The following is a 72,089-nucleotide window of genomic DNA, read 5'->3' as shown; positions in this document are numbered from 1 at the left end:
TTTTCATACAAACCTCATTAATAAATAAAGTAATAAAAACAGGAAGCAGTGATTGGTAAATTCTGTTTGACTTGTACTAAAATTAAAACAGTACAAAGCATGATATTTGATGTTTTGCTTTGCTCATTCCGATTTTGCTGCCTGCAACACATTCCAAAAAGTTGGGACAAGAGCAAGTTTACCACTGAGTTACATCACCTTTCCTTTTACATCATGAAATAAACATTTGGGAACAGAAGACACCAATTGATCCAGTTTTGAAAGTGGGATTTTTTTATATTCTTCCATTCTGTAAGTCTTCAGCTGTGCAGCCATATGGGGCCTTTGTTGTTGTGTTTTGCACTTTGCAATGCGCCACACGTTTTCAAAGGGAGACAAATATGGACTGTAGGCAGCCAAGTCTAGCACCTGCACTCTGATCACAAAGCCAGAAGGCAGCATATGTTACTCCATAATGTGTACCTATACATCTTTCAGCATAATGGTGCTTTCACAGAAGTGCATGTCACACATGACATTGACATTAATACACCATGTACTATGACAGACCTTGGCTTTTGAACTTGACACTGGTAACAATCTGGATTGTCAGACCACAATACATGTTTCCACTGTGCATCTGTCCATCAGAAAAGCTCAAGCCCAGAGAAGTCAGCAGCGTTTCTGGATGTTGTTGACAAGTGACTTCAATTGTGCAAAATACAGTATTTCTGCGTTTGTAGATGCAGCAACAAGCAGTGTTTATCGATTATGATTCGTTAAAGTATTCCTGAGCTCATGTGGTGATATCCATCAGAGAAGCATGCTGGTTTTTAATGCAGCACTGTCTGAGGGGTTGAAAGTCATGGGCATTTAGTTATGATTTACAAAGGTTTCTCCAGATTCCCTGAAACTGTTGCTGATGTTATGCACAGTAGAAGATGACCTAAATACCTAAAATCCTTGCAATCACTTTTTGAGAAACATTAATAATGAACGAACTAGGCCTTTTATATCCAAGCATGATTTTATCACCGGTTTAAGATGTTTTATGAACACTTCACACTCTTAGAGTTAAATTGCACTGGCCCAACTTTTTTAGAATATGTTAGAATTATCAATTTAAAGATGAACACATATTTACAAAAAAGCTGACAAAGTAGAACATTAAACATTTTGTCTTTGTGTGTTGGTTTTAATACAGGTCAAGGTTGAGTTATAACTCATTGCTTTCTGTTTTTATTTGCATTCCACATACTCCCCACCCCCACCTCCCAGTTCCATTCGCCAAATGTGAAAAGAACCCATATGCTATGGGCTTATGCTTGAAATTTCACAAATTTCATTTTCACAAACCCCAAAGAAACCACATCAAACCCACTAAGGAGTGCAGCCTTTTATACTTGCCACATGCCACACAGTTTGTCGCAAGCATCACACTATGTGAAGCATGCACAAAATAAGGCTGCAATGGATTTCATTTTCAGACACACAGTTTTGCAGAAACATTTCACTTTGCAGGCAGTGTCATGCTCCTACCAAGTATTTGGAAAGTGATTAAAATGATGAAAAGATAAAAAAGAAGCTTGTTTTATGTTGTCCATTATGTGTTTGTGCACCCAGTTTTAGCGTTTAGGGTTTAACCACCATTTTAATACTACATCCCTCCTCTCTAAGCCCTTACAGGAGGAAAAGAGGTACTTTAGTGTCTTATTTATATGTGTGTGTATATGAGAGAAACGCCCATATGAATTTCATTGCTGTAATATCAAAACCTTTTAAGTCATTTATTATTTTTTTTCAGCAGACTTTTACATATTGTGAGCATTTTTGATGGATAAGCCAACTGAAATGGTCCAAAATTACTTGGAATAGATTCTTGTTACATACACAGGCATTAAATTGAAGAATGTTTTTTGCTTCTTCTACAAAATGACCATTTCAGTGATACAAAGTCTCATTAGCATAGTGACAATACGCAATTGAATTTCTGGACTTTAACTTACAATTTATTACAGCAACCAAAACCAAATGTCTCACTTGCATGCAGCATCTTCCCTCCTCCCTCAATTTAATTGAACCATGATGCAAACAATTAAAAAAAGCGCTTCCATTAAACCATTAAGGGCCCACAGCTTCAAGGAGAAATATTATGCAGGTCTGTACGTCAGCTCAGCTGAGGCTTAGCCCTTCTGTATGATAGGTGTTGTGGGTGTACAGTGGGGACCATTACGTAATGCCAAGCAATCAAGACTCACATTATTGAGCTATGAAGATTCAGACTGCTTCCTTTCCCCTGCCTCAGTACTGCTCTGTTGGGTCTTATTGGCCCCACTGCAGTGAGTCCAATAAGCCATAACTGTAATAAAAGATTGCACTGGCTTAAGGCCTATGTTTCAGATTCTAACCTCATAACAATTTGAATATTTATTCCTAATAAGGAATTCAGTGCATCATGAAATCTCAAATTCCACCCTAGGTCAACTATTTTGGTACAAGTCAGATTTTTTTTCTTTTTAAATACGTTAATGATAAACAAAACAAGTACCCGAACAGTGATTTCAGTATTCAAAGACTGGTATTTCAACCAGTTAACAGTGTACCCATACACATCCCTGCACAGTACACTAGACTTTTTGGGGCAGGGAGACTTTTATATTTGAAAATAGACTAAGAATTTAATACGGGCCAAAACTTGAGCACATATTTATTGAATATTATTATAATTGAATTGATGCAGTTAGGTCAACAACTCCAGACTGATTCAACACAATACATGAATGCTTTTGTACACCCAGTGGTTAACAGTAACAAACTGCCTGTACTTCATTACTGTACTTAAGTACTTTCTGGGTATCTGTATTTTATTAAAGTATTTACATTTTGCTTTCATTTCACTACATTTTCAAGTAAAACTTTTTTACCGTTTTTCCTCTACTTTCTGCACAAATGTGTTGCAATTTGAAATGATATTAATATTTGAAAACAATAATTATTATGCACTTTCTGCATATAATTTATAATTGAAGCAAACCAATCATGGCACACCTTTCAATAAACCCCATCCCTACAACTGTCTGATCATAACTTAGCAGCTGTAACTTGGGTCTGACAAGCTTTAATGCAGTAATGTTTTGTGTAGTATTTTGTAAATCATATATTCATATATCTCTTTCAGTCAGGCTGTGGAACTTGTCCTTATAGAAGCTGTTTTGACAGGACTGTTCACTGACCGTGCTGATATATTTTTCCACCAGGTTCCCTCAGATGACTGGGGTGGAGGGGGGTCGTCAGACAGTGGAGGGGAAATCCCATGCAGACGAATGCGCAGCGGCAGCTACATTAAGGCCATGGGGGACGATGACAGCGCAGACTCGGATACCAGCCCTAAGACCTCCCCTAAACGTGCCCTCATTGCTCAGAGAGAAGCCTTCCGTCGCTCCATCAGCATGGACCAGCGCTCCTCTACCACGAAGTGTGTAACTCTCAATGATTCTTAATAAATGAGGAGAATTACAAGTGGTAGTTTCCTAGAAAAAAATAAAAGTTTGGTGCCTGAAGGTCTGATTTTTAGTTTTGCACTAGTATTATGAGGCTAATGTAGCTACAAATAATGGAGGCTTATAAGCACCAATTAGCACTGAGCAAACTGTATGTCTAAATCATCACACACTTGCTTAAAACCACACTGAGTACTTAACTCATCTCAAACAAGACTCTTATATTTTCTGACACTGCACAGCATCTATCTATATGTAACAGGTCTGATCCACGTGTGGTGGTGGCAGTCGTCAAGGGTAGAACACAGGAGCATGAGCCAAACCACGAGACCAAGAAAGCTTTTGTTTCATCACTTTATTCGTCATAAAGGCTGAGTCACAGAATTTAGCTGAGCTTTGATCCATGAATTTGCGACCTCTATCAATAGTATTACTGCTTTGGTTGTGTTAACCTGTGAAGGCCCCTCAATTGCCAATGAATTCACAGCATTGAACCAGGGAAACTCCAAAATGGAGGAAGTGCTAATTTAACCAAGTTCTAGCTGAATCTTTTACTATTTCTTCCCCACTATAAATAAACACATGAAAGACATCACTGCTACCAACCATGCCAGTTATCAGCATATTTTGGTACAATCTCCTATGCAGCACTTCACTTCCATGAATATACTCCATAACCATGAGTATAATTATCTGATATAATGTTGTTCACTTTTGTGTCATTGCTTACAGTTAGCAAGATAGCTAGATTACTAAGTGCACCCAACATGGGGCCTCAATCTCGTTTTGCAAGTCGACACAAACTGCAAATGTCTAGAGTGACTGCAGCTTAAAATTTATTACTTTAATTATTTTTTTATGGTGATTTGTTTTTTTCTTCTTTTTTTCCCTTGTTTGTGTATAACATTAAAAATTACAGTTAAGGCTTAGGACAGACTAATACACACAATAACACTATATAAAAGACTACAGCTCAACTTTCAGTTTTAAGTTCTTCATACATACAATCTGCACCACACTGTACTTGAGCCACTTCATTCCAGACCGTCCGTCACGTTGCTCCCATCCTCTGCAGCGCACCCCACCATCATCAGGTCTGTGTCACCTACGGCTTTTTTTAAAGACAAACCCTGCCCACAAACTACCAATCACTTATTTACACCAGTTGTGCAAAAATAATCAGTGACCACACAAATCATTACATGCTGCAAATAAAATGAACATAATCTTATAGTGAAAAGCATTAACAGCAGCAGAAGCCAGAATTTTGTTTGTAAATGTGTCTATTTTATAGATAACAGTATGTTATACAGTGTCACAGTGTGGGTTATGTGATGCTTATTGGGAGAATATAGGCTTCCATTACTTGCGGGCTTTATTAGCCTCTTAACTCCAGTGCCTAAAAAAGATGTGAGGTAAGAGGTAAAGGGGAAATTTGTGTACATTTGATCTCTTGCTGCATTCTTGCTCTTGATTTGTTGGTCTTACATTCCTCTGGTGTAGCTTGAGGGACGTACGTAGTCTATGGTTTTTACTTGTTTATCACTATCCTCCTCAGGTACTCATGTAAACAGTGTACAGATTCCTACACAAACAGCCGTACCACACCGAAAGGACACACCCGCTCTCGCAGCTACACACGCTCTCTGACCAGCTCACAGGTAAGACACTCTCTCGCCAGTAATGCTGTTCTAGTCAGTAACGTTCCTCCTCATCTCAAGAACAATACAAGTCTCATTACTGCAGTTTCATTATCCTTGTCTGCTGGAGCTTAACATAATGTGCCACTAGACGAGTTTCTCTAATACAAAGGCCAAGCTCTGATTCTCTGATGTCATTTCTCTTCTGCTTCCAGTGTATAACTTCACGGTCATTCATTATTTGTGAAAAGCATGACAAATGATCTCTGCTTCCACTGTATTCTGTCCTCTGGCTAGCTGATCAAAGCCAGTAGAGTGTACCTTTGTTTTTTACTTTAACACAAAAATTCATGTTCTGTTATATTCCGTTTCATCATCGGCCAAGTAAGTCATACCCTGACTTTTAACTGTGTTATAACATACACTACAAGCCAAAGGTTTGGAATCAACATATCTTTTGTAAAAAGAAACATGAAAATCTTATTAGAGAGATGATGAGCAGTAAGATTCATTAACATAGAACAAAGGCATTTGACTAAATGTCTGCAGCAGAGTGGTGGTCTTGCAGAGTTTCACTGCAGCCCTATTTATAGTCACCTGATTCTCCCAGTCACATGTTTCTCTGAAGGACAGATTAACTGAATCTGACATGTTAAATGAAGAGTCTGAAGGCTGTGTGATGGCTGTGAAGGCTCTTCCCAAATTAAGAAAGTAAGAGTAGCTACTGGAAAACAATGGAATATTTTGGAAAAATTTCTTTGGTCAAACTAGATGTCAGTAAACTGTTGTGTTTGTTGTTGATGAATTGATTTAATTGTTAATTACTTTTGAAACTTTCTTTCACTGCAACTTGACATGTTGGCGGTAACTTTTTTCAGTGCAAAAGAATGCAATATAACTTTGCTGACAGCAAAAACCTCATTTAGATATATAGATATATAGATGTATAACACAAAACAACACATGCACATCGCTGCTGTCAGAACAAAACCTTGTACCTCCATTATGGTCATTTTTCGATGTAATTTGATAATGCCTGTTGCGCTTTACTTTGTGTGTAAATTTCATGATAATTGAACCAAGAGAAGCAGCCCAAAATGACTTGGAAAAAAATCTGGTTCCATCGACTTACATTAAAAGTAAAGTGTGTTTTTTGCTTCTCCTGTATCATTTTGGAGAGGTTTTGTTCCAACAGCAGCAATATAGTAATTTTATTTCAATTGTTTAAGCAAGATCATTCTTTTTTCATATATGCAAGTAACCTGCACATCTCTGCCACAAATGAAATTTTCCAGCATGTAGTGTTTGTGAACAGTTTGAAGGAAAGCAGTGTTTATTGTAACAGATGCTAAAAAGTCTAGTAAATCAATGCAAACACAAACAATTCAATACATTTCTATGTTGTTTGAATCAGACAAGCTTTCCAACTTAAATACATAAAAATATGTGCATCAAAATAAATGCAGTTATTAAAGAGGCTGTGTGAAATATTGGCATCTGTCATACATTTTTGATTAATCTGTGCATAAAAACATCTAAAAGATGAACTGTTTTTAATGTATATAGGGGGATATGGACTTCTCTCATTGTTTCCTGTGGGAAGCTCTGTTGTGAAACTGTGTTAATACTAACCCCACTGTGTCGAGGCTGTACTTCAGCCTGGCTAGTGAATTATGTGACTTAAACACAAAACTTCATGTATGAAGCCCTCGTTATATTTTATCCCATGTTAGGTTGTGACCCACTTCCCCTGCATTATACAATTTACTATTTAGGAGGATTTAAGGTGTATAATGTCCATCTTTACAAGAACTAGATAATCTTTAAAGCTAATGATAATAGTTAAATGACTTAATCGCTCTAGGAAAAATTCCTGAAATGCATTGTTTTAGGACCTGTAGCACCACCCAGAAGGAAATAGCCAAAATGCTGATGAGATTAAAAACACTGCTTTCTTCAACAGTTTAGGGTTGTAGTGTACCTATATGCACCTGCTGTAAGCTGATTCTTGTCCCAGTGTAACCTTTACTACGCTGTGTGTGCGGTCTGGCAGCTGGGGGATACACTGAACCGTCAGTTCGAGTCGGTGTGTGAGACCATGTTTGGAGAGATGGAGTCTCAGGCTGTGGAGGCTCTGGACCTGCCGGGCTGTTTCCGCACACGCAGCCACAGCTACGTACGGGCCATCCAGGCGGGCTGTTCCCAAGACGACGACTGCCTGTCTGTGTTCTCCATGTCGGGCCCTCAGGGGAGCGTAAAGGGCGGAGCAGGTAAGGGATTGTCTGTGCAGGTGTGTGTGATATCTCTGCTCTCTGCTGTCTTTCTCCACCTGGCAGTATCTCTACAGTAACAGGGATTACTGGAGTATCTTAATGAGTTTCTGGATCTGCCACCCAAACACTGCCGAGAAAACATGTCTCAGCTGAAGGATTTAGATATCAAAATAAATTCATAAATTCAATTTCTCTGTCTCTCTCTCTCTCTCTCTCTCTCTCTGTTTCTCTCTTTCTGAACCTTTCTTCACTCTTTTCCTCCCTCTTTCCCTTTCTCTTTTTCCTTTTCTCTTTTTTCTTCTCTCTCCCCTTTTCCTTTGCTTTCTCTCCTTCTCTTCCTCCTTCTCTGCCGTTCTCTCTCTCTCTCGCTCTCTCTTTGTTTCTCCTGCTTGTATGTGAGCAGGCTGTTGTGTGTAGATGGCCTCGTGTGCTCTTCTATTCTAGCTTAAAGCAGAAAATCTCACTACAGATTTATTAAAGCCCCTGTAAAGTGTCAAATGCATCCATCTCTACACCCCCCTAGAAACACACATATACACACACCACACACACTAGAGGACGTGTATAAAGCTGCTATCTGAAAATAAGATTTCAGACTTGATGGAAAACACACACTGGGCCCTGTGTTTGTGTCAGAATTCTCTTGAATTGAAGTTCTGTGTGAGTAAAACATGTTCTTCTGTTGGTTTGCTGACATTCATGTCTGTATCTGTGTGTGTGTATCTGATGTGACTGGTTCACACAAACAGGCCCTCAACCGGCAGGGTGATGTAGTAAAGCAGGGGTTCCCAATTCCAGTCCTGGTGAACCCACACCAGGCACACTTATGTGCGTTATCTCAGCTAGTACATCTGATCCAACTCATCAACTAATTAACAAACTCCTCATGGTCTGGACCAGGCGTGTGGAGTAGTGCAGAGTATGGGGTGAAGAGGACTGAGCTTGTAGTAAAGCACTTCTTCCAGAAGGCTAGGAGCTTTTAGAGTTCTTTTTAATTGCAGTTCACTTCCCAGACACGAAGAATTTATCATCTTAAAGATAGACTGCAGTAACTTTCACCATCTCCACTTTTTACTAGTTTCCCTGATCGAAATGTTTAGCACAACAGCACCTTCTTAGAGACACTCAGATTTATAGTGTTTCATATAAACAGACAGACAGACAGGAACTTTATTAATCAGTTACAGCAAAGTTACAGCTTCAATAACAACAGTACAAATTGCATACGTATATTAGAGGAGCTATAAAATATAGAATTTACAAGATATTTACAAAGGACATAAAACAAATGTATGAGTTTAGAGCTCTGCACTTGAATGCCAAAGAATACTTACATAAGATATAGCAGTCATTAAAGGAGTACTCCAGCAACTTTCAGTGTAATCTCCTCCTGGATATAAGAAATCAATCAGCATTGACTTATACTATATGAATCAGCATTGGCTCCTGTTATGTGTATTGGTTTGTTTTGATAAGAGGTTATCTGTTCTTTTCTAAGAGCAGGGAAATTATTGTCCATAGTAATCGGCTATGTGGTCCAGATGTGCCAGATTGAGATCAGGTTGATAATCATGAAGATCAGGTGTATTCCTTTAATGAGAAGTTTTCACAATGTGCAGCAGCATATTATGCACATGCACACTCACTGGCCACTTATTAGGCACACTTACCTTGTTTATATATTCATTGTCCAGGTGCACTTTGTAGTTCTACAGTTGCAGATTGTTGTCCATTTGTCTTTACTGTGTTCATCAGTGGTCAAGACCCCCACAGGACCACCACTGATCAAGTATTATTTGGGTGGTGGATCATTCTTAGCACTGCAGTGACACTGACGTGGTGGTGAGTTAGTGTATGTTGCGCTGGTACGAGTGGATCAGAGACCGCAGTGCTGCTGGAGTTTTTAAACACTGTGTCCACTTGAAGTCCATTCTATTAGTCACACCTGCCTGTGTTGGTCAACCTTACAGATGTGAAGTTCGAGGCAGTAGATTATCTGTTGCTATACTGTTTGTGTTTGTCATCTTCTAGTCCTTCATCAGTGGTCAGTTTCTGACCACAGGACACTGTTAGCTATATATTTTTGGTTGGTAGACTATTCTCAGTCCTTCCTTGGCCATAAGTTGACTCACCTAATAGAACCTAACAGCTTTGGACATAGCACTTTTTGGTCTCAGGAATGATATCCAAAATTCCTAATATCTATGATATTCTTTCAGTGTTTCCATATAGGAAAGGCCCGCCTCCCCTTCCACCACGCATGTCCAAGCCTATGATCTCCATAACGGCCCAAAGCAGCACCGAGTCCACCCAGGACGCTTACTTCCAGAGCACAGGCCAGCCCGCACTGGGGCGGCCCAAGCTGCACAGCAACTCTGTGGATCTTACCGAGATCAGCGGCCGCACCTCCAGAGGGGGCTACTATCCAGCCGGGGGGTCAGCACGGCTCAGGCAGAACAGTAACTCCGCAGAGAGCGTGGACAGCCGGGCGCTGAGGGATGCTGGCTACCCCGCTGGGTCGGGGCCCATGAGGCCCAAACACAGCACCTCTGCAGACAGCCTGCTGGAAGGACCCCGCGGGGGGAGGGAGCGGGCTGGAGGAAGCCTGGGCAAGTCTGCCTCACTGCCCCAAAACAGCATGACCCTGAGCAAAACAGGACACAGCACAGAGGAGCACAGGCAGGACGGCAAGGGGCGCAAGTGGAGACCCTCCATAGCAGTTCAGGTGAGGAAGTGATTTAATTAAAGGATGATTTGATTCAATTACAGTTTATAGGAAATGATTCAGTACATCATGAAACCTGAAAAATGTTATCAGGATTCAATTCAGTTATATTTTTTTCACAATCTCAGTGTAATTTGATTGTTAAAATGTAAACAAAGTCATTTAGTGTGGTTTGTTGTGAAGCAGCGGCAGAGAAATTCACTGGCCCAGATTTCTTTACAGTGGTAGTGATGGGAACCAGGGGTCATAATGTCTTATAAATATAGCCATTTTATTTACTATCCAAAACAGACAGCGAGCCTACATGTGTCTTCTGAAATTTATATGTAATGGTGATAATGATAAAATAGTGGTAAATCTGAAAAAAATACATTTAATTTTCTTTACAGATTTTGCATTACAACACTGTACATTAACCTTTTTAAGCAAATCAAAAGAGAACTTGACTGAGCTGTGGCCAAACATAATGTTGACAATGTTGATAATGTTGAGCCTTTTTCTTTATTTTTCACGTTCATAGTCAAGCTGCACACTAAAAACAGTCTTTGGAAAGCTCAGTATGAGCTTTAAATATTCACACAGATTAAGCTGGAAATAATAATGGGTGAAAAAAATAATGTATTGTAAAATCATACTAACATTCCACAGAAGCTAATTACACTGAATTTTTAAGAAACTATTAGGCTTGCTGTCACCTGTGCTTTATCAGGACTCTGAGCGATTCTTCAATGCACAGCAACACAGCTGTGTTTGACTCATTGACAGGTTAGGAGTTATCTTTGTATAATTATATATTTAGTCTTAAAGTTTGTATGGAAATAAGAAAGCAGTTTATATTTAAGCAGCTTACCAGAAATTATGTAAGTGCATAGATGTAACTGTAGTGAGTGACTAAAGATCAGCATTTTAGGGACTCAGTTAGTAGCTTAGTATGTTTTTTTTTAAATTCCCTCCAACAAGTAGTTTTCAGTAGCCAGTGTAGGACCTTCTACACGTCTATTGGAAAGCCTCACAGGTAAGCCATTAACACACCAACAATTTCTCATGAATGTCTGTATTTAACTGTCATTTTTCTCAAAGGTACATTCTGAATGAACAAACAAACTGAACAATTATTACCTACACAACAAATTAGACGGTCAAACTAAAGTTAGTTTAAAAGTTTGTAAACTTAGTTTGCTAAGTGATGGTTTAATCTGAATAATGAATAAAGCTGTCAGCAATGTCAGCAGATTAGTTAAGAAAAGCTAACCTTTCTAGATAACTGATCTTAACATTTTCTGCTTTGGTTGTTTATTATCAGGCATCATATCGAAATAAGTGTTAGCAAATACAGTAACCTTACATTAAAGCTGCTTGTTAATATTCTTGACATTGAGCTGTGAGTTTGGTCTTCCGCATGTTTAATCCAAAACCTTTTCAGCTCCAAAAATGAAATAAAAACAGCATCATCCTCTAGATCCCATGTGTCAAACACAATTTTTTTTTTTAAATTTTCTATTAATATTAGCCCATTCACCATGAACTGCACTACAATTCCCAGCATGCACTGCAACATAACACATGCTCCCACCAGCTCCCCAACAAGGATCTATGGGACTGCACCACAAAAAAAAAAGCCTAGTTCAAGCAAATGGGCAGTTTTAAAAAACCTTCTGTACACTAGGGACATTTAAAGAGGTATAACAATTATCTAATGTAGTCTATTATTATGTATGAAACAAATTATTTTTGAAACGCTCAAGTATTCACTGCCTATTTTTTGCCGTTGTAGTTTTGGCATATTTTGAACAAACACTTCAGGTGTGTTCTGAGAAGTTGTGCTGGAGTTTCCATTCACTTACTGGAAGAAATAGCTCTTAGAGATGGATGCTAAGCAGTGATTAGTTGAGCATAGTGTCAATAATTATTTTGCAAATGGTCAATTACGGTCCACAACATGGATTCTAAATTCATCTGGTGGGCCAGATAAGAAACGTAATTGGGCCGGTTACAGGCTGCAGCCTGTATGTTTGACACCCCTGCCTTAGGGTCTTAATGTACGTTCACATATACAGGCGACCGGATGACAGACAGCCAGTCGTTTCCTATGGAAGTAAAAGATTTGTAGCTGTGATTTAACGACAAGCAACATGACTGTAGGGCAACAACTGACCAGTCGAGTTAAAATTTTCTCAACTTTATGCAAATAAACCATAAGGTCTGCAACCTCTGCTCTCTAAACTTATTGTTTTTACTGCCATTATGTTCCAGTTCCCATTAGTACTGTGCAAAAAATGGAAGACAAACTCAAGAACGTATAACTGTGGTTCAACAAAATGGAAGTGCATATTTTTTAGATGTTTTTTTTTTTTTCAGAAGCTGGACAGTATACATGTCCATGCATGACAACAAGAACAGCCTCGAACACACCCACAAGTGACAAACTTGAGGCAACATTAGTGATTTATTGCTGCTAGCGTGAACATACACTTTAAAACTCTTAGAAACACACAGACATTGTTCTACAAGTAGGTGTGTCCAAACACTTAATCAGACTCTTCTATTGCTCTTACAACACTATATGTGTGTGTATACGCAGGTGGACAGCTCTGAGACTTTGTCCGACTCAGATATGGAGGGAAAGGCACTGAGAGAGGTGCACTCCATCGGAGTCCAGGTGGAGGACGACAAGAGGTATTGGCTTTTGTCTTGCTTTCTTTTTCTGTTTTTCTCCCTGAATTTCTTTCTCACCCCCTCAGCAAGTGTGTAATCAGAGGTGATTGGATCGACAGTTTATGGGGCTGGGTGGAGTGTGAATCACAGTGTGGGCTGAGCTGTAGGTGCGGGGGAAAACACACACACACACACACACACACACACACACACACACTCTCACACAGACACACGCTCCTAAACAGACACATACACTCAGAGGGTGTACGTGTGAGGTGCGTAGAGTGTGGTGAGAGAATATAATCAGGCCTTACGCAATATGCCAAAAAGTGTGAAAAGATGTCAGAGTCATCCAGGCAGGGCTTATGAGCTCATTAGCATGTGCGTCATGTGACAGGATCATTACCCTCGTCAGCCACACAGATATGAGGTCACTGCTGGTCACAGGTGCTCCAGTATTCTTCAAGAACAGGGGATGATGTCTAACTAGACTTGTCACAACGCTATAATGTGGAAAAAAAGAAATGAAAAGAAAATTAAAAAAGAAGTCATATCTAATCCGACTGCAAACTGTGTGATATCAGTGGTATTAATGTGTCTTGTCAATGATATCAGTGGTATTAAGGCGTCTTGCTCGTCAATGATAAACACTTGGCCAAATTCTGTGCAGTATTATACATGTTAACATGTCCTGCTCATCCTGCATCCATCAGCTCCACTTGTAGTTAGTGCTAGTTATGTATGCAGTTATTCTATTGGTAGGTTCTTATATGTCCACCACAGAAATCCAGGGAAGAGTGGAGAAAAGGGGTATGAAGCCAGACAGTGTTACTGGCAGCACCCCACATGAGCCATCAGCTCTTTCAGCGTCCACATATAAGATATGACATTTCTTTGGATATAAATCAATATAAATTTAAATTTTACATGTAAAAATAACCACAATCACTGTACAATACAGCGTGTGCTGCATCCACTACAATTTGTATCTACATGCTGATCAGCAGAGCTTCTGGCCAATGATGACTAGGCTCTGTCATCATCAGGCTCACACTGCCAGGTGAAGGGGAACTGGCACCTGGCTCTGTAAACTTCAGCCTAAACACTAACCTAAAAAAAATAAATGTTAACCTACATAAAGGAAAGAGACACTAATGTTTGACTACTTTTACTTGGTTTACATAAGTTTGCAGTTAATTTCAGTTCACCTGAGTTTTGGTTTGTGAACCCGGTCATTATTGCTGCTTTTTGGTTGGATATGATTGAATAAATCATAGCAATAGCTTGGAATAGTAATAAGTAAACAAGACATAAATTGTATTCAGAGTGTGCCCCAGGACTACTTTAAACACTTAGAATTCAAGGGCCAATGGAAAACCATTTTTTCTCAATGTTTTGTAGTGTGTAGCACTGTCGCCTCACAGGAAGGAGGGCCTGGGTTCGATTCCCCGGCCAGGTGACCAGGGATCTTTCTTTATGGAGTTTGCATGTTCTCCCTGTGTCTGTGTGGGTTTCCTCCCATAGCCCAAAGACATGCCGATTAGACATGCTGAACTGCCCCTAGGTGTGAGTGTGTGTGTGAATGTATGGCTATGTTCACATTACCAGGTTGAAGCGGCATAAATCCGATTTTTTGCCCTAATGTGTCTGATGTTTTCAGAGCTGTGTGGACACGCAAATCTCATGTTTTCAAATCCGACCTGAGCCACTTTCATATGTGGTCGTATTTCCGATACGTATCCGATTCGTGGCCATGCGACCTAAATGTGAACACTCAGATCGGAATTCATGGTTTTTTCCACTGCGCGTGCGCCATCATTCAGCGTTACCAGCGCCGAACAAAAGTTAAAGCCTGTAAACGGTGGAAAAACAACACCTTTTCTCCTTCGTCTCGCTCTAATAATGAACAGCTGAGCGCTGATCAGAGTTAATTATCTTCACAGGCTCGTTCTGCACGTAAGTTTTTTTGCTGATGATGCACGTGACGCACGAGATTCATTCACGTGACGTTACTGCGTAGGCTGTGCGCATGCGAGTCATTTCAGGGCGCCGGCTCGTTCACATTAATGACAGATTTGAGCCACTTACCTAAACGAGTGTGAACCATCCTGTCAGAGAGATCGGATTTGAGCAATAAGGCTTGTAATGTGAACGTAGCTCATATGTCTGTCTGTCTGCCCTGCGACTGACTGGCCTGTCCAGGGTGTTTCCTGCCTTCCGCCCAGTGACTGCTGGGATAGCCTCCAGCACCCCCCACGACCCAGAAGGATCAGTTAGATAATGTGTGTGTGTGTGTGTGTGTGTGTGTACACTCCTCAGTCCAAATAGTTCAGAATTCATTACTTTCATGATGTTGCGAAAAGCAAAACTTTTACATATATGCACCTATTCAGCCTATACTAGTTTAGCCCCGCCCATTCACACTGACATTATAAGGAGTGTTTCAGCCTCCGCTGCTTTTGGATTGAGGCACAATACAAGGCAGTCATTCATACTGCACCCACACTTTTGCATACAACTGTACATCATAAACAACAGCCTATTCAATTATAAGGGATAAACAATGACTATTTTTGTTACATAAAACAACATAAATATTATAAGAGGACCCCAGGTGGTACATATTATGCAAGAAAAATGTAGAATATGGGTCTTTTAAGTGATTTTAAAGATTGCTGTTTTACTTCGTAACCAAAGAATTTGTTTAAGATTTGTGTGTGACTACATTGTTGTGACAAAACCATCCTTCCTTTAGCGCGTGGTTACTGTGTGTTTGCAGACGAGCACGCTTCAAGCGCTCCAATAGTGTGACGGCAAGTGTGCAGGCTGATCTGGAGACAGAAGGCTTTGGGGCTCTAAGTGTTCCCACCCAGGACAAGGGCCTGCAGTTCGGCTGCTCCTTCCAGCGCCACTCCTCTGAGCCCGAGTCAGCTGGTCAGCTGGTGGAGTACCGTACCGTCCACACACAGGGCCAGTGGGCCTACCGTGAGGACTACCACAGCGGCTACTCCACTGAGCCCTGCCCACTGGAGCTAAGAGCCCTGCCCCACTCCCACTCACCCCTGCCCCTGGCCTCTGAGCGGGGTGGGCCAGGCTGGCACGAGGGTCCCCGCAGCCTGCCAGACTCAGGCCGAGCCTCACCCTGCCTCCGGGATGGGGAGTTCTTCCTTCGATTGCTGCAGACTGAGGTGGAGAGGATGGAGGGCTGGTGCCAGAACATGGAGAGAGAGGCGGAGGAGAATGAGTTGCCAGATGAGGGTGAGTTATAGCCTTTGCATGTTTCCAATTTCCTTTCGAGAATTAATCTGCACATGAAAATATCGACACACTGAAAAAAGTGATGAAGTGAATTGACTTGATTCACGTGTGTTCGTCATTTCCACATGAATAAAATCTATTCCATCAGCACAATTATTACCAAAAGTGTGAACTGAAAGAAAAAATTGCATTGAAGTGGAAATGATATACAGAATTGAATGAAGTATATTCAGTACATCACTTTTCTCAGTGTGCCAGGTGGTTTCTTTAATACTTCAGTAATCTGAATATGTATCTTTTTATAAATGTGCATTTGATGGTAAAAAAGTGGAAATAGTGGGAAAAAAGGACATTTTTCCTTCCGCCCTCTCATGCTCGTCATTTCCTCCTGCTATTCCTCGTGCACATACAGACACATTAACTCAAACAAGATGGAATGAATGTCCATTTACTTGATGTCTCTGTAGAAATTACAAGGATTTCAGAATCGTTATTGGTATCAGGATCCTCAACTTGGTATTGATCAGTTTGAGCTTATAACACACACAAAGCTTGCATAATCTATGAATAAAAAAAAATCATGCAGTGAAAATTCCAAATGAAAATGCACTTCCCTGTAAAAATGTTTAACTGTGACAGTAAATAGCCAAATTTGATTGCTGTGCTTTTTCAAACATCTACAAAAAGGCTGATCAAATAAAAAACAGCTCATACTCACATGGTTTTTAGATAAAAAGGGTTGCCAACAGTGTTTGTCTCAATTTGTACAATAAAATCCCCTAAAACTATAAAAAAGGGTGAATTGAAAGACACAATTTTGCAGTGAATTGCTGAAGAAATTGCCAACCCAAATAGTGAACCTCTTATCTGTGACTGTCCATAGACCATACATCTTTCTGCTTTTCAAAATCAGGTCGTGCAATTGCAATGCTTTCTGTTCATCTGCATTTGCAAAATTAAGGCAATTGCAAACACCTTTACCCTGGAAGAACTATCACTCTCCATTTTGCAAGGATTTAAATGTTTTTTTGATCTTTTGAAAGAAGGTTTCTGTTTTTCCAAATTTGTATATCAGTCGCATGTTTTTCATAATCTGTTAAATCATTTTGCATTCTTTTTAGAGGGGAGAGAGGGAGGGACAGTGGGGGATATCCAAACAGGCTGTGAAGGTGTTGACACTGCCATGCTATCATACTGTCACTGTTTCTTACTGACTTGTCATGTTTCCAGCATTTAGTTTAATGAGGGACTGCAGTTAGAGGCATATGTACATTTAGCTTATGTTTACGTTACAATTCAACCCTGTAATGTAATCATAGCCTTAGTTTTTAACCTTTATTTAAAAGCAGTCCTAATCTAAGCCAGCGAGGGCCACGTTGTGAGCTTTTCTCTGCTGCCCTGCAGTGCTGGAGCTGATCAGAGCAGCGGTGGGCAGTGCACAGATGCTCATGTCCCAGAAGGTGCAGCAGTTCTTCCGCATGTGCCAGCAGAGCGTGGTAAGCAGCAGGCCTCTCCTCTCTCACGCCAGCCCAGCTCCCCTCACCCGGGAGCCGCTGATGAATTTCATTACAATTTCGTTATAATTTGGTTGCAATGTGTGGAGTGCTAAAAATCTGGGGCAGTCAGTTGATTTTACCTCATGCTGCCCCTCAGGACCCCTCAGCGTACCCCCAGCCCACCACTCAGGACCTGGCCAGCTTCTGGGAGCTGCTGCAGCTGGCCATTGAGGACGTGCGGGTGAAGTTCCAGGACCTGCAGCGGATAAAGGACTCAGGCTGGAGGCTGCCTCCGGAGAAGAAGGTGAGAGGGCAGGCCCGTTCAGAGCTGCTATGTGGCCAGGCCAACCGCACCGGCTGACCAGCAGTGTGCAGAAGAGCTGCTAACATGATGGACCACCATGACCCACAACTTAGTGCAACAACAAAACTACAGTGGGAACTGTGTAATAGGCAACTGCTGAGTCATTGCCCAATAAATTACCATTCTATTCATTATAACATATTAAACCCATAGTACTACTACTACTACTACTGCTACTACTGTTTAATCCAGGGGTACACAACTCCAGTCCTGGAAAGGCTCAGCCCAGCAGGGTTTGTTGAATTCCCTGTTCAAACCCACCGATTCACTTCATCTGATAAGTACCAGGTCTAATAGGTGTGTTAAGCACCATTTGAGTTGGATTAGATTTAGTTCTAGGATAGTTCAAGTACAGGATAAAATCGTTTCCTCAAACACTCAATAACAATAACAACATGACACATGGTACGTTAACAAGTTATGTCATTACATTAAAGTGAGGTCAGTTCAAACAGGACTAATATTAAGGGAGCTCCAGGTTCAGCCAATGGGGTCAGGTCATTCACTCTGGAATTAGCTTGAATCAGCTAGGGATAGGCACCGGGCACCATGTAGCCCCCCATGACTTTTGGGTCCAATCAGGAGTTGAGTACCCCTTATCTAACCTGTGAGCAAATAACTAATTTGTGTTCTCTCTCTCTTTTCCATCGATCACTTTATGTCCTATCTTAAACATTTAATCCACCTGCATTGTAACGGCACTGTCCGTCTTCTTTTTCCCATACTTACACTTTCATGGCTTTCCCTTGCTTGCATGTGTGTGTGCACATATCCGGCATCCTATATCCCACGCTTCCAAAACCATCACTGCCCCGATCACCCATTCCCTCCCACGTTCGTCTCAGGAGGAGAAGAAGCTTCCTCCTCCATTACCAAAGAAGCCAGCAGGTGGTGTGAGTGGGAGTCTGCGGGCAGAAAGCTTGGCTGAGGCAGGGGGCAGCAGTGGTATGCTGGTGGTCTCCCATGGGCAAGGTGTTCCCATTCGGGATAAATCCTTGGACCTGACCGAGCGTCAGAGGCAGGAGGCCAGGCGGAGGCTTCTTCAGGCAGGCCCCAAGCGAGCCGCCTCTTTCCGGCAGAACTCGGCCACGGAAAGCGCGGACAGCATCGAAATCTACATCCCCGAAGCGCAGACCAGATTATGAGCTGGCCCTGGTCACTTTTGTCCATCAAATAACCATAGCAAGTCCCCGCTGGCCGCCTGCACACACACTCCACACTCACGAGCGGCCTGGGAGAAGGATTATGGCAGCATAACTCGCTCATGAAGTGTGTTTAAAAGCAAGATGGAAGATAGATGTGAGCTCACTCACTTGTTTGTGTTGAACCAGTGTTAATCCTCACAGGAAATAAAAAAGGGCTCCCACCAGCACAACCAAGTGGTATGAGACTGAGGGGTTTGCTTTCAAAAACGCGTGTATAATATCCCAAAACCTTAGAACTCTTTCAATAAATTGCCTGCGCAAATACGGGTGCAAAATCTTCTTGGTGAGAGGAGCTTAGATTTTAGTTACAAATAGCAGACACTTTTTTGATATAGTCTTGTATGTTACTGTGCATCTAGTTTTTTTCTTAGTCTTGTGCTAGTAGTTCCTCTCACTGTGAAACAGCAGCACACTCTAGTGGCCAGGGCAGGTAAGTGCACCCCTAAAACTCAGGCCAGACAACATAAATATTGATTTCGTCCCAGACTCTGAACCACAAAAGCAGCATAATTCAGTACCTGTTTTCCATTTTCTGGCTAATAATCAGTGCCCAGCAGTGATGTGCTTTTGGGCTTGTCCTACTAATCGTGGAAGATATAACAGATTTTCTCAATGTGGGCAGAGATAAAAGATTCTAAAGCTGTCAAGAAGCAAGTTGTCCTGAGGTTTGGACCAAGTAGTTCTGCTACCACAGCCGTACAAGGGCGCAGAAGACAATCCCCAATGTTACATGTCTGTCCTGCTTGGGAAAGAAGAGCCCTTAGTCCACTGATCCACCATAATGTTTGTAAATGGCAGAAAACTGTGAAATCCTCTAGAGGAAAGTTAGTTTTGCCCTTGGCCAAAAAATTCTAGCATTTCATCATTGCACTGCCAAAATTGTATCTTGTCAAGTAAAATTATCTTAAATATAGTTGATAAATCTAATATTTCCTGTTTAGATTGTTGTAAGCATAATTTGAGATTATTTACCTTATTTCTAGACATTGTTTACTTGTTTTAGGTTGTTTTAGTAAGAAAGTAAAATTATCTCACCAAATTATCTCAAATAATTTTGCTTGTTGTAAGAAAAGTGCTTGAAACTAGCAAAATTATCTGCCAGTATAGTGAGATAAATTTACTTACTAAAATAACCTAAAACAAGTAAAAAATGTCTAGAAATAAACTAGATAATCTTATAAGTGCACAACCATCTCAAAATAGGCAATATTAAATATTTTTGACTACATTTAAGACCATTTCACTTGACAAGATACCATTTTTTTGCAGTGTGGAATGGAGTGATGATTCAAATGTAGCCATTTGGAACATTTTCAAGTCACACGAATATAAAAGAAACAAGAAAAAATTAAAACATTTTAAAATGTTTTTGGAAGGGTTTTGTTCCAAAATGCATTACAGACAACTATCAAGAATGTTCATCACTTTCATGATATACATTGATGGGAGTGGGCTACGCACGTACAAGAATATCAATGCTAGTATGATTAATACCACCTTTATTAGACAAACAAAAACGTTATCCATTATACCTCAGCTGTTATTCTCGTCAAAAACCTGCTATATGCAAAATACATATGGGTATACAGCATTTTGGAATGGAACTCTTCACTATTGCTTTGTTTTTATACAGTATTTTCTTTGTATTTATAGATATGTTCATTTGTATTTATTATTTATTTATTTATTTATGTCCCCTTGCGCCAACATAAGTGTGCTCTGATGTTTCTCTCTGTATGCGTGATATGGTGGGTAACCAACAGGAGTTTTTGGTTTGTGTGCGTTCAGATGTGGAATTATATAATGCGAGGTAATGGCTTGCCTTTTATAACACTGGTGCCAAAACCTTTGCTCTTACTTCTCCTGTTCCCATTTGTTACATTTTCTTTTCCAACTGTGGAAGGATATGAAAAGTATTTTATAGGAAGATGTATATTTTATAAAGGACATTTTTAGATTCCAATATGAAAATCCCAGAGAATACCCAATCAAAAGTGAAGTATTAATCAATACACTGTAAGCGAACATAAGGGGAGGAGATGGGTAGCTCTGTGGTCTCGCATATCTTTATGTAGCTTTCCTGTTGTTTAGTTCGAATAGAACCCTCTGGAGCCTTTTCGTCTCGCTCTAAACCTCAACCCTGACAGGACGGGCTTATGGTGTGGAGTTTTAATGAAATAATACGGTCAGGAGACACTTATAGTCCTCGTCCTCTTGTATCGACTACATGTGCCTAACCAGCACTACGCGTGGCTTTTTAAACTGACTACAATATTGTATTCAATATAAAGTATGTTACTCACATGGAATATGTATTGTTCTAATAATCCTGGCAATTTGTAACACTTTATTGGATACTTTCATCGCTAATAACCACCCTAATCTGGATGTTTCTGTGGAATATGCATGCCTTTAATACATCCATGTAGAACTCTTTCTATTCTATCTCAACCTGTGGATCTGTATGCTTTTTTTCCCCACTCAGTTCTGCAGTCGCTCTCTATCACATCAACCACTGTTTTACTGTTTTCTCATGAAATGATTTGATCTCATCTATCTGCTAATGGCTGCAGCTATTTCTGTGCAATGTGTTGCATTTTTATTCTTTTACACGTGCTGAAACTTTTTGTCCGATCCATGGATCAGCTGTTTTCTCTTCAATTCACATTTGAACTAAAAAAACGAATTTTTAACCAACCCACTCCTATATACTGTCTTCTTTGCATCTAAATTACATATATAATTAGTAACTGTCTGAAATACATCTAATATCTGGCACGGCGTGTCAGAAGATTGAAAAGCACAACTGACTATTCCCTTTTCCACTGTGAAGGACATACTGGACTCCAAAAAAAGAAGAAAAAGGGGGAAAATATTAATGATTTAAATGTTTACGAAAAGAACATTCTGGGTATTTCCTTCTTCTCTCAGATTTCGCAGGATACATATTGATGTTGTCCACTTTTTGGCCTGAGTCTGAGTTTTTCAAGGGCCATCTGCATTTTTAGATGGACTGTTCGGATGACACAAGAAGCTGCCCCACACGACTCCACTGAACAAAAAGTGGACCTCACTGCGTTTTGACCTCTGCTACAGACAAGCTGGAGAACTGGATCTTCTCTTCAAGCAAAAACATACACACTGCTATTCTCTGTACCTCTTTGCCTCAGCCTCCCTCACTAAAACATGACCCAGGCACTTTGCCATACACGGTCAGGGTACATGGAACAATAAGATGAAAATCCTGGCACTCCTTTTTCTCACAGTGCCACATGCCTTGAGTCAACAAAACCCATCGCAAACTCACATCTCTGTTGGTATTCTAATAGCCTTCGCTGAAGAAATTGAGTTTATAGTGCAAAAATAGGATGTAGCCGGTGCACTTGCCGCATAACAAATACAAACAAACAAAAGCAGAATTAGCTAGTGTGGGTGATACTTCTGTCCTGGTAGCACAGAGGAGCTTGTAGCAGCGTGTGTTCAAGGCACTGTGATGTTGTGTTTATTCGCGCCATAATAAATCACTGCAGTACTTAAAATCACTGGAAATTAACATGGGTCACAGACTTCTGAGCAATTACTGTGTAATTAAATATACCTTCTCAAGCTCCGTTTTATGATGTAAATATATCTGTTGCAATGGAAGTTATTGTTACTAATATTATATGGATTGTTATCATGACTATTATTACTACTATTATCACATTATACTGAGAAACTGTTCTTTAACTTCTAACTATGGGAAATCTGTATTCTCAAAAGGTGTGTTTATAATGTATAGAGAACTACCCTATTTAGATGACTTTTTTTATTGCTGCTAAAGTAGAACATGGACTGGGGAAAAAACGTTTGAACATTTTAGCAAATGCTAGCCCAGGACGGCCCCTGTGGCTGCTGCATGCAAGATTATGGATGAGATCGTAACTGGAGTCAGTTTGTTCATAGCTCTTGGATAATTCTTTATAGGCATACAGACATGATATGAAGTAATGGTTTGTTTTTCATTTTTTGGTCTTTTCCACTCTGAAGGAAAACGTGGGCATTCTGTAAATGTAGCAATTTTGTTCCTCCTCCACTCATTAACAGGTTTATTTAAGAATTAGTCCACTAAATAAAAGCACTGTATTTTGCTTAACTGATTATTATTTACTACATTTGTAGTTTTTTTTTTTTCATTATTTGAAGTGTAATACAGTGCAAATATATATATATGTCTGTTTAATTTTATACTTTTTACTTCATGCCTCTTTTTACTGGCCAGATCAAACAGCAATAGCTTCATACTTCAACTTATTGATGACTATATGGAATACGAAATACCCGCTCAAGTTTGTTACAAGAAAGGGTTGCAGCTGACCACTGAGGACGTGCGACAGCTAGAGTACATGGGTCATGTGTTTTAGTTTCAGTTAGTCATTGTTCTCTTGCCATAGACGTGTACAGCTAAATGTCTGCTAGCGCTAATTCAAGAGAGAAGGCACACTGTGATGTGGTAAAACTAACACAGAATGTAACACTGTCGATGGTTGTAAACATTTTTTTAAAAAGTTATTATAAAGCTATTTTAGCGAGTTAAATCACTGTTGTCCGGTTGGTTTTCTGTGTGTCTGTTTTATTACTTCACAATAGCAAATAGCTGCCATAGCTGTGGGTCATTTGCTTGAAAAAACGCACAATACAAACACCAAGTCAAAATGAAAATTACTAATAGGCTAAAAAAATAAGACTCTTGCTTGTACTAAAAGGAAATAAAAACTTTAATTTATCAGTTACCGATACAAAGTTGGGGAAAAAAAAAAAAAAAACACACACACACATTAGAAAATGATGGGGGACTTTACACTCCTCCTCTGTTTAAACAGAAGCCACTGGTTGAAGTGATGTACAGCAGAAAGATGGTTCACGCAGCTGGTGACTTTTGGTCCGTATTGTTGTGTTTGCTGCCTGAGGCTACATTCACAGAAGAGGAGAGGATGTCGGGGCTTACGGAGACATGGATTCAGTGGAAAATGCTAGAAGAAGAGAAAATGACAGTGAGAAATGCAACACTAAACCTTTTAGTCAAGAGCCACTAAAAGTTAAACTACAAAAAGAAAAGCTTTCTTGCCCAACTTTGGCATGTAAAAATGGCAGATTTCCTACCTGGCAGAAGTCTGACTTAGTTCACTCTTGTGTCTCCATGCTTTCGTCTTCTCCCTCTCCTCCCTCTTCCAATGCTTCATCCTCCTCTTCCTTGCGCTCTGGTGGCTTCTCATAGGCTTTCTCAGATGGAGTGACTATCACCCCATCCCAAGTGGACATCTCACAGGCTAGATCTGCACACAATCATGAGAAGCCCTCATAAGCCATTTCGTAACCAGGGAAGAAAAAAAAAGGAAAAGGGGATGAATACAGAACAGCAATGAATTTTAGTTTTAAATAGAGAACTCACAGCTTGCATCTCCCTCAAGGCCCAAGATCTTCCTGTAGCCACCATGAGAAAGGACCCTTACCAGTGTTTGGGCAGTAAAACACACCATGTCCTGCAGAAACATAATCAGATCACCCACATCTAAGTGTTAAAACTGTTTTCCCACTGCTGTCATAGTACCTTATATCTTGGAATTGGTAGTTTTACAGAATAAATGAAAAAGCCAAAGTGAATGTGTTAATGCAACAAGATTTTATTCCAAGTAATTTGGGAACGTTTGACATGAAATGTTCACATAATGTAATGAGCTGCTGTTATCAATATATCTGCTACTTTTTTCCTAAAGCTGTAAATGCTGGCACATTACCTGCTGCTCTAAGGTCATTACAGTGTGCACACGGAAGTTTCCGCTCTCACATGGGTCAGTGATCCCTACAGACCCTGGCAGAAAAAGTCCAGCTGCTAGCAACTGCAGACAGCGCCTATATGACATACACACAAATGAATATAGAGCATTTAAGTAACAAGTAGACAAACCGCTTATTGACAAAATAAATAAAAGGAAAAGCGAGGACTGTTATCTTACCTGTAGGCAACGTTAAGCGGAAGCGGCTGCCTGGAGGGGTTATTCATGACAGCTGAGTGTCCCTATAAAAAACAGTCACAGTAAACTGAGTCACAGGCTAGTACCTACGCAGACAACAGACTAATCTGACTTGAACAGAATTCTTTCATCTTCACCCAACCAGGATCTCTAAAGAAAGCTACGGGCAACAGATCACAGTTGGTATGTGGCTGAGCTCAAATTTAATTCAAAGTGATTTTCTTCTGTATGGACTTCAAGGAAAAGAACAGTATTTATCAGTTGTAAGGAAAGAATCTGACTGCCTTTCAGCTTTAGTGCCATGACTCACCAGGAGATCCAAAATCCAGGGTGTAAGAGGCTCAAAGCCAGGAAAACGCACCCGCAGGTCCTTCAACAACCTGATCAGAACCTTCACCCTAAGCAACACACACCACACTTTGATTTACAGAAACATACTGATGACATTTTCAAGCTGAAACACCAAAGCATGTCAACACTTGTAAGACAAGATCAAAGACTAGACAGGATCAATATTTCTAACGAAGTTACTAGAAGAAAAAAAAGAATGAATAGCTAGGTTTGAACAGACATGGGAGCAAGAAGGACAAAGGGATTTTGATATTTGAATGAATCAGGTTTTGAGGAGAGAAAAGATAAGCATTTATGAAGGTGGAGAGTTCTTACGTTGACTGAGAGGCGTTCTCCTCAAACCAGCGAGCATGGCGAATAGCAGCCAGAGCACTCTGCAGCACCTTGATGTCAACTTGAGAGAAAAAGACATTGCCCAGGTCAAACGCATATCACCATAACAATAAAACAAGCCGTAACACATAGATTGAGGGCTTACGGTGGAGTTCTGGGTCAAGCTTGCGCAGATTGGGAGGAACGGTAGTGATGAGAATCTTTACTGTAGCATCAGCAGAGCTGATCTCAAAGCCTGTCTCGTTGGTCAGCATAGACAGAACTGAAACAGAGACAAAAAAATTAAACACCGCACCCCGAATAATAAAACATATTCCCTACATGGTAGCACTAATGTCTCTAAACGGTTCTAAGGCATATCAATGATCATGTACTCACCCTCAGCCGGGTCCTGTGTGCGAAGTGTCTCCACCACTTTGTTTCCTAATGCTGCAACTGCCTCCACTGCATCAAACAAGAAAGATATTAAATTTACATGTACTTAATTTCAATTTAATAAGCTCAAGGCACAAGACAAAAACAGACATTTTCTACTAGAGAGAACGCATAAAGGAAAAAGGAACTACTTACGAGTGGGAAGAATCTTCAGGATAACCACAAGATCAGCTACGTTGTGGCCTGTCATCATCGTACCCTTTTTGTACGAGCCCACTTGCCGCACCTCCTCGATTTGCTATGGAGGGATTGTCACATTGAATATTAGCAATATTAGCAAACCACTGTTAGAATCAATAGTGAATTGAAACATACATGTCACTCACCACTTCAAAGTTTCCAGGAGCCACAATCAAATTATCAATGACGTTGTTGATCTTGGTTACCAAAGACAAAATGGAAGACTGAAAAACAAACGGAAGAAAAAAATATCAGTATGGATCAACATTTAGCCAGAATGGGCTACCCCTGTAATCTCTCCTTTATGTGTGCACTAACAAAAGCTAAGCCAAGGCAAAAATTACTGTTAGGTCTTTGCAGTCTTTCTAAGAGTAATCAATGTCTATTTCAATTTTACAAACATAAGCTTTAACAATGATATCTGTATTAGCTTACAAGGTATATAACCAATACAGTAAATGATTGGGTGCACAGTTTGAAAAGAAATTTCTGAAAGAAATTTAAGGAATGTCTTCACTCTCCAGGCTGTGACCCATTAACATCAACAACAACAACAACAACAACATTTTCACACAGCTAAAGTTTAAAGGTACCTGCTCTGCGGGTGTAGGACTGAGGTCTTGGTTGCGCTTCAGCAGAGCCTCACTAAATGCAGTCTCATCAGGTGCTGGCTTCACCCGTGGAAAGGCCATCTCACACTGGAACATTGAGAAATGGTTTGTTTCCACAATTAGAGCTATATAATAAGTGATTAAAAAAAAGAACTACAGCATGGTGGCATGCTACTGGAACAGAACGACAAAAAGTGACTTTTAATACTCCGAAACCATAAGGTTTAATACTGAGAGTTATAGCCGTCTGAAATGTTGGTGAACCTAATGTACAGTAAACAGGCCCACAACTGTATCAGCTGACCATTCAAAGCTTGCAATTTTCTCCCCATTATCAAAAGAGGAAAAAAATCTGACCATAAAACTTTGTGACAAGGGTTTCTATAACAAACACTTCAAAACAGCGGCTAGTGGTAATTGTTTACATTATACTTGCCCACCCAAAACCATGTAAGAATCATCTCATGCAAAGGTATGATGAAAGAATTGTGCAATTGAGTCCTTATGGACTTGTATGTACTGTGTACACACGCTACAAATCTTAAACGTGTGTGGTAAGGCTGTAAACAAAGAAGAAAAGCACTTACGACATAAAAGTCAAACGGTATGTGAGGGACGAAGGGCCGGTATCTGAAAGAGAAGAATAAGAATGAGCAACGGAAAGCAGCCAGAACAGAAACAATAACGATCATTTCAAGCTTACAGATTGTCTAGTCTAATATTAACACAAAACCGATGGCTTACCCTTGAACTAAACCTCCACGGGAACCGAAACGGCCACCACGGCCCCTTCCCCGATCGCCTCTGGGGGACAGAGAAAGAAAACTGGGTTACTCCACTAGAGCGACTAAACAAGCGATGCTATTGTTGGTGCCGTAGCATTAGCTACCTGTGTCTAGCTTACGGCTACGCTACTGTGGCTACCAACACAAACAAAAACGAAATAAACAAGGACCAGGGACGAAATCTAATGTTTTGTAATAAGCTGTTCGCTGCAATGCAGAATGTTAATGTTTGCCGGCAGCTGTTTTCGGCTAGCTAGCTCGCTAGCTAACCTAGTTAGCCAAGCATGTAGCTAACCGTGTTTCATTCATTCACAAACAGCACCACAACAACGGTTACAACGACAGTCTTCATTTTTCGCTGGTGTGATATATTTAACCAAACCAGAAAAGATTTAAGTTTTCTCATTTCTATAAAAGTCGCCAGATATCCGACTTACATTTTGGTATTTCGTTAAATATTACACAGAGCTAAATCAGCAGGCCTGATTAGCAAAAGCAAGAATCTAACCGCCATGGAGGAATCGAGACACATCAGCAACGTAGCGTTAAAGCACTCACATTTATCTTCAATACAGGGAGATTATTACAGAAAGGTGGAAAAGTAAACCCTTACCTCATTGCGTAAGACGTTTTGGCAGCTTTACGAAACAAAGAACGGACGAAAAATCTGTCACCGGCAGCCGGTGCGTGTGTGTGTGTGAGGCGTGAGCTGAGCTAAAGCTAAAGAGCAGAGGGGAAGCGGACAAAGGATGAAAAATACACAAAATAAAAGTCTCTAAACGGATACTGTCCGTCACCGTCCTAACATAAAACTTTTTACAAAACTTTTTACCTCAACAAAATATTTTTTAGAAAGAAATTTAAGAATTAAGCCAAAATTAAAAATTACAGTTCATTTAAAGTATTCTAGTATTTTAAAGAAAATGCCACTGAACCTTTTCTGACCGTAGTTTGATAGCTATTTTCTATCTTTTATTTTTGTTTCATGTGTCTCATTTGATTACATGTAATTTGCATCTATTTTTTCTTGTTTTTGTTAAATATCAGTGGTTCCTTGTGACCTAAAAATTAGATTTAATATGATAACTTCAAAATCTGATAAAATGAAGATAAAAACATTTTACCCATATGGTTTGCTCATTTAAAAAGTCACATGTGTGCTCAGGCATATGAAGCAAAAGAAAATTGTAAATTTGTGATGTGGAGATCATTTTTCGAAATTGTTTTATTTTCACTTATAACATTATTACAAAAAGTAGACAGCTCGAACTCAGAAATGTTTTGACCGATTGTTAAAAAACATCACAGGCATTTACCTTTGGGGAGGTGTACAGTGTGCAAATTCTGCTGCTAAATAAATAAATAAACAGCATAAGCAGTTAAATGTTTGTTACTGGTACAAACAAAATAATAAAATAGATATTAAATTTTATTTACTATTTAACTTTCTCTCGATTAGCTTGCTAATCCTCTATATGTTATAAAATCTTTGTTCTTTTGTTTGTTTTAATATTCAACCTATGCTGGATTAACTTGATAATAAATGTAATTAGAGATTCTCGTCCAGTGTTCCATCAAGAAGTGAATAGAGAACTCATCCTGAGACCCTCACCAGAAACTCTCACCTCATTCTCTGTGCCCCCTGCAGCTCCTGGTAAAATCATGTAAAGTAAATCACAGAAAACTGCTTTTAATATCCATAAAATACATCAAATGTAATAACCGTTTTCATCATGACTGACCAGGTATTCTGTATACTTTATTTTAAATGAATTAAGAAAAAAAGAACTTTTGGAAATTTATGATAACTTATTGTCATATTTCAGTGTATATATTCACCTAAAAGAATGAAGCTGGAAAGGTTAAAGGACTCATATTCTACATTTTTCTGTTTTTATTTTTCCCCTGAAGTCTGCTTATAAAGTTTATGTGGGTTTATTTACCACAAACAGTCTTAATTCATTTCCCCATTAACATTTTCCAAATTCTTTTTATCCAATAACATTGGATAAGCTGTTTTATTACTGTGTCTTTAAGGTTGATACATGTAAATGAGGTCTGTTCTGATTGGCTGTCCTATATTGTCCAGGCTGAAACACTCTATTTAACATCAGCATTAATATTTGGAGCTAAACTGCTGTGCAGGCTGAATAGGTGGATATAGCTAAATGACCACGAAAGCAATACATTTAAAATGGGCTGTTTGTGCAAATTACTTTACATTTTTGAACTGTGTGGACAGGAGAGTGAATTGTACATCCTGGAACCTTCACAATGTTTATTTACTACATCAAACTCTTGAAATTTTTGAAAATAGTGAAGAAAGTTCAGTTGTCCATAAATTTGAGCCCTTTAAGGTGCGAGTTGTGAATTATTCTCGTGAAATATTAGCATGCTAATTCTGTAATAGTGCTTTAGTGGGCATTTCCTGTGTCTTTTCTTTGCTTTGGTAGACTAACTGTGTGGAGTACCCCTCATTTGTCAGTGTGCTTTGGTTAGGATTTAACTATATTCTCCATTCATTCATTTATTCATTTGGTCATTTGTTTTTTTCGCACTATTTATTTCTATTTTAAAATATGTTATTTTTATTATTCAATTAACATAACAGATGCATGAAATTATTTTAAAAGGTGATGCATTGTCTTTTATTTCAGTCAACATGAAAATCAATTGATTTTATGTTGTTCCACCTGCTTGTGCTCGTTCATAAGCCTCTCCTTCCCCAAAAACCTCGGCCAGCACATCTCTGTGGACACAAAACAGACAGGTGGCCTACAGCATTTTAAAGTAAATAGCAGTTCATCAAGTCAGTAATTTGCTCCCAATCTATTTGACTTACAAGCCAAATACAACACATTATAAAATGTTCATTAACAAAAAGTATTCTGAACAAAGAAGACGCTTTTGGTTGAAAGTCTGTCATACTATGCAAAGACAATAGATGATGTACTTTTACTGATGCATTTTAAAGTAATTGGCAGCAAAAATGACCACATTGGTTCATGAAGTCAGTAATTTGCAGCCCATCCAATTGACTCATTGAGTCAAATTCTACATTATACACTGTTAATTACTAATAAGCAGTCCAAAGAAGACTTTTTGGTTGTCATACTATGGAAATACCAAAGATGAAATCATTTTCTTTTAGCATTGTAAAGTAATTAGCAGACAAAGTGGTCAGTCTATACAGTGCATATTGAATTCATTGTTTTTGAGATGTCATAAAAAAAGGCCACCTATTCAGCCTACAGCAGTTTAATGCCACCTATTCATGCTTAAGTTATAAGGAGTTTTTCAGCCCAAACTCTACTTTTTGAATGAGACAGAAAACAAGGCAACCAATCAGAACAGAGCTCATTTACATATATCAATCTTAAAGTCACAGTAACAAAAACAGCCTGTTTAAGTGATAATGAGAGGTTGGAAAATGTTTGTGGAAAATGAACTGCATCTTTTTTGCTACATAAACTGACACAACTGTCATAAGTGAACCTCAGGGTTAAAAATAAAACAAAAGAAACATTTTGGAAATGAGCCCTTTAAATGGACATGATTCCACTATGATAAAAGCACATATCGTGTACAAGTATGAAAATAAAAGGCAAAGGTCTGAACCTGAGCCTGCACAGCTAAAATAATAACAAAAAAGTTCACTAAATGAATAAATCATGAAATAAATAAATAATAATAAGCCACACTGAAAGCGGAAAATAAGCAGTAAGATCAGCAGATGGCAGCAGACAGCAGATTTTAAGTCAGTATTCTTCAGAAAGGTCTTCTGGGTAAAAAGCAGTTTTAATATATAGGGGAAATAATCCTCTCGCCAGCATCTAATAGATGTCATTGAACATAGTTTGAGCAATTGTCCTCTAGAGGAGATGGAGAGAATGTAGTACAGTTTAAAAAAAAACATCTAGAAAGTTTTCTAAAACAGGTGAGAGGCTACGGTAAAGACTTAGAGTAGGGAATGTATCATTACTGTGCCATTTGTTATGAATACAGACCTATTAGTGGCACACACACGTGTCCCACACTGTCATCAGACTACAGCATGTGTCCCGACCACCGCACCGCTGCCATGACAACAGCATCCGTCATGACATCAGCACCTCTGTCTGACTCATACTGTGCAGGTCTGTGCAAAAATATGCTGTGCTTTGTGTGTGCCTGCGTGAGAGGGAGTGAGAGATAGAGAGAGAGAGAGAATAGGATTTCACACTGAGACGATTTGATATGAGGGTTCTGTTGCTGTGTGACTGACAGCTGTCCTCGTGCCTTTGAGTGACCAAATAAAAGAGACAGAGACATGTTTGTTGCAGCGATTCAGTAGACATCCACAAGTTTAATCCTCTATGTACCAAAAATAACACATTTGTTTATTGAAGGAGCTTTACGATTACAATATTGAAAAATAAAATGAAAGCAGACATACAGAACACATAGCACATGAACATATTATTAAAAATGTATTGCACAACTGGTCACATTAATTCCCTTTTAGGTTCCGTATGCTGGGATATACATCATGGTAACATAATTTTCTAAGCAGTGTCATCAATGCAGCGGCCATGAGAATCAATTGCAATGTTTAAGACAACTTGAGCAAATCTTGATCCAAATATTATGTTAAAAAATGCCACACATGGTATTATATCTTAACATTTCTGTGAAAATAAAAACACAAATAGCCCATCTTTTGCATTTTAAGGTGACAGCCAAATGGAAGTGGAATCAGCCCTTAAACAGCAGTCATTTGAGTTGACACATGATCATTGGCTGACATGCAGAGAACTTAGTTTTACTTGGAACAGGTGGAAACTTTTCTGAATGCATTTATTTTCCTCCGCTCCTGCAGTTTTTGGCACAACTAATCTCTGAACCGAATTAGAAGAACATATATCAGTTAGCAAGTATTAATATGCTGGAAGCCTAGAGTTCAGACCCTCAGAGATGCAATTAAGTGGTCTCTTGCATTCACCATAATGTACTAAAGTCATACAGAACACAATGTAGAGTGATGCTAGTAGAGTTAAGGTTTAGATTTTCAGCTTTGCTGTGTCTGATGTGTAGTAACGTCATCTTATTGTCATTATTTTGTATTAGCGTAATTGTTTGCTTGAATAGATTACACGCTTAGTAGGTTATGGAAAATGTGAACCTTTAAAAATCCAGCAACTGAACTGAGCAATGAAAAGCAACACAGCTAAGCAATGCATTGTTACACTGCTAGAGAACAGAATGGTTACAGAGCACCAGCACATCAATGCAACGCAAACATAGGATTATAAAATGTAGTACATCCCAGCTATACATACGTAAAGTACAGGTAGCAACCAAAAAATAGATATTAATGCCTGCAACTGCTTCACCAATAAGTATAACAACACGTGATGAACTAACACATAGTGAGACATCAGTGATCCTTAAAGGTGTAGTTTTCGCCTTATCCCAAACACAGTTGACCAGCCAAGATATGTCTGGCGAATGCAGTTTGCCTTTTTTGCTCTACAGTGTTGCTACAAGGCTAATACAACAGAAGTCACCCCAAAAGATTTTGGGTTACAAGATTTTGACTTTCATTCATTTTTAGCTACATTAGCCATGTAGCTCCAGTGCAAAACTACATATGCAGACACCAAACATGTTCTGGCTGATCAACTACATTTGGGATAAGGAGAAATTGTGAAAATTAGGTTTTTCAGTGAACAAATTCTTTAAGTATTATAACCACCTACTTAAAGTAAACACAGGTTAAGCCCAGTCAAAGATTAAAAATCACTATTGACATTTTAAGTCAGTTCAACACTAAATATCTTTTATGTGCAGGAAAACAGTGCAGACTTCTATGGAATGCATAAATCAGCATTTGGGTCATTCTCACAAAACTGCCTCAAAACATGTCCATATTTGAGTGTCATAAGCATCACACAGATGAAGAATGTTCATATCATTTAGTAGGTGAATTGCAGCTCTACATGGTGCAGCAAAAAGTTTGTGGAGTTCATTTTTCTATTTTAAATATTTTTTATTCTCATTTCCGCATGTCCACAAGTGTTTTTCATTACCAGTGTTCATCATTGTTTCGCTTTTTAAATTGGAAAAAAAATAGTTTGTATTATTTTTAACTGTTGAATCACTTTGCTTTATTGACTTGTTTGTAAACTGTAAGGATGTGAACCAAAACATCACCACATTATGTGGCACAGGTAAAAAAAAATAATAATAAAAAAAACTCAATGGCTGTTGCAGTAGTGAGAAGTGCAGAATACTACATTTTGAAAAATATTTATGACTGAATAGTTAGCTTGGTGGTATATAGTATATGGTATATAGGTTGTGAAGAGAAAAGTTATGAAAAAAATATTATTTACAGACTGTCAGATCTTCAAACTGTGTTGCGGTGATGAGAATTTGGTCTCCGGAAATGGAAAATGGCACTTAAAATTGATTTAATATCAAATAAATGGTTCAGGTTTTTGTTTAATTATTACACTACACAACATTGTTTGTATGTCCAAAAAAAAGAAAGAAGTTAACATTAAATTTTAGTCATTTTAATTTTTTCAAGTTCCAGTATTTGTTACATTTGTAAGAATTACCCATTTCTCCACATTGTGCAAGTAAGTTCAAAGTAGATAAGTAATTTTATCATTTGGTACTAAAGGTACAGTTTTTTTTTTTATCCCAGTACATATGGCCATAACCCTCATCATCAGCAAAGGTCTGGTTGAGGTTAGCTGGGTTGCCAAGACTAAACTATTTCACCACTGGGTAGCAGTATAAAACAAGGTGTACTTGCTTCTACCTAGTGCAACAATATTCTCATAAGTATTGGCGGCAACAAATAATATTCTGCTTCCTGGCTTACATCTGTGTTTGTTTTGATTATACCAGAGAGAAATAGCAAAAGGCATTTAGACAATATTAATACAATTACTCTCGGATATTACCTGCTAAGCTTGTACACTGGCAGATGAGAAGGATTATGTCATCAGGACTACAGAGAACTATAGCTTTCATTAGAAAACGAGTGAGAATAGTGCACAGCACACCAGCCGACAACAAACAGCACTTTAATACTCCCAGCACTGGTGTGGATAGCAAGGAACAAAGTCAAAGACCTTTTCCTCACATGCTCATACGCTTGCACACTCACGCAGACACACAGACACACAACACACTCATGTATACACACAATTTTGCACAATTACACACATAAAAATTCTCTCATACACAGTACACTGTTACACTTCACTCTCTTTCACACTTGCAGAGACAGAGCGACATCATATACATACAGTGTAGATGCGGCTGTGTTGTAATATGAAAGCAATTCTAGTGAAACATTTACATTTACATATTATATGTTGGTGTGTATTTTCGTATATCATCATGTACATATATTCGCAGTGTTTAGTCCGGCAAATGCGCCCAATTCTTTGACCTCTATCCTTCCTTCATATGTGAGAGCGACCTGGAATCACAATATTTCAGTCCTGTTTTCTGTTCTCTCAGACCAGCTGATGAAGGCCAGGAATCGTGACAGTATTATACACTGGATAATAGGTTATTATAGCATGTCTCAAATCTACCATTATGACAACACTGCAGTTGCCATTACCTCCTCACTTCATGGAGCATAGTCTCTAATGAAATGTTATCTCTAACAGTTATCTCCATGACATGACACATGATGGATTTCTGTTTAGTGAGGCTTTTTTTATCCACCCCGGTCACAGAAGCATAGTGCCTGTTTGACATTTAGACTCCATAAGGACAAAAAGACAATGACATTTCTTCAAAACCTTGAAAATCTACCGTTATGTCAGTGTTTCCAGGAATATTTTATACGTTTTCATTGTTCATTTGCATTTATTTATTAAAATGCCAGGAATTGGGAGTGTTCTGTGTTAAAACTGCTATCTGTTAATTATTTAGGCTTCTTAATGGATTTTTCTCTTTAGACTTAAGCCTAGAAGCCACAAGAGCATGGTACTGCCTGCCGTACAGCACAGTTCACTAGCTGGGCAGAGATTTGGGAAATGGCTTTCATCACTCTGGTGAGTTCACTTGTACTCTCCTCTCAATGTTAAACCAAACTATTCCTTCTTTTCTTAATTTGTCTCAGTCCCAAACCCCTTTAACTCTCACATTCCTCACAACAGTATGTACATCTTTTTTTATGTGCACTCTCACTAAGGCCACGTTCACAAAGAGATTTTGGGGTCTATCCAAAAAAAAAAAAAAACATTTATTATTTTGTCGTATTGTTCCTACAATGCTATATGTTTATTGTCAATGAAACATAAACCTGTAACACATAAATTAGAATATCCATTAGTGCTTAATTTGATCAAGCAATTTATTGAAGCTAGCTATAGCTCTGTTATCAAGCTAGCTGTGAGTTGTCCTTATAGATCTTTAGAGTTGGATCGTACAGCTCTGAATGTCGGTTCACAGTGATTAGCTTCTTTTTTGTCCTGCTTCACAATGCCGGACGCGTGGTCAAAGTTTCAACTCTGGTGAACTTTTTCAACAGACAACATTATGTGTAATTTTCACATATCACCATGCTTTGGTGCCCACTGTCCATCAATGCATTGTTTTCTTTGAAATCAAATGCAGGTGTGTTTTTGACAGATACCAAAATGTCACTGTGAACGTGGCCTTACTTACTCCTCTCTAAAAGTCTGTACATTTTGTTTCAGCCCCACCCATCCTTCTCTCCTCCCTTACTTCTGCATGTCACACTGCAGTAGGAGGACGATAGAAGGGTCACTCTTGGCTGCCTCTTTGAACTCCTCCAGCGTGATCTCGTCGTTGTGATCTTTGTCCATCTTGCTGAAGATCTTGTCCACACGCTGCTGAGGTGTCAGGCCATCCTCGTTCATCCGCATCATAATCACAGTGCCGACCATTTTATAGATCGCCTGGGAGCAAAGGCGAAGGACAGGTGGCAAGAAGACGAGGGAGGAACGTGTGAAAAGAGTAAAAGCATGAAGAAGCGAAGAGAAAGTAAAATATATATATAATAAAATAACTGTACAGTTTACAGAGCTTCCTTTAACACATGAACAAATGTATGAAAACATGTTAAAACATTTTAAAAACATGCCCAATTCTGTTGCAAATCATAACACAGATGCAGATAACAGTTAGTACTATTATGTTACACACTGGCACACTTTGGCTGTTGAAACGAGGCTTTGAGTTCAGGTCATAAATGTAAAAACTCAGTCAAGAACAAGGAAGAAAAAACTACAATGATGCTAATTTCTGCTAACGCCCATATGGAATTCTAGTAGTATGTCAGCACGAAAACAAAAGACAATTCAAAATTACATTAACAATTTATGGCCATTCTAGATTAAACAAGGACATTATATATTTTACTTGCAGGGTATTTGACAGATATTTAAACACATATTTTACTTTTCACACTTTTACAGTGACTCTTTTAGTAAACAGCCCTTTCACAGAGCTGCTGCTGCTGCTGTTTTCTGTTGCTAACACCTGACTGAAATATATTGGTCAGGCTACCACTCATGCTCACAGTCAGTGACATATCTAGAGTGACATTTTTTTTCCCCAATTTTTCTCAAAAAATTTAAATTGGTCCCACCTATTGTAAATCAAATCATAATTGGCTGATTCAACTGTCACCTCTTATTTATGTTAGTGGTTAATCTGAAATGTTAGGCCTTCAATTCAGCTCCTGAAGTCCTAACCAATGAGAGAGCTAGTCTGGCTCTATCTACCTAGATACCACAGGGAAAAAAATCTAATTGGATATTTTTCTTTTTGGCTATTTCAATAATTTAACCCTTTTGTTTCTCACCAATACTTAACAATGATATAAGAATATTAATATAATAGGTGCAGAGTTTCAACAGAGCAAGCATGATGATTACATTATGTATGTTGACTAAAAATTACAGACATATATTTGTTTTTCACAGAAATCATTACTTCTTCTCTGTAGGCCTAGAAGGCCGTGCTGGTGATACACCACTAGTAGTATGTAAAAATGTTGTACAGTTTCTAAACAAGCATATCCACAACTTTCTTGTTCATGTCATAAATAAATACATCCATACATAAAAAATATTAATAAAGGACTCACCTCTATAATCTCGAGCATCTCCATGCGTGTAATCTTGCCGTCTCCATCCAGGTCATACATGTTAAACGCCCAGTTGAGCTTCTGCTCAAAACTTCCTCTGGAAGTGATGGACAGGGCACAGATGAACTCCCTGAAGTCAATTGTGCCATCGCCATTCTTGTCAAAGGTCCGGAAGGCATGCTGAGCAAATTTGGAGGCATCACCATAGGGAAAGAACTGTAATATAGAACATAATTCACAAGGTGAGTCAGCTTTCATCAGTCTCCTCCCTGCACTGATTAAGTCTTAGCTGGTGTAAAAATGATTCGCCACATACGTCTTCAGACTCTTAACTTGATAGTTTGGAAAGAAACAAATTTATATAGTTCTGCCCTTAGCCCTCCATCAGCCAAGTCCAAAGTTTGCAGTTTTTGTTTTGTCCCTAATATAAGAGGCTAATGTAGCTAACAAGTAATGGAAGTTTATACTCCACCAATTAGCGCTGTGCAAACTGCATTCGAAAGTCATCACATACTCTCACACCAAATCACCTTAGGTTTTTAAGTGATTTCAAAAAGACTTACATATTTGATTTCTAACACTGTATGGCTGCGTACTGTTATCTATAATAATGGACCAAAGTATGATGTATAGCTCAAAATATTAGCAGCCATTTTTAATCTATAATTTTGTCTTTCCCAATAAAGATAAGCATTTGTCATTAAACTGTGCATGTCAAATGTCCACAATACCTGTGCGAATACTGTTCTCACCTTGACGTAGAGCTGCTGGAACTCCTCCAGGTTGAGAATGCCAGTGGGACAGTCCTTCAGGAAGCCCTTATACCACTGCTTCAGCTCTGCCTCATTGAACTCTGTATTCTTAGTCAGGTCATCCAAAACCTCTGGAGCCAGCTTGCTGTTATGTTTCCCCATTTTAATGACCTCTCTATGGACAAAAACAGAGAGGCAGAGACTTTGTAAAGACAAGATTTTTATTCCTCAAAGGAATTCTAAAGTTACAGCAACAGCAATCGATTAAAAAAAAAAAGCTTCCAAGGTGTCATGTAATTCCAGACATCAGCCAGTTCTGGATCATCCAATGTCTATGAAAAATGTGAATAAAAGGTCAGGAAGGTCTTCTAAAAGAGGGTTTACTGATATTGACCTTGATCCAAAATGGTAAGAGAAAAAAAAATGTTCTTAGTTTTGATGCATGTTAATATATCAAGAGTAAATAAAGTAATAACCACTGGCATTTTTGAATGGCCTAAAAAAATAATACATGTTGCTAGTTGCAAGATTTTGCAAGATCCAGTCTTTCCTGTTGGTTAGAAACTACATGAAAAGTGTAATTTGTCTAGGCGACTTTGTAATGACATCATGCCTTATATCATGGCATATAACATGTCTGCCTGTATGAGAGCCAGAGATATATTTGGTAGCCCTAAATTGCACTGAGCTTAAAAAATGGGTATTTGGGTGCACATGAAAAATGAGGTGCTGTTCTAATGAGTCATTACCTGGACTCTCAGCTTATTAAAGTTGATTAAATATTTAACAGGTCTAAATACTTGACGAGGTGCTCTAATGGCTGAATGCTCCAGCGGTTATGCAGCACAGCTCATCACAGGCCTGCTCTGGAGCCCAGACGCCCACAGCGCTTTTCTCTCCTCCTGACAGGAGGCCATTTAGGTGTGATCACGATGACTAATCAGAGGTGAGCATTCATCTCCCTCCTCCTTCTCTCGCCTTCTCTCGCTCTATTCCACTCCCTCTCTCTTTGACCTTTTTTGGAATTCTCAGCGCTCTGTTACTCTCTGCTCCTTTAGGCTTCGCTCTGATTGGCCTACTTCAGACAGCAAGGGCTAATTGAAGATCTGAGCAGTTAATAAACTTTGAAGCTAATGGAATGAGCTTCATGATGCTCTTTAGGCAATGAAGTAATTCACTTTCATTTTCAATAACTTTCAGTGGAAGAACTGGTCACATGTTGACAGTACTCTTTGTTGCTATTTAACCTTTAAGGCTAACGGGTGACTGCTCAATGGAGAAGCACAGAATTTGTCAATTGTTACACTTACATCAATTTACTTAAAGGATCACATACAAAATAAAATGAATAGTGTTCAAAAGTCTGAGGACACTTTTGTTCATTTGCAGGCAAAACTATGAGAACACAACTCAATGCTATGGGTCTGAAAGGATGTGTAGCTGTGTAATAAAGCCATACTGAAAAAAGAACAAAACAATTACACAAGAAACTGGACAACTGAGACGTAGAGTAAGGTTTTACGGACTGATGAGTCTAAATTTGTAATTGGGAGTGTTTGATTCATGAGAAGCAGAAAATGCAACCAACTTTGGAGGTGTGGAAAAATATCCCTGCAGATTTCTTTAAAACAAATGAAAGCAAGTCTTCCAAAAATAAAGGCAAACTGCAGTAAAGGAAAAGGGTGGGCACGCTAAATACTGAAAAAATACTGTATTTAGTTGTGGAAGTTTTTGTGCAATTTTCTGTTGAATATATGTTTTATGCTTTTTTCCAGATGCTGAAAATAAATGAGTTGTATTTAATGGCCATTCTGACCAGAAATTAAATATATTAAAACAGTGGCTCCCAACCCTGGTCCTCGAGGACCCCCTGCCCTGCACATTTTATTGTTTTCCCGGCTACCAACGCACCTGATCCAATTAATCAGCTAATTAGCAAGCCCTCCCAGAGTTGAAGTGGGTGTGTTTTTGTAGGAAAACACAAAAATGTGCAGGGCAGGTGGTCCTCCAGGACCAGGTTGGGAAGCTCTGAATTTAAGCAGGGTCTCTGTCTTTTAGGCAGTACTGCATGCAAAGTTAATTTGTTCATGAAGATTGATTTGCTGTATGTATTTCTGCAGGGGTTGTTATTACAAAACTAGATACATTTGGTAAATTATTTGTATGTTTTTGTTGTTTGAATTAACCAAAAAGGCAATTAAAGGCATGACAGCCTGGCAGTGGGTGAGTTCTGAGGCTTATGGATTATCAGCATTAGCGGTCACCAACCCTGGTCCTGGAGATCTACTTTCCTGTTGAATCTGAAGTCGACCCCGTTGAAGTTATTTACAAGTCTCTGATTGGCTGGATCAGATGCTTTAGTGTTAGGTAAGGCAGGAGCAGAATATTAGATGCAGGTTGGAACTAAACCCTGCAGGAAGTAGATCTCCAGGAGGAGGGTTGATGGCCAGTAGCCCAAAACTTATTTGGTGCTACCTAAAGCCAGAGGTGGGTCAGAACTACTCAGATAGATGTACTCAAGTACAATTTTGATGGATTTGTACTTGCCTGAGTTTTTTAATGATAATATTTTTATATTAAAGTATGCTTGGAAGAAATGGACTCCTTTTTAATGTTATATTTTAGACATTAACGTTTACATAGTCCTTTTTGTGGGTAACCATCATATTACGTTGGTGATGTATCTACACTGCTTTGCAACTGGTCACAATGAGTTTTATCATTTAATTTTAGAGCAAGAATGTCAACTAGAGAATGAACAGCACCAAACAAACTTTAGTTCCTATGCTGACAGATCCTGAGTGTTCCACTGTAGTTCTATTGATTTCTTTTGCTTGATTCATTATTTCACTAAACAACACAAGTAGCAATACTTCTTTTTGAGTAAAGATTTAGGCTACTCTACCCACCTCTGGCTTAAAGCTGAATCAAATGTAGGGATCCCCACATGCAGCTTTCTAAAATAATGTGAAAATATTTGCTCCTGACTCATTTGTAAGATTTTAGCACATTTTATGACACAAAATGAATCTACTGTTTTTGTACATGTGAAAACTAAAATAAATCACTAAAAATGATATGCAGCACCCAATACCCCACTGATTAATAACAGGTTGTACCACTTTTAACATCTGCCATAACAGACAGACACTTCTTGTAGCTGTTCATCACTCACACTCTGTTCTGAATGAATGATGGGTCACTCCACCATGCATTTTCTCTGTGATTAGCTGCTCATAAAACAATTTCTGAATGAAATCTATATATATATATTAATGTGCACGTTTTATTACCTTACACAAATATACTTGGACACAAAACTCAGAAAAACAGACAGATTTTCTAGTCAGCGTCAAAATAAATATCATGTTTTACAGACTGCACTCCTGCTAGCCAACACCCCACATAGGAGATTTTGCACATGTTCACACACTCTCAGAAGGATATTAAACTGTACTTTTTGGGGTGCAAACTCTGTCATGGGGGTGGTACCGTCAAGAATGCATATTCAGTACCTTTTGCTAGTGAACTTGAAACACAGTCTGCTGCAATTGGCAATTCTAATTATGGCAGACATATACACGTAGGATGTTCTAAGACAAAAAAGTCCCAAAGAAAACCTTTTTTTATTCATCACTATTGTACCATCATCATTACATATAAAACCTCAGAGGTGTACTGGTCATTTTCGGTCAATAAAATGGCTATATATGCATTGTAGACATCACAACTCCTGGTTCCTATTACCACCTCCTGTAAAGGAATCAATCAGTAGGTTTCTCCACAATGTATGATTTTACATTAAAACACTCTGAATGACTGTTTAGATCTCAATGACTGAATTATGCAGAAAAATCAGTGAAATCCCCATTACTTATGCGCTACTAGAGGTGGGTGATATGGCAAAAATATCATATCACAATACAAGATATGTATCACATTTTGAAACAGAACCAATACACTAGCAGTGCACTAAAACCAAAAAAACAGGACTAAATATGTTCTCTTTTCAATTAAATATGCAGTTGCTCTGTTCTTTAAGTACTGACGAAATCCACAATATACTCAGAAAAGCATATTGTGCATCACAATAATAGAATTTATCACAATGACGACAAAATATCGTCATACTGTCCCCCTCTGTGCACTAAACTATTATTATTAAACCTCCACATGATGTAAAGGTTCTAGACCAATTAAACGTTTTTCTTAGAACTATATATCAAAGTCAAGAACTATTTAGGAAACATTTAGCAGAGTGTCTACAACGTTCATTACTCTCGGTCATAGTGAAGGTTCTTCTGGACACTTCAATGTTTTTGAAAAACATGGTTGTTAGTATCGGGTCTTGTCTAGATCAGAAATTGCTCCATGATCTCTTCTTATCTCAAGCGCTGATAATGATATTGAGTCAATGTTAATTTTGGCTGAGACACAACCTTCACCAGCACTGAAGCTGACTAGGATATTACCATAAACACCTCAGGAGAAAAGGAATTGTTTGTGTACAAGCTTTTCACGTTTTGAATACAAAGCTCAAGACAGAAATAGGCATTTAACAGCTAGGATCACCTTGATTCTACTCCTTAGGGTGGAGAGTGTCTGAGCGTGTCGCTCTCAGTTATCAAGATGAAATTTAACATGGATGGATATTATCTTTCTAGAATCCAGTACCTTTTTATTAGCTTTTTTATGACGTAAATCTGATTTTGGATGAATTATTGGTTCGAAAATGAGTGACTTTGTGCTGTAATAAAAAGAGCTGTAAATTAATCTTATTGTATTAAATAATAAGAAGTAATTGTCTCTCTGAATTACATTAAATAGTGAGTATATGATATGGGCTTGCTTCTTCTTCTTCTTTTTCTTCTTCAGTCTCTTTCCCTTTTACTTTATAGCCCCAGTATTCAATTAGGGACACCTATCTGGACCGCTAGCAGGCCTGAACTTCTCAGTGTGGAGTCTGAAACTGCATTTCATGCTCTACCTGCTCATGAATTTTCCAAGTGTGAGGTGAGATACTGCTGTGCAATTTTTGACTGCACATTACCCTGTGAGGCCACCCAAGACATGCTGAGACCAATGAGTAATGAAGGAGACAAGACTAATGATGACCTACTCAACCCAGTCTCATGACAAATTTGTAGATATTATAAGCAAGAGCAGGGTCAATTTTAATGGAATTCATAAAAGTTCTTTCACACAAGTTGCAAGAAAAGTTATGGCTGCTTATCATGTTTCTAACCTCAACATGAACCTAACCCATGTGAGTCGACCAGAGACATTATGAAGCAGGAGGAGAAAGTTCACAGGTTTAAATATGAATTGCCCAGTCTAAATCTTCAGACTCCGGCCTACATTATATGCTGTTGACAGAAGAGTTTAAGGTCAACACGTCACACATCTGTGACACATCGTGTCAGGTGGCACGGCTGCAAGTAAAAAAGGCAAACAGAATTTTTTATCATTAACTGAATGTTTTATCACTTGGAAGACATTTTTGGTTAAAAATATTTCATTTTTATTTATTATTTTGTGGAACTCCTCCTGATTTGTTTATGTAATCACGTTACTTTGACTTTAAAAAGTTTCTTTGCAGTCACAAATCTTTTTTTTCAAACATTCATCCATTGAAAGGTTCTTTAGGGAGGCAAAAGTGGTTCTTCTATGGCACTTCTATTTTTAAGAGGGTAATGTACAGGTTCTATACCAATTTAAGGGTTTTTCCTACAACTTTTACATTATGTGGAGGTTACTTAAACTTTAAAAAGGCTCCTCACACCCACCATCTGATTTAGCATTCACTGAAAGGTTCCTCAGGCAACCAGAAGTGGTTCTTCTATGGCATCATGCAAAGAACCCTTTTTTTCTGCAAAGAAAGTTTTGTTCAGTAAAACTTTAACTGGAAATTAAAATGTTATTATCGATTTAAACATATTTCAAAATAACATTTTGATTCTCAATGTTAAAAATGATTTCCTGCTTTTGAGAACGTTCTGTGAAAAAATCATTTTTTTTTAGTTTTCAACTTTGCTCCCTGTTAACCGTTTCTAATCCCTGAAATGTGCAATTGTTAGATCCTACTCTGGTAGCAGAGGCCAGGAATGAGTTCCAGGAAACTGATGGACCGGCACAGAAGCCAATTTTGGGGTCCACAGTTCAGGCTTAGCTTCAGCTTGAGAATGGCTTCAATATAGTGTCATTATTACTGTCATGGGTAAACTGAGCCTTCAGCAACACCACTGCACCTAGGGGAGCAGAGCAGGGGGTCCTCATAAATGAATGAATAAATGAATATATAAATAAGAAGCACCACATACAAGGAAGCACATGAAAATGTGATTAAGCTCAGAATGTTCCCATGTGATTTGGAGGGGAAAGTATTTGTTCATGTTTACGGCTGAAAAATGCAAAACCAATCTTCTGGGTCCTGAGTGTTAGTGTTGGAAGCTTTTCATTCCAGTGTTTTCAGCCAATGAGTCAGCTTCATGTTCATTTGCAGCAAGAGATGATGTTGCCACTTATCGACAAGCGCAGGCAGTTTTCTTTGTGAGATTAGGGCAGGAGCACAGGGATTAGGCTGGCACCTGGGAGGAGAAAGCATTTAACGGCAAATAATGCAGAGGAGAAAGAAAAGGTGCCTTCATTTTTGTAATTTCCGCCGCCTGGCACATAGGTGATGGTATCAGCTAGTGGGGCTGGATTATGGATTCTGTTCAGTATGGCACAAATCCAAGAGTTCTGGAGGATGCTGGGTAAAAAGTGAGTCAGACAAGGTGAGAGTGTGGCAAAGACTTTCAGACAAATAGGACCAAACATTAAGTGCATGTATGTCATAATGTTTATTAAAGGTGACTCAAAGTACAGCCGTCACTGTAGACCAGGGGTCTCACACCCAGATGTAGCCCAAGATGTAGTCGCAAGTTTGAGATCCCTGCGTTAATATCACTGTCCAAATATATAAATCAACATAGAGAAAGATTTTTACCATCAGGATTACCAGGACTCAAGATTCAAGATGCAATATTCATTGTCACACCAACTCCTGTGTTAGATGTTAGGAATCAGAGGCATGAACGATAAAGAAAAGACAAAGACCACAGATACATACAGGCATGATCATAAATCCCATAACAACTGCAGCCTAATAAGCAAAATAAAATGGCAGATGCGTTTATGACAGACTAAAAATTCCAAAAAAGTTGGGACGCTGTGCAAAATGTAAATAAAACACTGGATGCAATGGATGTGCAAATCATTTAAACCTTATATTTAATTGAAAATAGTAGAAAGACAACACATCAAATGTTGAAACTGAGAAATTGTATTGTTTTTTGAAAAATATATGCCAATTTTGAATTTGATGCCAACAACATGTTCCAAAAGATTTGGGACGGGGGCATGTTTACCACCGTGTTGCATCAGCTCTCCTTTTAACAACACTCCTTTGTCGTATTTTTTGTTTCATAATGCGCCAAATGACAGGTCTGGACTGCAGGCAGGCCAGTTTAGCCAACTTTTTTTGAAACATGTTGCTGACATCAAATTCGAAATAGGCATATATCACATATATAAGAAACAAAATTTGTCGTTTTCAACTTAAGATATGTTGTCTTTGTACTTTTCAGTCAAATATAAGGTTTAAATGATTTGCACATTATTTCACTCTGTTTTTATTTACATTGCGCTCAGAATCCCAACTTCTTTGGAGTTGTATAATAAAATAATAAATATTTAATTAAATATTACTTTGTAAGATTCTGTATATAATAGTTTTCATGGTATATTTCATAACACGTCTACTTGACCTGCATATGTACAGACATTCACATCTGCATTTATACAGATATATATACAGCTCTTTTAACATCAGGTATTTATTGTGTTTTATTTTACTTTTCCCATAGCTCAGTACTTGTTAGTATTCTATGAGCTGTCTGGTCTGTTTAGTATGTTACATGGCATACATGTGTGCACTTACCAAGACAAAGTTTTTATAAGTGTAACATACTTGGCGAAATAAAGTGATTCTGGTTCTCATAAAAACAGTATAATAATAAGATCAAATACGAATCAATCAAAATCTAACATTAAGCATAAATAAAACAAAAAAATGCAATCACTGAGATTTTTCTACTGGTATTGTGCAGAGGGAGAGAGTGTTTTTCAGCAGAACTTTGATATTTCAGATAAGGACACTTCCACAATAAGTGTCAGTGGGATTTTGTGTTCACATTGAGGGTTTAATCCATGATACAATCCAATGAGTTTGTTAGCAATAAACACTTTGTTAGGTAGTCAAACTTGCTATTTAGTGAACTTAAGCTACCTAAGAGCAGTGTTATGAGTATTATTCTTTACAAGTTTTGTATGTAATTTGGTTGGATATGATCTTCCACACTGTTTTGTCCCGATTCTACAGCCCTCCTCCAAACTCTTGGGATAATGGGTATCCCCTTCAATAATTGCAAGTTGTAAAGTTCAGAGAGCTTGTTAGAAACGCCCAAGCCTAGTTGCAGCTGCTACTCCAGGGTCCCTTTTGCAGAACATTTTAAAGTTTTGTTTTCACTTTGTCAGTCAGTTTGATGAGGAGTTAGCGGGACCTTTTTCCATGGTTGTTCAAAACTGTGTTTCAGTGTTTTTTTTCCTAAGACCTCGCATACGGGTGTCATAGTGGTTTCCTCGTGGGTAAACAGTGTACACCTGTGTATCATGTGGACTACACCTCTGCTACTAATGTAGAAACAGAGAGCTACTAAGATACTGTTCTTGTTCTCATTGATCAGTGAAGCGTCCAGAAGGGAGTAGGGGTGTAACAATACACATATTATCAGGTCCAATATGATTTTAAATTTGAAGAAAAAAAATGCAAATATATTCTGTGTTCTGTGTTTTTTTATTAAGCCCTTAAACGTCTAGATATGTTACATCATAAGGTTTATTATTCCATAACTACATGGAAAACAATGCACTGACAGTTATTATTAGTTATGGGAGTGAGGAAAGTCACAGCAGGTCCTGACCATGTCCATGTCTTGATTCTAAAAGGAAATACCAATATCAAAATGTCAAGCACAATAAAAATGTTTACACTAATTAAGTATAAATCTTTATTATAGTATCATGTCACTGTCCAAAAAGTAACTCCACCATTTTTTATTTTTTTTTATTTTTGTTCATCATTTGAGCAGCTGCCTTTGCATTGTGTGAAAATCTCATGATGAATTGATCAACAGAAAGGCTCTAAAACTGCTTGAAACAAATTTATAAAGTAAAGAACGTTTTCTTCTCCTGTAAAACTGCCGCTTTGGACAGAGACATCTGTCCAAAACTGTTTCAGTTTTAGAGTCTGAATCACAAACACCTTTAATGAATCATTTATATTAAAAAAGATGCACAAATTAATGCACAGAAACATCTTTTCTCTGTTCTTTGTTTCTTTTCCTTGTTTCCTTGTTCACTTTAACCAGATAGATCCCTAGGTTTTGAGCATTGACTGTAACTTCTATGAAAGACTGCAAATGGGAGACCCTCAGGAGAGACCAGGGGGCACATCGACATTTTAAATTTCTCTTCCAATCAGTTTGATCTCCGATCTTTCAATACTGTATTGAAATTGTTTCACCCTTCTGGGTGAGGGTTCTTTTAAAGAGTCTCTCATGGTGTCTTTTGTTGAGGCTGCTGTCAATGATCAAAACTATGCATCTGGGTGCATCCTACCTTTTTTGTATTGATCACTATTTTGCACTACTTTTCAATATTTTTAAATAAAATATGTCTTGGAGCCAAACTAGATCTGTGTATTATATAATTAGAGCATCACAGAATCAAGACATTTTAACACACAAAATATAAAAAAAACAATCAAATCTTGATTTCAGAAACAAAAAACACATTGAGGCTGAAAATATGTGTTGTTACACCTCTACTGATAAACTTTATACAGAATAAATGCGCAGTCAAAACTTACACAGACGAATTTGTGAGCATTTGTGAGCAAATCTGTAAATATTCTCCGTTGTTTTGCTGCTAATGTAACGGGATGTATTGTGGATGAATCTCTTTCTGGTGTGCAGTGAAGACTAGACCTTTTCTGAAAGGTCTCTCACCTCCGTGCTAACACAAATCAGAGTGGATGCAGCGTTCATAGCATCGCTGTGACACTCTTTTTCTCCCATCATTGTCACTCAGATGGATCGATAGACCGCGGCCGATCGTGTGGTCACTGTGACGTCTTTGACATTCCAGCCACGTCAGTCCTGTGAGTGCTCCTTTTAAGAGCTGCTGAATGAGATGGAACTGTGGACTCAGGGCCATCGCAGTGGATTAATTCCAACACACCACACAGAGACAGACAGAGAGAGAGAGAGGAGAATAACGGGAGACAGAGGGAAGAGAAAGAGAGAGAGAGAAAGAGAGGAATAAAGGGAGACAGAGGGAAGAGAAAGAGAGAGAAAAAGAGAAAGAGAAAGAGAGTAATAAAGGGAGACAGGGAAGAGAAAGGGTGAAAGAGAAAGAGAAAAAGAGGGAGGAAGGGAAAGAAAGGAACAGAGAGAAAGGGAGAGGGAAGACAGAGCGAGAGAAACAGATATTAAATGAACTGATGAATATAGAGGGGAAAGAGAGAGTGAGGAAAGAATGATGAAAGAGAGGAAGGAAGGCAAAGAGGGAGAAGGAGAAAGACAGGGAGGAAGGGACAGAGAGGAGAGAGTGAGGGAGACAGAGGTGACGATATAGAGGAAAAGCAAGAAAGGTAAAGAAAGAGTGAAAGAGAGAGGAAGGGAAAGAGAGAAGAGACAAGGAGAGAGAGAGAAAAAGAGGGAGAGAGAGAGAGAGAGAGGGAAGAAAAATAGAAAAAGAAAGAGTGAAAGGAATGAACAGATCAAAGAGATGGAAGAACAGAGGGAACAGAAGTGGGAGAGAGAGCAGGAGAGAGAGCGAAAGAGAGAGGGAGATGGAGGGGGAAGAGAGAAACAGAGGGATACAGATGGGGGAGAGAGAGAGAGAGAGAGGGGAATGGAGGAAAAAAGGAATGAAGTTAAAGAGGGAGAAGAGAACAAGCAAGAGAGAAGAACAAAGGGATATGGATAGGAGAAAGAGAGAGAAATAGGGTAAAAGAGGAAGGAAGCTAAAAAGGGAGAAGAGAAAAAGAGAGGAACAAACTGAGAGAAGAAGGGAGAAAGATAGACACAGATAGAAAGAGAGAGGGAGAAACGGGACAGAGGAATGAGTGAGAGAGTTAAACAGAAAAAGGGAAGGAGAGAGGAAACAAAGAGAGACAGAAAGAGAGGAGGAGGGCAAAAGGAAAAGAAAGAATGAAGAGAGAAAGAGAGAGGGAGGAAAAGCGAACAGAAGAGAGACAGAGAGAGACTAATGAAGAGCAAGAGAAAGAGAGACAGAAAAGTGTGAAAAATAGATTGAAATAGAAGGAAAAAGGACTATTTTTTGTCACAGATGGAGAACATTGTGCTGCTCAGTGTATGTGATTGAAAAATAAAAGTCAAGATGACTCAATCTGGAGTGTGTTATGGACCTTGATCAGAAGAATGACCTCCCACTAGCTCAGAGAAGATATGAAGGACTCAGGACCACTGAGTCACCACTGACTTAAATTCTTTTGCTGCTGCTGGTATAACCACAGTCGCTGTGGTCAGAAAACCTCACATCTAAAATAAAGCAGAAAAGGCATGGATTGTTACACATTATTGGGTCTTATGAAAACAACAGTTCTAACGTCTGAGTGGAGATGTGACACGTATAGAGGGCAGCAGTGAGTAATGTTTGTTTATTTGAGCTACAGCTACTATGTATCAACAACTAGGCAGAAAGACATTGTTTCAAAAAAAGTATTTATTTATATGATAATTAATCATCTGCTAAAAACAGAGACCTAATAGACACCTTCAGAGAAGCTCCTACAGTATCCAGCACTGTGGCAACACAGCTTAAATTAAAATCCACCTGCTTCTTAGTCATAATGCAATTAATAGATTAACAACAGTCTAATGACTGTTCCCTCCTGAATCAAATTGTTTTTCTTTTAAGTGGTCCCATTGTTCAAAACTCAAGAGGGACAGTGGCAGTCTATGTGCATACGACCATGTACATAAACCATGTGTTTTATATATTGCCATTATTGTAATTATAGCAATTATAACAATTTGCTCTGAGTAAGTGCATTTATGTGCACAGGGCAAATGAGAGTACACGTGTGCAGTTTTCACTCATTTCACAAACCACTCTGCATGTCCTGATGTGCCAAATGCTGTAAGTCATTGTTTAAAAAGCCTAATCACTTTCAACTGCAGTTCTGTCTCTGATGAGGACCTGTGATAACTGAGGTCAGTTTCAATAAAGCAGGGGACACAGACCTCATATAAATAGAAACGGTGCTTTTTCTTATAAAATATAAATTACTTACAGTACAGTGTCACTGAGATCAGAGTGAATTAATGTGTAATGAATGGTCATCCATCAATAGTACTTTTTTACCAGCTAAGGCGGAAATTATGGAAAGTTTTATAAATAGAAATGTAAAAATAAACACAAGCCTGAACTCTTTATATACACACAAACACTCTTGTGTGGCAGTAAGCTGAACAGGGAGAGTGCTGGTAACCTTTTCCCAACAATGTTCAGAGACTTCGATGGCAGAGAGAAAAGGCATGTTTGTGAATGTGCATTTAAAATGGACTGTCTGATCTAACAGAATGGTGCCTGACCATTTTGAGGAAATGAAAACTTTCTACAAGTATGCAAATATTCTAATATTAGAATGTGATAAGAAAATCTTCTAAGTTAGAGGACAAAAATAAAGGTTTAACAACATGCATGCTGAATATTGGACACTATTAGAAAAAGGCCCTGCTATTCCATTTAAAATAATTCTGAAGTTTTCTCGAACGCAAATCTGCTAACTTATTAACATTAATTTGATATAATTTTTTCAGATAAACAAAAGTGCCTAAAAGGGTTCTTTGGAGTGATGGCATTAAAGAAACAGTTCTGGTTCCCTAAAGAACATTTTAAAATAGAAAGTTCTTTAAAGAACCAGTTTTGATACATGAGTGTGGAGAATATTTTTTCAGTTTAACCCCTTTAAAATCTCAGGTTTATTACCAACTAAGGTTTATTATTTAGTAACTACAGGAATTTCAATGCAAACTGGCTGAGCTGTTCTTAGGTTATGGAAGTGCGTAATAAGATTTTGGGCCTGCCGGCGGCCCCTGTTCTTTTAAAGGGTTAAAGAACCTTCACATTAAAGTTCTATATCAACAAAAGGTTTACTAGAATTCCAATTTAGGAACGTTTATATGTAAATGTTGTTCACAATTTAAATTGTATTAGGAACACAAAGAGCATTTTACTAATCTAAACTAATAATCTTATTTCATTGCACAGTTTCGGTTGGAAATAAAAGGGTAAAGATCTTGAAATGCTCAAAAGAATATTATCCAATCAAGATTTTTTTCTCTGTGGTATCTAGATAGACACTGCTCTCCCACTGGTTGGGGCTTCAAGAGCTAGACAGAAGGCCTTATATATTAGATTAACTAGAAACATAATAAGGTGACAGAAGAATAGTGATAGGGGGCATCAATCAATCATGTTTTCATTTAGAATGGGTGGGACCAATTTTGTGAGAAAAAAATATCACTCTAGGCCTTTTGAAAGTCCCAGAGATGTCACTGACTGTGAAGGGCGATAGTCTTAAAAGGCTTCAGTCAGTTGTTAGAAGTGGAACACAGTGGTCACAGGGCTCTTTACTACAAGTCACTGTAAAATTGTAACTATATATTGTAGCAACACTCGGAAGGTGAAGCCATTTTCTCTTGTCAATCTTTTGCTCGTTATTCCAAATGGATGGAAAATGGAGCATGCACAGAACTGCGGAGGGTGGGGGGTGTTACCATTAAGCCTTCATGCCACTGGTGAGCTGCCTCTCAGGACATGAAAAACCAACAACAGGAACAACAGCATTAAAACACAACAACCTAAAATTAATAAATTAATAAAGGATTTCACCAAGTTTTGACATGTATGTCCCAAACTGAAGGCCTAACTCTAAGCAACACTGAATTGGATTCATGTCGTTGCAAATAGTGAATGCAAACTGTTGAACTGTAGCGTATATTCACAGTGTAGATGCTGCTCACAATTGTGAGGTGTGAGTTCCCACAGTGCAGTTAGACCACACTTTAAAGAAGTCTCTCTTTTGATGATGGAAGGTTATTGAAAGTGAGGGTTCCACATAATCAGACCATTAGAACAGCTCAATGTGAAAACTGTATAATCTAATAGTTAGATAGGAAATGAGGTTAAATAATAACAGCCCCTACAGTGATAAACAAGCATCACATCCTACAGTGCTCGCCTGATTAAATGCAGTGAGCTAATGAAGTTTCCCTGTGAAAGTTGGTACGGAACTTTCTCTTGAATGCAGCTCAATTACAGGTGAGTCATAAAATTCTCCACTGGCTCATGTGGCATAACAACCAATAGTGGGCATAAATAATGCAGCTGTTTGGAGATATGAGAGCTAAAGGTCAACCATGCTTATCTAGAGGCACAGGGGCAGATCCAAGACTGTCAGACATCATCATCATCCACTGGAAGAGCTTTTGTGAGCTGTGGGGGGCAGACAGACAGGATACAAAAAGCATGTCTAAATAATTCATAAAAGGATCTGGTAAAAGAACGAGATATTATGTCAATAATGCCTCATCATTTTTGAAAACTGCCTGTAGTCACTGAGCATTGGTGTTTTATTTTTTTTCCACACACACATACGCACAGATGCTATGGAAACAGATGGCTAAATAGACGCAAGAGGTAGTAGTGAGAGGGTTGCCGTTTCAGGTCCCGTAAGGGGTGTGAGCCAGTAACAAACAAATTACTTCACTGGAGCACTTCAAGCTGTGCCCTTCAGTTAGGCTTTTAACCCGAGATCCTCCAGGACTGGTTCAGCATAATAACTCATAGGCATGTACGTCTCAAAGGTGAGAAACAGTGGCTCCCATGAATACACAACGTGCACACAAAGCTAGACCTAGCTGTGTTGGCTCTCTTGAGGTCCCACCGGATAATTTAAAATTAGAGTCTCCTAAGTGAAACAGGTGCTGTTTCTATAGTAATATTCCTCTCTTCTGGCAGTGCAATGAAAACATCTCTCTGAGGAGGACAAGGCCACAACACAGGTCATTGTGCATGCACCTGCATATCTACAGTGTATAAGTGCTAAATGCAATCACCTGCATGTGGTAATGTAGTGTTCTGGCTTGTGTGACAGACAGAACAGTCTGGGGAACCAAGCCACAGAGGATGTTCTTGCTTTAAGTTTCTTTTTTTCTCCCTCTAAACTCAAAACTACTCAAGACTACACACCTGTCTTATTTTTTCAGCACCTCTTGGGTACAGGAAAAGCAACACACCTGCAGATTTAACATTATAAGCTTCCCCGTTTGTTCAAAATGATATGCACAGATTCCCCATGGAACAACTAGGAGCAATGTAGCAATAGCTGTCAGCTGAGACTGAGACTGACTTATGCAACAGTCAGGTTCTCTTGAGGATTTATGTCCACATAAAAAAAAAAACTGCTGGCTGATACAGATAGCGGACTGCTTAAAAAAATATCAGGTGATAATAGGGATGCACCAATATGGGGATCAAGGGTTGATGCCGACATCTAATATTTACATATCTGCTGATGCTCTGCTGACGTTTATAAAATCCAAAAATAAAAGTGAACTGTCCAATGCTGATATATTTTTCAAGCAAATGTCTACTGATACCAATAGAATTCAGATATCATTTTGCTAGTCAGTATCAACCCAGTCTTGCTTTCATGGGACATAATTGGTCCCAACCATTAGTAGTTTCTTTTCTTTTTTCTAAATCCAAAACTACAAAGCTGTCTTATCTTCTTCACATCTCACAACTACAGGATAAAAACAACAATGACTGCACCACCTGCTCATGAGGATATCCTGGCAAAAATAAATACAGGGTAGGAAACCTTGCATCAAAACAGGATAGTCCCCATGGGTGACAACTGGCACTGAAGCATCTACCTATGCCTCTGTGACTGAGACTAATGAGGAACGCTGGAAACGGTTCTATATGGTCTTACAGATAATGCGTATGGTAGATGGTGGAGAAATGAAAGCATCATAAATACACATAAGATGCATTGTGAGATATAAGCTGGTTTTCAACCAGCTAAACGGCAAAGTATGACCGTATTAACAGCTTGGGTTTCATAGCTGGTTACACTAAACTTCTGACCTCAAGAGTCTTCTGTAATACACACAGATCAGCATAGGTTAGAACATCAGTGATTTCATTATGACCCAGTCGACAGATGCACTGCACCCAATGCCTTGAGAAGTGTAATCAAGTCAACATCTGATATTCAGTTCAGTATATCTCATTACTATTGTACTGCATTTGAATCAGGATCCCTCCTAAGTTTGACAAAGAACTAAAAATTGATCAAAAAATTTGGAGACTATATTTGTGCATATTTAACATTATTATTTAGCTGACCATTTGGTTCAAAAGGTTATTAGGAGAGGACAAGCAGTTACTTCTGAACAATTATTCAAGGGTACCGTGGCAACAGCCATCAGCTAAGACTAAGCCAATGACTTGAACAATAACTAATAGCCTCCACAGCCATTCTAGAGTTCGAGTCTATAGCACTGCTTGGGCCAGATTAGATTTACCACAGAAGGTTCTGTAATACAGGGAGATTCACTCGAAAGAGGCCCCGAATACTCCCGTTAGGATGAAGCAATCTGAACCAAAAAAATACACTACAAACCTTGACGTATGTGTCATGGATTGCATTACATGTGATGCTGGAAGTGATCTCCGTTTTCTGCCAGACACATGAAGTCCCCGGAAGTTGCAAACGAAGGTTAAACGTCGCGTCAGCTGTCCGGCGCCTGCCTCATCGCTCTGGCGCAGGGGCATCCTGGCTTGTTCAAAGCTCCATATACTGAGGAGCACATTGTATGTTGTTTTGTACAGATTGCTTCATCCTAGCAAGAGTTATTACAGAATATTCTGGGCTTCTTTTGAGCAAATCTCCTGTATAATTTATACAGACTCTCAAGACCTAAAGTATCTGTAATTTCCTCAAATACCCACTGACTGCCTGTATTGAAACTTCATAGCTCTGATGTCAAAGTTGAGAGTTCTGTTACACATGCCAAATTCAATAACAATAACAACACGGCACAAGGCTGTGCCCATTAGCAGATGATTTTATAACAGTATCATGAGATCAATTTTAACAGGACTATGTCACTGAGGAAGCACTGGGTTTGGCCAATTATAGAGGTAAATTCACAAATGATACTTGTCAGATTTGTAAACAGATGTTATAGATTAATACTGGACTCAAATCACACATCTCGTCAATAATCCCTAATTATGAATAAAAAAATAGGGCTTATGCAAACTGACTATGAACAACTCACTTATGGAGATAATGAAATGAACTCTCTATACCTCTTTCAACATCAGATCAGATTTGGTCAAGATCAATATGCTGTAAATAGAAGGGGAGTCAAAAGCCACCCACTGCCCCAGTGGAAAGACCACCTGTTTCATCGCTGAGACACAGCAAGCTCACCAGTTGAAAGCCAACAGTGAGTTTGGAACGACACACACAGTCCTATTGCTCTGCATTAGTTATGTCATCCTTTGTTTTCCAGACTCTGTCAGATCCATGTACTGTAACATGTTAGGCAAGTGCATGGACAATTTACCTCTGATGTCCAAACACAGCCTGGGGCACCATGCGATGACTCCAGCTGCTAAATGTATTTGACAGCATCTTGCCCATTGTGACAGTTTGCTCGCCTTTCATTCACATTCAAAACAGGCAGCAGAGCAAAACAAGGGGAAAAAAGCCTGTGGTTTCTATTACATGAGAAGAGAAGAATATCAACAGGCTGCTATCAGAGGAGGGAAAAAAAGACCCTCATTCGTTCTATTCACACATGCCTTTGTTTTTTTTCATGCATTAAATTCCCCTGAGGCTGTTTGATTAGTGCTGCTGAAGAGCCGCTGACTGTCTGCAGCTTTTTGAGTGCAGCCATGTTGAATCTGCCATCCATCTCCATGAGAAACGGAGCATGTGGGTAATCAATCAGCTGGCTCCGCACGAGAGGGCTACAACACCTGGCACTGCCTGGGCGCTTTTGTCTGGGACAAAATGGAGAATTGACAATGCCCATGTGCTGCAAGAATAGCGAGCTTCTGCTTATCGCACATCATCTATTTTCAATCACCAGGAGCTCCATACCTTGTAACCAGTGATGCTTTCATTGGGCACACACTCAGCTTTGCTCGCGCTATCTAACCAATGGCAAATTTCAGAAGGGCAAGACTGGCCAAGCTGACAAATAAGATGTTCCTGTGTGACCTCTTGAAAGAGCTGAGATGTGACCCATTGCAGTATTAACTCAAAAACAACTTCCTACATCATCAGATCCAAAAAGCATCCTCTTGTTTTTGTCTTATGTACACTGAAAGAGACAGACACATCTCTTTCAGTGTAATAAAGCAGGATGCCACTTAAAGAATAGTATAACCATTTTAATGAAGGTAACTGAACGTAACTAAAAGCAACACATGCTTTCAAAGTTTTTACATAATGCATAAGAATCAAAGTCACATCTGTTTCAATTTTGATCTGTTCCTCCTAAATTCCACATTATGTTGCTTTCAAACAGGCTCCTCATTTCTCACTGTTGTCTTTACTGAATGGCAAAATTGATCTCAGATCAACTTAATAAACAATATCACAGTTAAGCTAACACAGCTACTTACTAAAACTACCCTAACTGCATTCTTTTGCTTTGGAATAGACATTCGTGTCCCTTAATTGTGACTGTAAATGGTCAGAGAAGAACTGTTTCTCATTGAAAAGCCAAACAGAAACATGTACCGCCAAATAAGAGTTTATCTCAAAATGTTTTTCAATACAGTGTAATAGTGTAATTCAAAGCAAAAGTCAAGTCCATTTTTGTAGACTATCCATAAACTATTTGAAGAGATCTGAAACAGCTGAACACATCTTTGAAGGCACATTCAACAGTGTTATGATACATGTATCACAAGGTGATTTGAGTCATTACACCGACTGTAATCTGTATGTTGTTATTTGTATCGTTGTGAAGATCTCAAAACACTTGAAGCAAATCATGTTTTTTTCAAATAAAATGATTATTATTATGTGTTCATCTGTGTTTGATAATATCCACCAAGCGCTATCCATTATTTCAACACCACCTTCCACAGTTAACACTTCTACACCCTTAAAAAGTTGTTCTTTAAGGGTTCTTTAGTTATGGCAATGGTTATATGAAAGGCTCTCTCCCAAAACACAATAAACACTGTACATTGTTGGGAGTGGACTTTGCACATACATGAAATGTCACTACTATATTATTACTAATACCACCCTTTATTTGATTAATAAAAATGTGTTTTTGACAAAGAATGTTATGTCAGTTTCAATCTTTTCAAACTTCTTGTTACAATTGGATGTACAACATTTTGGAACGAAACTTCATATGCAGAAATGTGAACCCTCAAATAACCATTTGAATGCTCAAACATTTCTCTTCATGGTTAAATTGTTCTCTTCTATGAAGAAAAACCTGGTTGTATAGATGAAAATTGTTCTATAGTGCACCCAAAAAATTTTAGCACTATAATAGCCTTTTAGAAAAAGCCTTTTTCTAAGCACATAGCAGTGCAAAACCCAACACATGGTGTTTTTATTCATACTGAGAATTTTTAAGCATGAAGAGTTGCCTGTCTTCATATGGGCAACAAAATTAAGCCTCTTCCTCTCCATCTTCATCCCTCCACTACAGTAATTCCCTCCATACTTGCCTCACTTCAGCAATACTTTTACAAAACTGTCACTGTGACAAAGCCTCCTTAGTTTCAGTATTCCAGTGAGAGGTGCTGAACGCCTTGGTCATTTCACTCTGCTTTGACTGTCTGTCCACTCGCAGCCTTGATGAATGGCAGGTGCATTCAGTCACTGCCATGCGCCACACATCTGTCAGAACAGCACACTTTCTCACTTTTATCACTCACAAAGGGTGGTTAAAAATAACACTCACTCTTTTGTAAAAGGGAGTGCAAAAAGGACACCCACACACTCTTAGAAGCACTGTTGATGAACATAAACAGCGCAGCTCAGACACAACACTGGTGCACATCCGCTGCCAGCCAGCAAGGCAACAGCATGAGCATCACATCTGCATTTCACATCAACTTTATCAATACTTAGCACAGCTGTATGAAGACTTTCAGTTCACTCTGTCTTGTTTTTGTGTTCACATATAACTATAATTTCACAAAACACCTGCAAAGCAATGCAAGCCCGTTCGTCCTACTACCTCGTGCAAGAGTCACTCTGTGGCAGCTCCTATCTCTAATACACAGGCCATATTAGCTATATCTCATATATAAACTCACATTTGCTTAAATAAGTGCACAGTGTGTTAATGATAAAAAGTCACTGGTGACAGACTGAAGAAAACAATAAAGAAGGTGAAAATAATGACAAAAAAAAAGAAAATAATAAAAGAAAAAAAGTCGAGTTTCAATTCACACATTTTTCTCTAGATTTGCTGTTTTGGTATCTGTCTAACATTCACTGCACTACAGCACATTAGAAACCCAGCACATAATAAACACATGTTTAAAAACCAGGACAACTGAAAGTAGAAGCATGGATGACTCACCCAAGTATTTCTGGTGAGGTAACCGGCCTTTTCGTGTGTGTGTGCGTGTGTGTTTCACACAAGTGTGTTATCCTCTCAGCGGCTGAAGAACAGCAGGCTGCTTCCCGGAGAATGAGCCGCGGACCTGCTGCTTCTTCCTCCCTCAGCCACAGCGATAATGAATGGAGCGTTTGCTTCTCTCTTACCGTGTTGTTATTTTTTTCCCACCAGTTTTCAGAGACGCCACGCCCCCTGCGCTGAGATTGGCTGACAGTTCATACTCACAAGCATTCCACCAATAAGATGCACGAGCTGTACGCGGGCGGGGCTTGTTGAATACGGGTGGAGGGAAAAAAGTGTGAACAGGTTTATTAAAAGCAGGACAGACTTATCATGAATTAAACCATCTCATTCGTTTTGTAGTGGAGAAAACTGAATATATTGGATGAAAAATGTACAAAATAAAATGTTTATACAGATGCATTAATAATAACAAAAATGAGTTTTACGCTATTCCTGATTTGTTTTTTCTGTGCACTGCATAAAAGTTGTCTTTCCTGCTGCTGTAGAAAAAAATAAAATCATTAAAAACGTATCTAGTCGATTTTTAAGGATATTTGCGTGGGAGCTGGTCTGACCACACACCCACGACCTGATATAAAAATACACGTAAATTACTCCATGTGGATGTTACTTCTAAAAGGGTGAGAGGAAACAGAGACTATTCTCACTGGGGTTACAAATCCATTAGTGGATCACAGCGGATTAGAGACTAAAAGGGGGATTCCACTGATTTTTCAAAAAATCTGCAAAATCAAACCATTAAGTTGTAAACAAAGTCAGCCAGAGTGGTTTGATGTGAAATACACCATAAGAGCTACTTAGCAGAAGCCAGACGTCTGGAGGGTTTAATGCCTCTAAAAGCACTTCACAGAAATTATAACATGAAACAGTTATGAATGATGTCTGAGATATTGTTTTGTGATAGCTTTGAGGTAGGATTTTGGCCTTTTTGTTGTTTTTGTTGTTGTTAGAGCCATTCAGGTCGGAGAGGTACATGTAACAGAGTAGAACCCAAAGAAAGTTTTTTTTTTTCATTTTACATATTTATCACTATTTTACTATTTTATCAAAACTTCAACTAATTCATCAAGTTGTGATTAAATGATATAAGTTAACTGGGGACATTCAAAAATATTGAGACACCTACACATTACACCTACAAGTGTAAGCTTTTATGACATCCCATTCTAAATCCATAGGCATTAATATGGAGTGTCTCCCCTTTGCAGCTATAACAGATTCCACTCTTCTGGGAAGGCTTCTACAAAATTTGGAGTTTGTCTGTGGAAATTTTTGCTCATTCATCCAGAAGAGCATTTGTGAGGTCAGACACTGATTTTGCACGAGAGAGCCTGCAGTCTCCGTTCTAGTTCATCCCAAAGGTGTTTGATGGGGTTGAGGTCGGGGTTGTGTGCGGTCCAGTCAAGTTCTTCCACACCAAACTCACCCAACCACCCCATTATGGACCTTGCTTTGTGCACCCAGACTCAGTCATGCTGGAACAGAAAAGCTACAATTGTCCAAAATGTCTTGGTCTGCTGAAGCATTAAGATTTCCCTTCACTGGAACTAAGGGATCTAGGCCAACCCCTGAAAACAACCCCATAGCATTATCCCTCCTCCACCAAACTTTACAGTTGGCACAATGCAGTCAGGTAATTTTTTTTTTGACATTTGCTAAACCCAGACTTGTCCATCAGACTGCCAGATAGAGAAGCGTGATTCATCACTACACAGAATACGTTTCCACTACGCCAGAGTCCAGTGGCGACGTGTTTTACACCACTCCATCCAACGCTTGGCATTATGCTTTTTGATGTAAGGCTTGGATGCAGCTACTTGGCCAAGGAAACCCATGCTGTGAAGCTCCTGGTGCACAGCTTTTGTGTCACTGAGTCAGCAGAGTATTGGCAACTTTTATGCATTATGCACCTCAGCACTCGGCAACTCGCTCTGTAACTTTACATGATCTGCAACAGCAATACCACTCACAGTTGATTGTGAAATATCTAGAAGGGAAGCAATTTCACGAGCTGACTTGTGGTGATGGTGGCATCCTACTATAGTACCACACTCAAATTCATTGAACTTTTTAGAATGACCCATTCTTTCACAAATGTTTGTAAAGGCAGGCTGCATGGCTATGTGCTAAATTTTATATACCTGTGGCAATGAGATTGAATGAAATGCCTGAATTCAGTAATTAAGAAGTGCGTCCCAATACTTTTGTCCATACAGTGTATGTCGCTTTCTACCTGTTCAAAGCAAAAAAAAAACAAATGTGAAACAGTTGTCATCGTCAGTCATCTTTAAATTTGGTACTTACAGTGCTCTTTTACTACAAAAGCTGGCATGGCATTTGTGAAAATGTCAAAGCAAACATCTGACGGTACAGGTAAGACATAAATGGACCATAAGCGTGTTTCATGCCCGCTGTGGCAATGTGCTTTTACATGTGATAATCAGGTTTAGGTTTTAAAGTTTCCTGTGTTGTTTTTCCTCACCTTTGTACGTTTCATCGATCTGACTTTAACTTTGTTTTGTCATCGTCTCTGCATAGAAGATGTGCCTGTGCTGAACGGACGCATGATGCATAGCGAAGGTGCTGCGGTGTTGGTTGTGTTTATGTGACTCCAGCTTTCTGATTGACTGCTATTGCTTTGTATGACCGCAGAGGTGTTGGAATATGTAGGGTGACGACTGCGCTGCTGTTATATAGCCTAAAAGCCTGGTGTAATGAAACTGCTAGAAATTAGCATTTTGAAATTGTATCTGCTCAATTTGCCTACTCACTTTGTGTGTGTGTAGAGTTTGTTGTGGGCTGGTCTGCATCATGTAACTCCTAGTCTGAAAAAAGTCCCACTCCAGCCCTTCTCATTATCATACTATTTTATATCAAACCACTCTCAATGACTCTATGATTGAATTACACAGAAGTTTTGAATCCTACATGCATGGCTGACTCTACCCCAATAAGTTTTGTTAGTTACACAGGTAGCATTGTGATTATTTGTTCAGTTAAAGCTTTGTTTTTTTTTAAACTGCCCATACATAAACTATGTGGATGGAAAACCAAGACCTTGCCCAGTTAATGACCTTCTGACTGTCAAAAATGAGTCAGTGTGGTTGTTTGACTTTGTCATTAGTTAATATTAATTGCAATAGCTTTTTAAGCTGAGGTAAAAAGCCCATGCTGACTCTATTTAATTGAACAGTAATATGTGGCATAATTTAATTAAGTTCATACAATGATGCTCACTTGGGAGCTGCGCACCAAGATAAATACACTAATGCCTCTGAAGGTGCACAGTCTTTTAATTGGTAGTCGACAAAAGGCTTTTCTTCTCGCTCTCTCTCTATATCTTATGTGTCACAGCTCTGCTGGACTGTCCTTCAACCACTTAGCAGCAGGAAGCGCATAATTGATGCATGGATTCACCTTCAAGCATATTCTGTGTTGCAGCCATGGCAGAAGCTGGGAGGGGTTAACCGACACATCAGCACACATGTCATGTCTCCATGTGTCTGCGCGCTCTCGGCTTACTTCACAGAGGGGAGGTGAGTCAGGCATTTTAAACGCATTAAGGAAGTTCTAAAGTGGCTCATCCTGGGCAGTCAGTAATGTCTCAGTCAGGTGTCTGCTGAGCGTCTGGTTTTTCCGAATCACAGACTAACAGTTGTGTCTCACTGTGGGTTATTGTCACAATCAATTGTGAGTGGGGGGTGTTTTGTCCTCCCCTCCTGCTGGAGATGTGTAACACCAGGGGATGATGGATATTAGGAAGCCACCTTATGTTCAGCTTTGTTTTTGTCTCTGTTTCTCCACTGCTGATTTATTCTTTTTAAGATACAAAGAACAAAATATCCCACAAAAATGGCAACAATAATTATTATGATTGACATTCTATTCTTGACATTTTAGCAATATTATTATTATCATTTATTTTGTTTTTTTACTGAACTATTCAGCATTTTCAATCTCACATCTGCAGTGTTTTTCAACCTAAACTTCCACATCTGTAGTATATGGTCAGATATCATGGACAATAATTTCCCCAGGAACAAAAACATCAAATTGAATCAAAACACCTTTGGGCAAAACCTATTTATTTTTTTCATATGAACAATTCACTATATCCCCATAATGGAATATGTAAATTTTACTAGAAATTGGATAGCTATGTGATTTTCAGTTAATAAAATGTATCTAACAAAATGTCTCCACAAAACATAAATATGTCCAATACTGTGGTGTACACTAAATAACAATTTGATTTGGCCATTCCATTCAGTAATTCTAACATATTGATGAACATGGTCATAAAGACATGCAGCAGAAGGCTGGATTTATAGGGCAGACCACCATTTCTTAAGATTACAATCCCTAAATTATATGTCTACTAAGTTTTATACAGACGCATTTATTATCCCTAATGAGGAATTGAACCCAGAATCTTAATGTTCAAAGGCAGATGCTTTCATGTTGAGCCACGAGTGAGAATTTATTAGTATAGAGTAATAAAGAACCAAGCACCATTTTAGGAATTAATTCTGTACTTATTCATTTTCAAACTTGTAACAATTGTGGTGGAATGTATAACTTGTGAACCTGCGGGAATAAAAGTGTGGAGGTGCGGTGTCCTTCGCTCTGTTCTTCGCTGTTATTCTCCTACATGGCCTGCTGTTAGTGTGAGTGTGTGTCTGTGTGTGTCTGTGTTTGTATATGTGTGTGTGTGTGTGAGGTGGACAACATGGACAGGCTGCTAACTGGCTACAGCTGCTAAAGGAGAACCCTACACTGGACACTTGTGATATTTTAAACATCTGGTATTTTTACATAAATTGTCATGGATGTATTGATTTAAAAAAAACAGTAAGGTGGTGGGTCCACCAGACCACTGAGTAACAAACACATCAACACCACACAAGGGTTAAAAAAGTTCATGTTGATAACAATGAATGAAAGCAAATAGACATTATTAAACATCAAGGTAATTGGATGGCTTCTAACTTCAGCTATTTATCAATCCTCATGGCCTTCTAGGCTTTCAGAGAAGGCCTAATGATTTCTGGGAACTAAAAAATACTGTAATTTTAAATTTAATTGCTATTCGATAGAATTCTGAGTGTATTTCAACTCTGCAAGTGTTATAGTACTACTCTTTTCCATTGTTAAACCATTGGAACCAAAAGGGTTACATTCTTGAAACACTGAGCAAGAATTGTTTCTGTCTGTGTTTTTTACTATGATATAGCTAAACAAGATCTCCCACTGGCTAGGACTTCAAGAGGTGAAGAGAAGGCCTAATGCATTAACCACCAGCATAGTTTTGAAGTAACAGAGGAATCACCTAATCTTGTTTTGATTTCCATTAGGTGGACAAATTTCATGAGAAAAAATGTCACTGGAAGTCCTAGATACCACACTGACTGAATACAAGCGGCAGCCTAATGAATAGGTTGTAAAAAGTGGAAAACAGCAATGGCAGCTCTATACCAGCACTCACTACTGGAAGATTCAGTGTGCAACTGCTACAAAGTAAAATATGAGCTAATAAGACAATCACAAGCTTTAAGTAAAACATGGAATGTCTATTAGAAGCTTTGTCTGCATTTAATCTAGAACTGGCAAAAAATCTTCAAGCAAATCAGTTAGCTTAATGCTAACAGACTGCATGAATCCCATAGGGATGCTAGCAGACGTTAGCATTATAAAAGTGTTTTTTTCCTCATGTTTTGACTGAGTTTTGACATTTATGGCCCAAATTGAAGGTCATGCTCTAATAGTCATGGTTTGCCACTGATTATTAGCCATGTTTGCGTATTTTGTCAAGTTGTTCCTGTAATGATAGAAAAAAAGAAACATGCTTCATTAAGCCTTCCTGCAGAAATTCAAAAGCAGGAAAATATAACCATGACGTAACGCGTATCACTCACAAACTTGCAAAACAGCAAGATGTCAGAAACTAAACTGATGATTGTATCTCAGCATCGACAGAGGTATCATCTGTGAAAAAGTGATGTAAACATATTACTACTAACTTTAACCCAAACCCACAGAGAGCTGCAGCCTCAGAAAACTCCAGCCCTATTTTTCACATGCAATCATGCGCAGTATTCATCTATAACATGCCGTGACAAAAAGGAACTCTTGTACAGTTTAAACGACCTTTCCACCCATCTCAAAGGGCACCTCTCTCTCTCTCTCTCTCTCTCTCTCTCTCTCTGTGTGTACAACTGCATTTCCACTGCACACCAACAGCCCTCCATTATAGGGAAAACAAGTTAATTAGCGTCTAGAGAGCGGGAATCTGTTCTGCCAGCTAATTATGAGTGGTAATAATTAAGCGGCTGTGGGACTGCATACACACAGGCATGGAAAGGTCCAGCCTGGATCGATGGACGAGGTGTGAGGATTAGAGAGTGCGGCGGATCATACTAGCCAAAAAAAAGTGAGACAGAAAGAACTGGCAACCTTCCTCAGATTTCCATCCCTTCATATTCTGACCTTTTAAAGAATGGGACGTTTTATTTCCTTTTTATATCAGAGGCCATTTAATCAAATTAGAACAAATGTCTGCCTCTGACCCTTCAGCTGGGGTCATGGTTTGCCATTTCGTTTATGCCATGATAAAAAAGGTTGGCTCAGAAAATGAGCTTGTTTAGGGATTGTTAAGGAAGGTCGTTCAGAATAGCCTAATGAGATTAAGAGGAAAATACTTTTAGGCATGATCCATAAGTCAATTTAATATTGTAAACTGGTAACAATAAGTTGTGGAAAAGATCTGTTTTCTATTTTCTGCTTTCTGTTTCGGAGCAACTAAAGTTGCATGGAAATTTCACCATGTAAAGGCAAGAGAACCACATTGATTATGCGTGATGCATTTAAAACACACATTTCCACGTATGATCCTCATATGTAATTTGCATGTATGTGCTTCCTTCAACAGCTGACTGTGTAACTTTGTGAATGTGAGTGCTGTAAACCCGGCAAAATAATCTGTCAAAGAATCTAATCACTCGAAATTAAAAATGATTGTCAAAGATCTTGAAGAAGAACAGAGAGCCCCAATCTCACCAGACTTGATTCTCATTCAGAAACAGCTCTGCTACGCGCTAACAAACTACTGGAATGCTGCAAAGGTGCCAGCAGAAGTCAGCATTGGCTATGTTTACATCCAAAGGTTTTTGCCAGACCAATTGAATACATTATAGATTAAGACTGAAGTGTTTATATGCTCTCTCTACTGAACAATCTGATGGAAAATCTTGGTTTACATATACACTACAAGTAATCCGATACAAAATTACAGACCCTAACAAGCCTGAATTTATATGCTGATAGATGTGGGCCGTACTAAGACGTCCCACTGCAGTTCTATAGGTTACTCAGGACTTAGGTAACTTTTTCAACCAGTATTTTTGTAATTCTGGTCAGGCTGTTTTTTGGAAAAGTTCTTTTAGTTCTACTTTAGACAGAATTCGTATTAAATTCTTGTTAAACAGACATTCTCTGGCATATCAGTGAAACAGAAAGCCATTAACCATGTCTAGCTGATGTGGCAACTCACTTTTGGAGACGAACTGTTCTCAAAAATGTAAATTCTTTCTGAAGATCCTCATTAAATGAACCAAAATGCCTTTTAGACATCAGGCTACAGTTTCTTCTTGCATATATCATAAACTAAGCATATGGCAAGATACTTTGGCTTTTAATCAGCAATTTCTTGATATCAGAAAAGATGGCTGCATCAGCCTCAGTCATGGCTGGGGAAGGAGCACAGCTTTACAGCATCAGGTTTGAAGAAACAGAGTGACAAAGAGAGAGTTGAAGACGTCTTTTTCAGTTCTTCTATACGCAGACAACATCAACGTCACAGAGAGCCTTCATCTGTGCAGTGAAGTTACCTATGAGAATTATGGTTAATTGGAACCTTATATTACAATAAGAACTGCGGCAGTCTAGTCCAAGTAAATCACAACATCTTCTTTATCAGCACCTTGTAGAGTGAATTCTGTTATTCAGTAGACGACTGCAGTAACTGATGTGTCAGGGTTCAGTGAGTGACTAGAAATGCAAATGCAAAGGCCAACCGGCAAGGTCTGGATAAGGCCTTGTACCTGTAAAGGCCTTGGCCGATTTTGAGAAAACTGCAACGCTTGGTATATAGATGTGTTTGAGAGCTGAAAGAGTTGACAAGGCAGTTCTTCATAGCTTGTCAACAGGCAGCTGCAGAAAGTGACATTGATGTCAAATGTTCTGAAGACCTGGAGTCTCGTGCGTCCCCCAGTCTGCCTCTGTCTGCCATTCACATTACACATCATGACATACACCATAACTTCAAGGCCTGTGTCTCAAACATCTGCTGCCTGCTCACATTATTTAGGATGACTCTCGCTAATGTACGCTGTCTCATCACACTGCACTTTAGTGTGATGTATGATGGGCTTATAAGTTGTGTTTTTACTCTATGTGAGACTGAACATCAATAACTTTAATAAAAGTCTACTTACCAACACAAATGTGGGAGCAATGAGTGATGGATTTGATGAACTATGAATAAAATATAACTAGAAAATAATTGTAATTGTTCAGACTTAACAGATATCCTTTGGGATATTTTGGGACATATATCCTTTGGGATGAACTAGAACAGAGATTGTGAGCCAGGCCCTCTCGTCCAACATCAGTGTCTGACTATCTTTTTTAAACACCTTCAAAGAACCTTTGAAAGGCTATGCATGGTTTGTTAGTGTGTTAGTTTTAGTTGACTAATCATCAAAATACTCAACTTCCGGTATAATTTATAGTGACTGTTCTAATTTTTCAATACGTGGACTTACTATTAGTTTCTTGTTATCTTTGTATGGTCACTTGTAAGCACTTCTTCTTATCACTTTATGTGTAAATATACTGCTCCAGGCTGCTCGTGTCACTAACAATCTTGTTTAGCGCAATAAACACAAAGGAGAGATGTGAGTTATGTGATAACAAGCCTCTCTGTTGCCTTTGTATTAGAAATACAGAGACTTATTTGAGGCATATTTTGTGGTATCTGCAGTAACAGTGTTTTTTTTGAAAGAACACTAATTGAGCTGCAGTCCTGTGAGTGTGTGTGTGTGTGTGCGTGTGTGTGTGTGTGTGTGTGTGTGTGTGTGCTGTGTGTTATGAACAAATAGGTTGAACCTGACCCCCACGGCTCATCCCACAGCAACATACTCTTTTATCTCTCCTCCCGGTCTCTCTTCCTTCCGCTCTCCCACCCACCCTCGGCACCTCCTCACACACCTGTCACACACTCGCATTCTGTCTCCATGGATGTGGCGGTCCTGACCTGGTTGCTATGGCAACAACACAAGGCCTCCAGGGTAAAGAAAGGACCTACAGGTCCCAGCCCACCCCCACCCCTGCTATCCCCTCAGAAAGAGAGCGAGAGAGAGAGTTTTCTGTCGATCATCCCTGCTGTGATGTAATTCACGATAAACACATGACCTCAAGTGACTAAATAAAGTAAAAATACAGCAAAGAAGCCCCTAAACATTGTGTCAAATGTGCTTTAATACTGTCGAATATGTATATATATATATGAACAAATTAGTGGAGACTTGTTAAGATACTGTACCTGTTGATCCTTGTGTACAGTCCAAGATAGCTACTGATGCTCTAAGGCTCGCCTATTGTGTTACAGATAGAGCCGTAAAACTGTTGCAATATCAGTTTCAGCTCAGCCTTTTCAGTACTTTCCAGATTTATCTGAATGCTGTTTTGTTCCAGCCCATCTGTAAAACATTTCACAGCCCATCTTGTTTGAATTGTATTCTATTAGTTTCTGCCTCACTCTAGTTTTTCTCATTCTCTCAGGGCATCATTTTTATTGAACAAAACATGACATAGATTTGTTTAGCTTTAATGGTCTACATCAGGCCTGCCCAAAGTGTGGCCTGCAGCCTAAAGCTGGCCCATGGGGACTTTTGATTTCACCTGCCAGAAGGTTATCCTAATTTCCATGATCCTTCTCTGCTTGAGAAGTTTGTAGATGGGCAAGGTCTAAAAGTACAATTTTAAGAGAAAAGTAACAGTTTAGGACAGAACTTGCTGGTGGGCCAAATCAAACCTCCTCATAGGCCAACTTTCACCTGTGGACCACACTTTGGGCAGGTTTGGTACAGAAGATCAAAGCCAAACAAATCATCTCTAGTCTCTTTTCTTTTACTCCTAAGACATTTAAACTTGGTATACAGTACATTTTCTTTTCACTTCTTGTGGAATTTGGTTTTCGGTGTTGTAGATGTATTTATTTATTTATGTTTTTGCAGGAACATACTGTAAAAAATATAGTAAGCTGTGAAGCATGGATTCCTAGGATTTATAGGAAAACACAATTACACACCATAATTTAGGCATCTATTCTATTATTATTTTAGCAATATTCTTCTTATTATTATTATTCTATTACTATTTTTATATTTATTATCTTTGTGATTTTGAATGATGCATGTGCATTCCACAGCTCTGTTGCTTCCACATGAGTCAACAGCAAACCCAAAACTGTTTGAATAAGATGAACCGCAAGTGAATCACAAATGGGCCATTGGGTGCGCTACAGGTGTTTGTTTTCAGCACTGTGCCAATAACAAGTGGTGTGTAAGTGTGAGTGTGTATATATGTGAAAGCACGAACCAGCTGGCTCAGGGCGAGCCTCACCAACAATGTATGTGTGTGTGTTCATGTGTGTGTGTGTCAAGGGGAGGCAGAGAGGGTGCCTCAGATTAACACTTCAAAGGCACAAGAGCACAGTGTGGAGATTAAAGCTCAGCATTCAAAGCCCCTCAGGTGGTCAACAACACATGTGTCCCCATGCAACTGTATGTGTGTGTGTGAGAGAGAGTTTCTAGTAGTGCAGTTTTTCATATTTTGTGGCCTAACAGTATAATACAAAATTATGGGACATCCCAGACATTACTGAGGAGAATCAAAAGATTGTTTATGGGCGTAAGTAGGGGTTAAAGTGTTTACATAAACAAAAAGTGTTTACATATATACTGGACTAAGGGAAAAGTGGGCCTCACTCACCAACCATGCTAAAGAAAAAAAAGTTCTTCTTAAAACCCACTTACACAGTTTTCAAGATTCTGACATTCACCAATGTTTTCTTATGTGGGATTTGTTCTTAGGTAAGAACAGAATCTACACACACTCAAGAGCACAAATGTATGAACAATTCTGTGGTTTAAGAACGCGTCATGAATCTGAAGTAGACTTTTTTCTTAGGACCTTTCTCAAGAACAGATTTAAGAAAAAGGAAGGAAGATATTGGTGAATGAGGCCCAGTGTTTGATGCCACTGATCTTCCCCTTGTTTTAATCCTGTCTTAATCTTAACCATTTTTATCTGATGTCTAAAGATAAACGCAGGTGATGCATTCAGAGACTTTGGCTACCAGAACATTTAATATCAGCTATTTGCATTTGCATGAAATCTGTCCCTTAGTTGGGATGTGTACATGTTCACGTCGGGCATTTAAAATGGATCAGCATGTGGAAGTGGAGCTTTCTGTCTCTATATTAATGAGGGATGGTGCTGCATTATTGTTGGATGCACTACTATACTCACTGGGTGAATGTGTGCACACATTCAGATTAGAATTCAGATCAAGGACTTATTATTGAATTGTTTTATCAGAACAACAACAAAAGGCAACTGAAATATTAAGTAGATTTCTATTGATATGTTTTCTTATTAAAAAGGGAAATTTGTAACATAAGTTTTTTTTTGTGTGGTTTTGCCGTCCTACATATCAAACTAATAGTGACAATAGCATTGAGAAACCACATTATTGAAGAAGCACAGTGGACTAAAAGCCAGAATATATTGTTTTTTAAACATGACTAAACTAGATCTTAGTCATTAAGTGACACTCCATACACAAATACATGGCTTCTCTGATCAGATCTCTGATTTGAGTATCTTTGGAAATTTTCTAAATGTCAATGTTTAGGAAGAAAGTTATGAATCATCTGGAACCTGGGACACTGGAACTAGTTATCCCACAATGAGTTTTTTTATATTGTACCTGATCTGCACAAAGCTGAATTTTGCTTTGATGCTTCGTCACCAGGCCTGTGGTCAGACCTTTTGGTGGAAAAGGTGCAATTTTACCCAGTGATATAGTCTACTTATGTTTTAGAAGAAGGCGGTCTAGGAGTCTAGGAGTTAGAAGTCTTTCCCAAAGCCTAAAATAGCACAGTTATATGTTGAAATGAGATGTTCTCTCCAGAGCAGGGCATGAAACCAGCAACCTCTTGTTTTCCCATGATAGTAATATTCAGAACTCTGTTAGACTGCTATGAAAAAACTGAGAAAATTAAGTTATAAGAGTCTTTAAGCAGGTGGTCTCAGTAAGTTAACTTTGTATTATAAAGACATGATTTTACATGAAAAACAAGGTTTACCAGGTTATTGGCAGCCCATATGTTCAAAATAAGTATACTATGGAATGTTTAGCTTTTTAAAAGAGACTTTTGATGTTTTATTGGTGGGATTTCCAACACTGTTGTGACGGCTGCATCTGTGCCAGGTCAGATTACT

General features: G+C 38.8%; 3 protein-coding genes across 3 annotated transcripts in view; 1 reads left to right on the top strand and 2 right to left on the bottom strand.

Moving 5' to 3' along the window:
- Positions 1-19,964, top strand: part of dlgap3 (discs, large (Drosophila) homolog-associated protein 3) — a 28,532-nt gene extending 8,568 nt beyond the window's left edge. The window contains exons 2-10 of the mRNA XM_036566368.1: positions 3,237-3,454; positions 5,038-5,140; positions 7,173-7,389; positions 9,612-10,117; positions 12,699-12,793; positions 15,552-16,030; positions 17,435-17,526; positions 17,684-17,830; positions 18,736-19,964. Of these exons, the coding sequence (XP_036422261.1) occupies positions 3,237-3,454; positions 5,038-5,140; positions 7,173-7,389; positions 9,612-10,117; positions 12,699-12,793; positions 15,552-16,030; positions 17,435-17,526; positions 17,684-17,830; positions 18,736-19,035 (2,157 nt within the window). The 3' untranslated portion in view covers positions 19,036-19,964. The remainder of the gene's footprint in view (positions 1-3,236; positions 3,455-5,037; positions 5,141-7,172; positions 7,390-9,611; positions 10,118-12,698; positions 12,794-15,551; positions 16,031-17,434; positions 17,527-17,683; positions 17,831-18,735) is intronic.
- Positions 19,965-23,889: 3,925 nt separating this feature from the next.
- On the bottom strand, positions 23,890-28,550 carry ilf2 (interleukin enhancer binding factor 2). The gene is made up of 15 exons (XM_036566367.1): positions 28,418-28,550; positions 27,764-27,823; positions 27,607-27,649; positions 27,002-27,106; positions 26,555-26,632; positions 26,364-26,466; positions 26,172-26,237; positions 25,939-26,055; positions 25,776-25,854; positions 25,420-25,507; positions 25,092-25,153; positions 24,873-24,987; positions 24,527-24,617; positions 24,238-24,410; positions 23,890-24,107 (listed from the first exon to the last, which is right to left on the bottom strand). Exons 1-14 carry the CDS (start codon positions 28,420-28,422, stop codon positions 24,259-24,261), a joined length of 1,164 nt encoding a protein of 387 aa, XP_036422260.1. The 5' UTR covers positions 28,423-28,550; the 3' UTR covers positions 23,890-24,107; positions 24,238-24,258.
- A 3,566-nt stretch (positions 28,551-32,116) lies between these two features.
- hpcal4 (hippocalcin like 4) lies at positions 32,117-59,607 on the bottom strand. The gene is made up of 4 exons (XM_036566366.1): positions 59,460-59,607; positions 38,683-38,857; positions 37,931-38,146; positions 32,117-36,737 (listed from the first exon to the last, which is right to left on the bottom strand). The coding sequence occupies exons 2-4, from the start codon at positions 38,842-38,844 to the stop codon at positions 36,540-36,542; spliced, it is 576 nt and encodes a 191-aa protein (XP_036422259.1). The 5' UTR covers positions 38,845-38,857; positions 59,460-59,607; the 3' UTR covers positions 32,117-36,539.
- Positions 59,608-72,089: the final 12,482 nt, after the last annotated feature.

Source organism: Colossoma macropomum, unplaced genomic scaffold (assembly GCF_904425465.1).
Source record: "Colossoma macropomum unplaced genomic scaffold, Colossoma_macropomum, whole genome shotgun sequence".
Classification (NCBI taxonomy): Eukaryota; Metazoa; Chordata; class Actinopteri; order Characiformes; family Serrasalmidae; genus Colossoma; species Colossoma macropomum.
The sequence above is the reverse complement of the archived record's forward strand: the minus strand, read 5'-3'. Positions and strand labels throughout refer to the sequence as shown.

Coding starts and splice junctions, on each gene's coding strand:
- ilf2 (XM_036566367.1), bottom strand. Junction 26,633..27,001: donor GTCCTACACCCGCAGAGCAG/GTACCTTTAAAC, acceptor TTTGTTTTTCAG/TCTTCCATTTTGTCTTTGGT. Junction 26,467..26,554: donor CTCCTGGAAACTTTGAAGTG/GTGAGTGACATG, acceptor ATCCCTCCATAG/CAAATCGAGGAGGTGCGGCA.
- hpcal4 (XM_036566366.1), bottom strand. CDS start 38,844: ATGGGGAAACATAACAGCAAGCTGGCTCCAGAGGTTTTGGATGACCTG. Junction 38,147..38,682: donor TCCAGCAGCTCTACGTCAAG/GTGAGAACAGTA, acceptor TCTATATTACAG/TTCTTTCCCTATGGTGATGC. Junction 36,738..37,930: donor AGATGCTCGAGATTATAGAG/GTGAGTCCTTTA, acceptor CTTTGCTCCCAG/GCGATCTATAAAATGGTCGG.